The sequence below is a fragment of the Nerophis ophidion genome, linkage group LG04 (genome assembly GCF_033978795.1).
Source record: "Nerophis ophidion isolate RoL-2023_Sa linkage group LG04, RoL_Noph_v1.0, whole genome shotgun sequence".
NCBI classification, from domain to species: Eukaryota; Metazoa; Chordata; class Actinopteri; order Syngnathiformes; family Syngnathidae; genus Nerophis; species Nerophis ophidion.
In genome coordinates this window covers 85,648,648-85,720,736 of record NC_084614.1, presented here as the reverse complement: position 1 = coordinate 85,720,736, position 72,089 = coordinate 85,648,648, and the positions used below count along the sequence as shown (strand labels likewise).

The 72,089-nt window shown below is 40.2% G+C and overlaps 3 protein-coding genes and 1 pseudogene across 7 annotated transcripts in view; 2 read left to right on the top strand and 2 right to left on the bottom strand.

Annotated features, from left to right (window-relative positions):
• Positions 1 to 6,593, top strand: part of LOC133552108 (actin filament-associated protein 1-like 1) — a 56,595-nt pseudogene extending 50,002 nt beyond the window's left edge.
• A 5,146-nt stretch (positions 6,594 to 11,739) lies between these two features.
• LOC133552110 (fibroblast growth factor 13-like) lies at positions 11,740 to 27,907 on the bottom strand. 2 transcript variants are annotated; one of them, XM_061899451.1, is made up of 5 exons: positions 27,831 to 27,907; positions 23,163 to 23,273; positions 19,536 to 19,639; positions 19,092 to 19,290; positions 11,740 to 12,468 (listed from the first exon to the last, which is right to left on the bottom strand). In XM_061899451.1, the coding sequence occupies exons 1-5, from the start codon at positions 27,859 to 27,861 to the stop codon at positions 12,332 to 12,334; spliced, it is 582 nt and encodes a 193-aa protein (XP_061755435.1). In that variant the 5' UTR covers positions 27,862 to 27,907; the 3' UTR covers positions 11,740 to 12,331. The 2 variants fall into 2 exon arrangements, with proteins under 2 accessions (XP_061755435.1, XP_061755434.1); XM_061899450.1 differs by lacking the exon at positions 27,831 to 27,907 and adding an exon at positions 23,461 to 23,695.
• An 8,021-nt stretch (positions 27,908 to 35,928) lies between these two features.
• Positions 35,929 to 50,531, top strand: LOC133550489 (coagulation factor IX-like). Its single transcript, XM_061896469.1, has 8 exons — positions 35,929 to 36,008; positions 36,388 to 36,583; positions 40,509 to 40,533; positions 40,636 to 40,749; positions 44,969 to 45,100; positions 45,177 to 45,511; positions 45,590 to 45,734; positions 49,839 to 50,531. Exons 1-8 carry the CDS (start codon positions 35,929 to 35,931, stop codon positions 50,396 to 50,398), a joined length of 1,587 nt encoding a protein of 528 aa, XP_061752453.1. The 3' UTR covers positions 50,399 to 50,531.
• A 4,789-nt stretch (positions 50,532 to 55,320) lies between these two features.
• The window catches only part of LOC133552107 (proto-oncogene DBL-like), a 40,457-nt gene continuing 23,688 nt past the window's right edge, over positions 55,321 to 72,089 (bottom strand). The window contains exons 9-26 of one of the 4 annotated variants that reach the window (XM_061899447.1): positions 68,349 to 68,540; positions 68,089 to 68,269; positions 67,932 to 68,020; positions 67,761 to 67,861; positions 67,629 to 67,695; positions 61,181 to 61,296; positions 61,037 to 61,106; positions 60,811 to 60,903; positions 60,661 to 60,753; positions 60,469 to 60,594; positions 58,642 to 58,833; positions 58,457 to 58,549; positions 58,280 to 58,349; positions 56,421 to 56,460; positions 56,116 to 56,342; positions 55,954 to 56,057; positions 55,775 to 55,887; positions 55,321 to 55,671 (exon numbers count right to left, since the gene is read on the bottom strand). In XM_061899447.1, coding sequence (XP_061755431.1) covers positions 55,590 to 55,671; positions 55,775 to 55,887; positions 55,954 to 56,057; positions 56,116 to 56,342; positions 56,421 to 56,460; positions 58,280 to 58,349; positions 58,457 to 58,549; positions 58,642 to 58,833; positions 60,469 to 60,594; positions 60,661 to 60,753; positions 60,811 to 60,903; positions 61,037 to 61,106; positions 61,181 to 61,296; positions 67,629 to 67,695; positions 67,761 to 67,861; positions 67,932 to 68,020; positions 68,089 to 68,269; positions 68,349 to 68,540 — 2,049 coding nt within the window. In that variant the 3' untranslated portion in view covers positions 55,321 to 55,589. Of the gene's footprint in view, positions 55,672 to 55,774; positions 55,888 to 55,953; positions 56,058 to 56,115; positions 56,343 to 56,420; positions 56,461 to 58,279; positions 58,350 to 58,456; positions 58,550 to 58,641; positions 58,834 to 60,468; positions 60,595 to 60,660; positions 60,904 to 61,036; positions 61,107 to 61,180; positions 61,297 to 67,628; positions 67,696 to 67,760; positions 67,862 to 67,931; positions 68,021 to 68,088; positions 68,270 to 68,348; positions 68,541 to 72,089 lie in introns of all 4 variants that reach the window. The other 3 variants (XM_061899445.1, XM_061899448.1, XM_061899449.1) reach the window with 3 other exon arrangements.

Below are 72,089 nucleotides of genomic sequence, written 5' to 3'. Positions count from 1 at the left end.
ATGCAGGATTTGCTTTAACATGTAAGTGGTGCAACCTTTTATAAGAGGACAGCTGTAGTGCTGTATTCTGAGGATCATGTCATATTTAATTTGATTTGGGTTTTTTTAAATGGTCCTCAGCAGTCACGTACAAATTTGTGTGAATTATGCAAAATGATTTCGATTTGGTCCCCATGAGCCATATTAACTGTTTTTTTTTCCCCAGGGTCCCCAGTATGTATGAACAGTGTGTGTGCGTGTGTGTGTTTTGGCAGCGCTTACTTAATGGGGACATTGCTCTGTTTACACACCTTTAGGGGACCTCTGACGGTATGGGGACAAAAAACACAAGTCCCCTAAAGGGAAACCATTTCAAATAATAGTCAGATGCATTCTATATCCTTCTATATATGGTAGTTGGAGTCGCAGACAACTTCATTACTGCTAAATAGCAGTTTTTGGTAATGTCCCAGAAGATGCAGGATTTGCTTTAACATGTAAGTGGTGCAACTTCTTATAAGTGCTGTATTCTGAGGATCATGTCATATTTAATTTGATTTTGATTTTTTTTAATGGTCCTCAGCAGTCACGTACAAATTTGTTTGAATTATGCAAAATGATTTCAATTTGCTCCCCATGAACCATATTAACTGTTTTTTTACCCAGGGTCCCCAGTATGTATGAACAGTATGTGTGTGTGTGTGCGTGTGTGCGTGTGTGCGTGTGTGCGTGTGTGTGTGTGTGTGTGTGTGTGTGTGTGTGTGTGTGTGTGTGTGTGTGTTTTGGCAGCGCTTACTTAATGGGGACATTGCTCTGTTTACACACCTTTAGGGTACCTCTGACGGTATGGGGACAAAAAAACGAGTCCCCTAAAGGGAAACCTTTTTAAATAATAGTCAGATGCATTCTATATCCTTCTATATATGGTAGTTGGAGTCGCAGACAACTTCATTACTGCTAAATAGCAGTTTTTGGTAATGTCACAGAAGATGCAGGATTTGCTTTAACATGTAAGTGGTGCAACCTTTTATAAGAGGACAGCTTTAGTGCTGTATTCTGAGGATCATGTCATATTTAATTTGATTTTTTTTTTTTTTTAAATGGTCCTCAGCAGTCACGTACAAATTTGTGTGAATTATGCAAAATGATTTCAATTTGGTCCCCATGAGCCATATTAACTGTTTTTTTTTCCCCAGGGTCCCCAGTATGTATGAACCGTGTGTGTGTTCTGGCAATGCTTACTTAATGGGGACATCGCTCTGTTTACACACCTTTAGGGGACCTCTGACGGTATGGGGACAAAAAACACAGGTCCCCTAAAGGGAAACCGTTTCAAATAATAGTCAGATGCATTCTATATCCTTCTATATATGGTAGTTGGAGTCGCAGACAACTTCATTACTGCTAAATAGCAGTTTTTGGTAATGTCCCAGAAGATGCAGGATTTGCTTTAACATGTAAGTGGTGCAACCTCTTATAAGAGGACAGCTGTAGTGCTGTATTCTGAGGATCATGTCATATTTAATTTAATTTGATTTTTTTAAATGGTCCTCAGCAGTCACGTACAAATTTGTGTGAATTATGCAAAATTATTTCAATTTGGTCCCCATGAGCCATATTAACTGTTTTTTTTTACCCAGGGTCCCCAGTATGTATGAACAGTGTGTGTGCGTGTGTTCTGGCAATGCTTACTTAATGGGGACATCGCTCTGTTTACACACCTTTAGGGGACCTCTGACGGTATGGGGACAAAAAACACAAGTCCCCTAAAGGGAAATCGTTTCAAATAATAGTCAGATACATTCTATATCCTTCTATATATGGTAGTTGGAGTCGCAGACAACTTCATTACTGCTAAATAGCAGTTTTTGGTAATGTCACTGAAGATGCAGGATTTGCTTTAACATGTAAGTGGTGCAACCTTTTATAAGAGGACAGCTGTAGTGCTGTATTCTGAGGATCATGTCATATTTAATTTGATTTTTTTTTAAATGGTCCTCAGCAGTCACGTACAAATTTGTGTGAATTATGCAAAATGATTTCAATTTGCTCCCCATGAGCCATATTAACTGTTTTTTTCCTCAGGGTCCCCAGTATGTATGAACAGTGTGTGTGCGTGTGTGTGTTTTGGCAGCGCTTACTTAATGGGGACATTGCTCTGTTTACACACCTTTAGGGGACCTCTGACGGTATGGGGACAAAAAACACAAGTCCCCTAAAGGGAAACCATTTCAAATAATAGTCAGATGCATTCTATATCCTTCTATATATGGTAGTTGGAGTCGCAGACAACTTCATTACTGCTAAATAGCAGTTTTTGGTAATGTCCCAGACGATGCAGGATTTGCTTTAACATGTAAGTGGTGCAACTTCTTATAAGAGGACAGCTGTAGTGCTGTATTCTGAGGATCATGTCATATTTAATTTGATTTTAATTTTTTTTAATGGTCCTCAGCAGTCACGTACAAATTTGTTTGAATTATGCAAAATGATTTCAATTTGCTCCCCATGATCCATATTAACTGTTTTTTTACCCAGGGTCCCCAGTATGTATGAACAGTGTGTGTGCGTGTGTGTGTTTTGGCAGTGCTTACTTAATGGGGACATCGCTCTGTTTACACACCTTTAGGGTACTTCTGATGGTATGGGGACAAAAAACGAGTTCCCTAAAGGGAAAGCTTTTTACATAATAGTCAGATCCATTCTATTTCCTTCTAGCTATGGTAGTTGGAGTCGCAGACAACTTCATTACTGCTAAATAGCAGTTTTTGGTAATGTCCCAGAAGATGGAGGATTTGCTTTAACATGTAAGTGGTGCAACCTCTTATAAGAGGACAGCTGTAGTGCTGTATTCTGAGGATCATGTCATATTTAATTTGCATTTTTTTTTTTAAATGGTCCTCAGCAGTCACGTACAAATTTGTGAGAATTATGCAAAATGATTTCAATTTGGTCCCCATGAGCCATATTAAATGTTTTTTTCCTCAGGGTCCCCAGTATGTATGAACAGTGTGTGTGTGTGTTCTGGCAATGCTTACTTAATGGGGACATTGCTCTGTTTACACACCTTTAGGGTACTTCTGACGGTATGGGGACAAAAACTAGTCCCCTAAAGGGAAACCTTTTTAAATGATAGTCAGATCCATTCTATTTCCTTCTATCTATGGTAGTTGGAGTCGCAGACAACTTCATTACTGCTAAATAGCAGTTTTCGGTAATGTCACGGAAGATGCAGGATTTGCTTTAACATGTAAGTGGTGCAACCTCTTATAAGAGGACAGCTGTAGTGCTGTATTCTGAGGATCATGTCATGTTTAATTTGATTTTTTTTTTTAAATGGACCATAGTTGTCACGTACAAATGTGTGTGAATTATGCAAAATTATTTAAATTTGGTCCCCATTAACCATATTAACTGTTTTTTTTCCCCAGGGTCCCCAGTATGTATGAACAGTGTGTGCGTGTGTCTGTTCTGGCAGTGCTTGCTTAATGGGGACATCACTCTGTTTACACACCTTTAGGGTACCTCTGACGGTATGGGGACAAAAAAACGAGTCCCCTAAAGGGAAACCTTTTTAAATAATAGTCAGATCCATTCTATTTCCTTCTATATATGGTAGTTGGAGTCGCAGACAACTTCATTACTGCTAAATAGCAGTTTTTGGTAATGTCACAGAAGATGCAGGATTTGCTTTAACATGTAAGTGGTGCAACCTCTTATAAGAGGACAGCTTTAGTGCTGTATTCTGAGGATCATGTCATGTTTAATTTGATTTTTTTTTTTTAAATGGACCATAGTTGTCACGTACAAATTTGTGTGAATTATGCAAAATGATTTCAGTTTGGTCCCCATGAACCATATTAACTGTTTTTTTTTCCCCAGGGTCCCCAGTATGTATGAACAGTGTGTGTGTGTGTTTTGGCAGTGCTTACTTAATGGGGACATCACTCTGTTTACACACCTTTAGGGTACCTCTGACGGTATGGGGACAAAAAACACAAGTCCCCTAAAGGGAAATCATTTCAAATAATAGTCAGATGCATTCTATATCCTTCTATATATGGTAGTTGGAGTCGCAGACAACTTCATTACTGCTAAATAGCAGTTTTCGGTAATGTCACAGAAGATGCAGGATTTGCTTTAACATTTAATGGTGCAACTTCCTTTAAGACAAGGGTGTCAAACTCAAATACAGAGTGGGCCAAAATTTAAAATTTAACAAAGCCGCGGGCCGAAGTTGAACATATTAATCTTTTAATAGGGACCCCAAAAAGTTTTTCATTGAATATTGAACAAGCAAGGCTTATATAACTTTATAGTGACATGCAAAATTGAGTTTAAAATAACAATAATAATGATAATTAAAAAATATCAATGGCATATCAAATCAAATTTAAATAAAAATTGAATGCCTCTTTTGTATTTACAGCCTTTTGAGGTAAATTTTAACATTAACTTTTTCCAGAGGCTAATACATTTGAAAATAAAATAATGAATAAATCAACCATTCAGGCCTTTTTACTGCTCAGTTAATGTCGGGGCTCAGGTAGGTGGGGTTAGGGGGGCGGGGAGGGGGTGTATATTGTAGCGGTCCGGAAGAGTTAGTGCTGCAAGGGGTTCTGGGTATTTGTTCTGTTGTGTTTGTTGTGTTACGGTGCGGATGTTTTCCCGAAATGTGTTGGTCATTCTTGTTTGGTGTGGGTTCACAGTGTGGCGCATATTTGTAACAGTGTTAAAGTTGTTTATATGGCCACCCTCAGTGTGACCTGTATGCTGTTCATCAAGTATGCCTTGCATTTACTTACATGTGTGTAGAAGCCACATATATTACGTGACTGGGCCGGCACGCTGTTTGTGAGGAGGAAAAACAGACTTGAGGACAGGTTGTAGGGGTTGCTAAAGGCAGTGCCTTTAAGGCACACCCAAGTTTGTCACTTCAATCATTGATTTGTTGTTCAATATTCTTTTCACCGGATTGCGTTACCATCGCTTAATAAAGTGATTGAATGGGCTTCCATGGCCGTCATGTCTTTTTGTCAACAAACAGGGTATTGTTTGGATGGCAAGTTTGTCGTATCAATCATTGATTTGTTCTTCAATATTCTTTTCACCGGATTGTGTTACCTTTGCTTAATAAAGGGATTGAATGTTCTTACATGTGCTGTCATATCTTCTTGTCAACAAACGGGGTATTGTTTGGATGGCACGTTTGTCACTTCAATCATTGATTTGTTGTTCATTATACCGGATTGTGTTACTTTTGCTTAATGAAGAGATTGAACGTGCTTCCTTGGCTGTCATATCTTTTTGACAACAAACGTGGTATTGTTTGCATGGCAAGTTTGTCACTTCAATTATTGATTTGTTGTTCAGTATTCTTTTCACCGGATTGCGTTTTGTTGCTTAATAAAGAGATGGAATGTGCTTCCATGGCTGTCATATCTTCTTGTCAACAAACAGAGTATTGTTTGGATTGCAAGTTTGCCACTTCAACCGTTGATTTATTGTTTAGTATTCTTTTCACCGGATTGCGTTACCTTTGCTTAATAAAGAGATTGAACGTGCTTTCATAGCGGTCATATCTTCTTGTCAACAAACGGGGTATTGTTTGCATGGCAAGTTTGTCACTTCAATTATTGATTTGTTGTTCAGTATTCTTTTCACCGGATTGCGTTTCTTTGCTTAGTAAAGAGATGGAATTTGCTTCCATAGATGTCATATCTTCTTGTCAACCAAAGGGGTATTGTTTGGATGGCAAGTTTGTCACTTCAATCATTGATTTGTTGTTCAATATTCTTTTCACCGGATTGTGTTACCTCTGCTTAATAAAGAGATTGAATGTGCTTCTATGTGCTGTCATATCATCTTGTCAACAAACAGGGTATTGTTTGGATGGCAAGTTTGTCACATCAATCATTCATTTTTTGTTCAGTATTGTTTTCACCAGATTGCGTTACCGTTGCTTAATAAAGAGATTGAATGGGCTTCCATGGCTGTCATATCTTCTTGTCAACAAACAGGGTATTGTTTGGATGGTAAGTTTGTCGTATCGATCTTTGATTTGTTGTACAATATTATTTTCACCGGATTGCGTTACCGTTGCTTAATAAAGAGATTGAATGTGCTTCCATGGCTGTCATATCTTCTTGTCAACAAACGGGGTATTGTTTGGATGGCAAGTTTCTCACTTCAATCATTGATTTGTTGTTCAATATTCCCATTGTGTACGTATGTTGTTGTCTGCTGCGTAACAGTGTGATGGTGCCTCTTCCTGTTTGATATCAAGTTCATTTTAGTGCGATACTGCTTGTTTCTTTCACCAGTTTTCATCTGTGTCTAGATCAACAATGTGATGTGCCTAAAACCTTTTTTTTTTAAAATTGATTAAGGATCGTTACAAATAAGAATCGCTCGGGCATCGTGCTCACCTGCGTGTTGTTTTCCAGGAGTGGGAGTCCAAGACCAGCACGTAGACGCTGTGACGTTGGCGGGAGACAAAGAGGAAGAGGAGACACTTTGTGTGGTGGACCACGTGGGCGGAGTCACGCATAGAGGCCCCTCCCCCCTCAGCTCATCTACATATCGTAAGGAAGTCAAAGTGACTGGCACTGACTGACGAGGCGTTCACGTGAGCCGCACCGATTTGATTCGTTTCAATGAAAAAGCAAGAGTTGTAAGTTTGGGGATTTTTTGCGTGTGAATGCTGAGGAATATGTTATTTCTTGTATTTATTTATTTTTCTATTTACGTTTTTTTTTTTTTTTTTAACTCTTCCAAGCCATTACAGCATCACAATGCTCATTCAGGACACAAATGCTCACGTTCCATTTTTTTTTAAGATTATTGACCATTTTTTTCCAAAGTTCTGCATTTCTCAACTGTATCCAACGCGGAAAAAATGCACTCATTCAGTGCGATTTTCATCCTAAAAGTTATGGAGGTTCTTTTGTGTCTTTATTACGAAACCTTTTTTGGACACTGATTTTTATTGCATTAAATTATATCAACAATTTCATTGAATAAAAATTTGGGAGCAGAATTTGCGTGTTTAAAAATTCAGTGTAAAATTTAAAAAAAAAAGTGTGTAAAACAACAACAACAAAAAACATTTATCCATTTTTCTACCGCTTGGGGTTGTGAGTGGGCTGGAACCTATTATAGTGTAAAAAAAAAAATAGTCTGTTTTAAAAAATTCAGTGTAAAAAAATTGTGTGTAAACAAAACAAAAAAAATCTGTAAAAAATTTCAGTGTAAAAAAGGTTCTGTTTGTAAATTTTTGTGTAAAAAAAAAAATTCAGTGTAGAAAACCTACAAAAATCCTCCATCCATCCATTTTTTTTTTTACAGCTTGTCCGTTTTGCGGTTACAGGGGGCTGAAGCCTACCAGACTGTAAAAAAAAATATGTGAAAAACATGCAGTGTAAAATTTTTCAGTGTAAGAAAGGTTCGGTTGGTAGGATTTTTGTGTAAAACATTTTTTGAGCAAAAAAAACCAACTAATTCAGTGTATAGAAACCTTACAAAAATTATCCATCCATCCATTTTATACAGCTTGTCCCTCTATGGGTTTCAGGGCGCTGCAGCCTATCAGAGTGTAAAAAAAAAAGAAAAAAATCCTTAAAAAAAACACTGCAGTGTAAAAAAAGGTTCTGTTTGTAAAATTGTTGTGTAAAAAAACCTACAAAATTCAACCATCCATTTTTTTACAGCTTTTCCCTCTTGGGGTAACAGGGGGCTGCAGTCTATCAGAGTGTAAAAAAAATAGATGTGAAAAACATGCAGTGTAAAATTTTCCATGTAAAAAAGGTTCTGTTTGTTAATTTTTTGTGTAAAAAAAAATTAAAAATTCAGTGTAAAAACCTTACAAAAATTATCCTTCCATCCATTTTCTACAGCTTGTCCTTCTTGAGGTTTCAAGGGGCTGTAGCCTATCAGAGTTTTTTAAAAAATCCTTAAAAAAAATGCAGTGTAAAAACGTTTCAGTTTGTAAAATTTTTGTGTAAAAAAAATTGAGTAAGAAACAAATTCTGTGTAAAAGAACCTACAAAATTCATCTATCCATTACATTTTTTTACAGCTTGTCCCTCTTGGTGTAAAAATAAAATTCAGTGTAAAAAAAAAAAAAAATTGTGGAAAAAAAACAGTGTAAAAATTCATCCATCCATTCATTTTCTACCGCTTGTCCCTCTAGGGGTCACGGGTGGCTGCAGTCTATCCCAATGCAAAAACAATGTTTGTAAACATTCAGTGGAAAAAGAAAGTTTGTAAAGTTCAGTGGGAAAAAAACCTTCAAAAATAATCCATCCATCCATTTCCTACCGCTTGTCCCTCTCACAGGTCAAGGAGGCTGAAACCTATCCCGGTGTAAAAAATGTTTTTTTTTACAAAAACTCACTGTAAAAATTTGGTGTAAAAATAAAATTCTGTGTAAAAAAACAACTGAAAAAATGTAGTATAAGAAAATCAGTGTAAAAACTCATCCATCCATTAATTTCCTACCGCTTGTCCCTCTCTGGGTCACAGGTAGCTGCAGCCTATCCCAGTGTAAAAAAGTCAGTGTGTACACATTTCAGTGTCCAAAAATTAAGTTTGTAAAAACATACAGGGGGAACAATCAAAGCAAAATAAAAAATTAAAAAATGTTGTGTAAAAAATAATCCATCCATCCATTTTCTACTGCTTGTCCCACTCAGCGGTCATAGGGAACTGCAACCTATCCCAGTGTATTAAAAAATGTTTTTGCAAAAATTTGGTGTAAAAATACAATTCAGTGTAAAAAGAAAAACTGAAACATTTTTGTGTAAGAAAATCAGTGTAAAAAATTCATACATCCATTTATTTTCTACCGTTTGTCCCTCTTGGGGTCAGGGGCGATGCAACCTATCCCAATGCAAAAATAATTAGATTGTAAAAATTCAGTGAAAAAAAAGTTTGTAAAATTCAGTGTAAAAAAAATTAAGTGTATAAAAATGTAGTATGACAAAAATTCAGTGTAGAAAAAATATGTTTGTAAAAATTCAGTGTAAAAAAATCAGGGTATAAAAATTTACTATAAAAAAAAATCAGTCTAGAAAAAATACATTTAAAAAAATTTTTTTTTAGCGCAAGACAATCAGTGTAAAAAATTAATCCATCCATTCATTTTCTACCGTTTGTCCCTCTTGGGGTCAGGGGGGATGCAGCCTATCTCAGTGTAAAAATAATTATCTTGTAAAAATTCAGTGAAATTTTTTTGGGGGAAATTCAGTGTAAATAAATTAAGTGTATAAAAATGTAGTATGACAAAAATTCAGTGTAGAAAAAAATTAATTTGTAAAATTTAGTGTAAGAAAATCAGTGTAAAAAAAATCATCCATCCATTCATTTTCTACCTTTTGTCCCTCTTTGGATGCAGCATATCCCAGTGTATAAAGAAGTATCTTGTAAAAATTCAGTGGGGAAAAAAAAAAAGTTTGTAAAATTCAGTGGAAATAAATTAAGTGTATAAAAATTTAGTGTGACGAAAATTCAGTGTAGAAAAAAATAAATTTCTAAAATTTAGTGTAAGAAAGTCAGTGTAAAAAAATTCATCCATCCATTCATTTTCTACCTTTTGTCCCTCTTGGATGCAGCATATCCCAGTGTAAAAAGAAATACCTTGTAAAAATTCAGTGGGAAAGAAAAGTTTGTGAAATTCAGTGGAAAAAAATTAAGTGTAAAAAAAATGTAGTATGACAAAAATTCAGTGTAGAAAAATGTTTGTAAAAATTCAGTGTAGTAAAAATGTTTGTAAAAAATCAGTGCAAAATAAATCAGTGTATAAAAAATTTGTATAAAAATTTTTAGTACATTTGTAAAAAATCAGTGTAAAAAAACAAACTGTAAAAAAATAATTTAATTTGAGAAAATCGGTATAAAAAATTCATCCATCCATTCATTTTCTACTGTTTGTCCCTCTTGTGCTCAGGGTGATGCTGCCTATCCCATTTTAAAAAACTATCTTGTAAAAAATTCAGTGGAAAAAAAATCAGTGCATAAAAATGTAGTATGACAAAAATTCAGTGTAGAAAAATGATGTTTGTAAAAATTCAGTGTAGTAAAAATATGTTTGTAAAAACTCAGTGCAAAAAAATCAGTGTATAAAAAATTAGTATTAAAAAATTTAGTACATTTGTAAAAATTCAGTGTAAAAAAACAAACTGTAAAAAAATTATTTAATTTGAGAAAATCGGTATAAAAAATTAATCCATCCATTCATTTTCTACTGTTTGTCCCTCTTGTGCTCAGGGTGATGCAGCCTATCCCATTAAAAAAAAAAACTACTATCTTGTAAAAATTCAGTGGAAAAAAAAAAGTTTGTAAAATTCAGTAGAAAAAAATCAGTGTATAAAAATGTAGTATGACAAAAATTCAGTGTAAAAAAAAATTGTGTGTAAAAAAATCAGTGTATAAAAACTAAGTATAAAAAAAAAAAAACGTGTACTACAAATACATTTGTAAAAATTCAGTGTAAAAAAAAAAAACGTAAAAAAAAATTTAGTTTGAGAAAATCGGTATAAAAAATTCATCCATCCATTCATTTTCTACTGTTCGTCCCTCTTGTGCTCAGGGTGATGCAGCCTATCCCATTTAAAAAAAAAACTACTATCTTGTAAAAATTCAGTGGAAAAAAAAAGATTGTAAAATTCAGAAGAAAAAAAATCAGTGTATAAAAATGTAGTATGACAAAAATTCAGTGGAAAAAAAAATTATGTGTGTAAAAAAAATCAGTGTATAAAAACTAAGTATATAAAAAAAAATCTGTGTACAAAAAATACATTTGTAAAAATTCAGTGTAAAAAAACAAACTGTAAAAAAATAATTTAATTTGAGAAAATCTGTATAAAAAATTCATCCATCCATTCATTTTCTACTGTTTGTCCCTCTTGTGCTCAGGGTGATGCAGCCTATCCCATTTTAAAAAACGATCTTGTAAAAATTCAGTGAAAAAAAAAAAGTTTGTAAAATTCAGTAGAAAAAAAATCCGTGTATAAAAATGTAGTATGACAAAAATTCAGTGTAGAAAAATGATGTTTGTAAAAATTCAGTGTAGTAAAAATATGTTTGTAAACATTCAGTGCAAAAAAAATCAGTGTATAAAAAATTAGTATAAAATTTTTTAGTACATTTGTAAAAATTCAGTGTAAAAAAAAACTGTAAAAAAAAAATTTAGTTTGACAAAATCGGTATAAAAAATTCATCCATCCATTCATTTTCTACTGTTTGTCCCTCTTGTGCTCAGGGTGATGCAGCCTATCCCATTTAAAAAAAAACTACTATCTTGTAAAAATTCAGTGGAAAAAAAAAAAGTTTGTAAAATTCAGTAGAAAAAAAATCAGTGTATAAAAATGTAGTAAGACAAAAATTTCGTGGAGAAAAAAATTGTGTGTGTAAAAAAATCAGTGTATAAAAAAATACATTTGTAAAAATTCAGTGTAAAATAAATTCAGTGCAGAAAAATTAGTTTGCTCCAAAACCCAAATCCCACATACGGTCAAATAAACCTGAAGTACGTCCTTGGCTCATCCTGACTCAGGATCCGTTGCTTCAGTCCTCAGCAAAGGGACAAGCGGTAGAAAATGGATGGATGGATGGAGTCTCGGGTTTTGAAGCGACGCATATTTCCGCACTGATATATTTTCATACTGAATTTTAAAACACTGTACTTTAACACATTTTGCTCACATCTTCAATAAAAATGTGAGCGTACGATTTATATATTTATATATATTTTTTCCACAATCAGTGTCCATAAAAGTTTTTGTCATAAAGACAGAAATGAACCTCCATTGAAACATTCAGGCATCTTCAGCATTCACACAAATTATTAATAACGTTGTCTTCTTTACTGTTGCACTTTATATTGTCGTCACACATTTCTGAAACATAAATACTTTGCCGACAAAAGCTTGTGCGCAAAATTTATTCCGTCCGCAAAATGGGAGCGTGCTCCTATTGGTCCATTCGAGTCACCCGGCTGCCTCTCATTGGCCCGTTCACCAGCGCTGTGCTGTGTCTCACTGGCGCCCTCTGGCGGAGGAGCGTGTGCGAGCAGGAAGGCATGCTGCTACATAGCGGAGTCGGCAAGCGCTCATGCGACGGTCCAAAAAGTGCGAAAGTGGGCACAGACGGCGGACATGCGCGCGCACATGCATGCGGGGGAAGGGATTCGGGTGTAAACGTGGTTTCCAAGCAACGGATACTTTTTTTTTGGTTAACAGTCTGATTGTCTCTCCTCTATTTACATCACAGTGGCTCCTTCAAGCTCCTCCCACTTCCTCCTGACAGCTGGGCGTGGCCGCCTGAGATCCGTTCGGGGCAGGGGGGGGCGGGGCTAGGATAGGTCGTGGCTGCTGGGGGTCTTCCCGCCGTTAAGTAGAGCCGAGGCGCTGCGACTTTTTGTGGGCGTGGCGCTGCCTGAGCGGGACAGCTCCGTCAGGTCGTGGAGGGACGGCTCTCTGTACATGGCCACTGCACACACACACACACACACACACACACACACACACACACACACACACACACACATTGCATATTGTCATTGTGTAATATTTCAAAGTATAACTGTTGGGGTGGTATAGCTTGGTTGCAGGTTCGAATCCCGCTTCCGCTATCCTAGTCCACTGCCATTGTGTCCTTGGGCAAGACACTTTACCCACCTGCTCCCAGTGCCACCCACACTGGTTTAAATGTAAAAAAAAAATAATAACAATAAATTAAAGCTGCAAGCAGCGTTGGTCGGGTCCGCCTTTGGCTGCTGCCGCCGTGACCCAAGTCCCGATCTTAGTCAGACCTACATAGAAGTTTTTGTTTCATCACTCTACGGCATTCCTAACAGAATTTACAAGCAGTTTTGTCAGTTTTTTTTTTTCCTAGGGGGCGCTAGAGCACAATTTTCATTTTTGGGGTTTGTTTTTTTTATTGGATGGCAATTTTCACCAGTCCTGATGTGTGTGTAAAATTTGGTGAGTTTTGAAGCATGTTAAGGGGGTCAAATTACTGATTGGCGTTTCTGGATGTTGTTGATAAATGGCTTTCGCTTGGCATAGTATAGCTTTAACTTGCACTTAGAAGCAATTTAAAGGGGGTCAAATTATTGTATTTTATGTGAGACCATGTCTGTTGGCGTTTTGTGTTGGTTAGATATATATATATGAGTGTGAATGCTGTCTGTCTATCTGTGTTGGCCCTGCGATGAGGTGGCGACTTGTCCAGGGTGCACCCCGCCTTCCGCCCGATTGTAGCTGAGATAGGCGCCAGCGACCCCGAAAGGGAATAAGCGGTAGAAAATGGATGGATGGATGGATGGATATATATATATATATATATGAGTGTGAATGCTGTCTGTCTATCTGTGTTGGCCCTGTGATGAGGTGGCGACTTGTCCAGGGTGCACCCCGCCTTCCGCCCGATTGTAACTGAGCTAGGCGCCAGCGCCCCCCGCGACCCCGAAAGGGAATAAGCGGTAGAAAATGGATGGATGGATGGATATATATATATATATATATATATATATATATGAGTGTGAATGCTGTCTGTCTATCTGTGTTGGCCCTGTGATGAGGTGGCGACTTGTCCAGGGTGCACCCCGCCTTCCGCCCGATTGTAGCTGAGATAGGCACCAGCGCCCCCCGCGACCCTGAAAGGGAATAAGCGGTAGGAAATGGATGGATGGATGGATATATATATATATATATATATGAGTGTGAATGCTGTCTGTCTATCTGTGTTGGCCCTGCGATGAGGTGGCGACTTGTCCAGGGTGCACCCTGCCTTCCGCCCGATTGTAGCTGAGATAGGCGCCAGCGCCCCCCGCGACCCCGAAAGGGAATAAGCGGTAGAAAATGGATGGATGGATGGATATATATATATATATGAGTGTGAATGCTGTCTGTCTATCTCTGGTGGCCCTGCGATGAGGTAGCGACTTGTCCAGGGTGAACCCCGCCTTCCGCCCGATTGTAGCTGAGATAGGCGCCAGCGCCCCCCGCGACCCCGAAAGGGAATAAGCGGTAGAAAATGGATGGATGGATGGATATATATATATATATATATATATATATATATATATGAGTGTGAATGCTGTCTGCCTATCTGTGTTGGCCCTGCGATGAGGTGGCGACTTGTCCAGGGTGCACCCCGCCTTCCGCCCGATTGTAGCTGAGATAGGCGCCAGCGCCCCCCGCGACCCCGAAAGGGAATAAACGGTAGAAAATGGATGGATGGATGGATATATATATATATATATATATATATATATATATATATATATATATGAGTGTGAATGCTGTCTGTTTATGTGTGTTGGCCCTGTGATGAGGTGGCGACTTGTCCAGGGTGCACCCCGCCTTCCGCCCGATTGTAGCTGAGATAGGCGCCAGCGCCCCCCGCGACCCCGAAAGGGAATAAGCGGTAGAAAATGGATGGATGGATGGATATGTATATATATATATGAGTGTGAATGCTGTCTGTCTATCTGTGTTGGCCCTGCGATGAGGTGGCGACTTGTCCAGGGTGTACCCCGCCTTCCGCCCGATTGTAGCTGAGATAGGCGCCAGCGCCCCCCACGACCCCAAAAGGGAATAAGCGGTAGAAAATGGATGGATGGATGGATATATATATATATATATATATATATGAGTGTGAATGCTGTCTGTCTATCTGTGTTGGCCCTGCGATGAGGTGGCGACTTGTCCAGGGTGCACCCCGCCTTCCGCCCGATTGTAGCTGAGATAGGCGCCAGCGATCTCAAAAGGGAATAAGCGGTAGAAAATGGATGGATGGAAATTACAGCTCAAAGTAGCAAAAATGACATTTTTTAGGAGACTTTGCACAGGGGTTCTTTGAAGGCGCGTAACATCGAAACCGTAGCACTTATCAAAACTCTGTGAATAACTTTTAATCAGAAGGGTTCAATCTCTCTCCTGTGCGAGTTTGAAGCCGAAACGACAAAGGGACTCAGAGGAGATTTTAGGAATGTCGTAGAGACATGATACAAAAACCTCTATGTAGGTCTGACTTAGACCAGGTCTTGGCAGCGGCCAAAGGCGGACCCGACCAACGCTGCTTTGCCATGGGCAGGGCGGACCCTAAAAATTAGATATTGGGTTTCACTATGTAAAGCGCTTTGAGTCACTAGAGAAAAAGCGCTATATAAATATAATTCACAATTCACAAGTAATCACAGCTTTAAAGGCCTACTGATAGTTTATATATCAATGATGAAATATTAACATTGCAACACATGCCAATACGGCCGCTTTAGTTTACTAAATTACAATTTTAAATTTCCCCGCGAAGTATCCTGTTGAAAACGTCGCGGTATGATGACTCGTGCGCGTGACGTCACCGGTTGTAGCGGACATGTTCTTCATCGCATAATTACACAGTATTCTGGAAATCCGTGTTGCTGAATCTGTTGCAATTTGTTCAATTAATAATGGAGACGTCAAAGAAGAAAGATGTAGGTGGGAAGCGGTGTATTGCAGCTGCCTTTAGCAACACAAACACAGCCGGCGTTTCCTTGTTTACATTCCCGAAGGTGAAGCTTTACTATGGAACAGAGCGGTCAAGCGAACATGGTTCCCGACCACGTGTCAACCGGCGAGAAAATTGTGCTAATAAGTCGGCTCTTACCGTAGACATGAGCGGAGCTTGCGTCCTCCTGCAGCCGCGGACTATCTTACCTCCTCCCACCGGAGACACTGGCGGTCACCACAACCGTGGCCGACTTTCAGGTACCATATAATCTCACTAAAACACTAGTAACACAATAAGCAGATAAGGGATTTTCCAGAATTATCCTAGTAAATGTGTCTAAAAACATCTGAATCGCTCCCACTGCCCTCGCCTTTTTTTTTCTACTATCAATCAATCAATCAATGTTTATTTATATAGCCCCAAATCACAAATGTCTCAAAGGACTGCACAAATCATTACGACTACAACATCCTCGGAAGAACCCACAAAAGGGCAAGGAAAACTCACACCCAGTGGGCAGGGAGAATTCACATCCAGTGGGACGCCAGTGACAATGCTGACTATGAGAAACCTTGGAGAGGACCTCAGATGTGGGCAACCCCCCCCTCCCTCCCTAGGGGACCGAAAGCAATGGATGTCGAGCGGGTCTAACATGATACTGTGAAAGTTCAATCCACTAGTCCTTCACTCTCACTTTCCTCATCCACAAATCTTTCATCCTCGCTCAAATTAATGGGGAAATCATCGCTTTTTCGGTCCGAATCGCTCTGGCCGCTGGTGGCCATGATTGTAAACAATTTTCAGATGTGAGGAGCTCCACAACCCGTGACGTCACGCGCACATAGTCTGCTACTTCCGGTAAAGGCAAGGCTTTTTTATTAGCGACCAAAAGTTGCAAACTTTATCGTGGATGTTCTCTACTAAATCCTTTCAGCAAAAATATGGCAATATGGCAAAATGATGAAGTATGACACATAGAATGGAGCTGCTATCCCCGTTTAAATAATACAATCTCATTTCAGTAGGCCTTTAAATAGGTCAATAATTCATAACAACATTCATTCATTATTTTTTTTGGAGCAATGACAGTTTAACCCCGGCCGAGTCACACCAAAGACGATTAAAAATGGGACTCATTACCTCCCTGCTTGGTACTCAGCATCAAGTCTTGGAATTGGGGGGTTAAATCACCCAAAAAATTATTCCTGGGCGCGGCCACCGCTGCTGCTCACTGCTCCCCTCCCCAACCCTTTTTAAAAAAGTAAAAAAATATGCAACATACACCCCCCAAAAAAGTTCTAAGTGTAATATTTGATGTGAAGAATTGGGGGTTAAATCACCGAAAAATGATTCCTGGGTGCGGCCACCTCTGCTGCTCACTGCTCCCCTCACCTCCCAGGGGGTGATCAAGGGTGATGGGTCGAATGCAGAGAATAATTCCGCCAAACCTGGATGTGTGTGTGTGTGTGTGCGTGTATGTGTGTGTATGTGTGTGTGTGCGTGTGTGTGTGTGTGTGTGTGTGTGTGTGTGTGTGCGCGTGTGTGTGTGCGTGTGTGTGTGTGCGTGTGTGCGTGTGTGTGTGTGTTCGTGTGTGTGTGTGAAAATCATTGCCACTTTAACCTTAACTTTTAAGTGTTAATATAAGCCATGTGTGTGTGTGTGTGTGTGTGTGCGTGTGTGTGTGTGTGTGTGTGTGTGTGTGAGAGACAATCATTGGCACTTTTTGCTTAACTTTTAAGTGTTTAAATAATATTTTATTTTAATGTCTAGATTAACTTAATTTCCGTCTATAAGTTTTTTTTAATGTTTTTTGTTTTTGTTTTGTATGTTTGATGCCCCCCTTTTTTTCCAAATAAAAAAACTAAACAAAATATGCAACATGCACCCCGCCCACCCCCCTTCCCCCAAAAAAACAGTTCTACGTGGAATATTTGATGTGAAGAATTGCACCCCCCAAAATAAAAAACAAACAAACAAAAAAATGGTTTCTAAGTGAAATCAACAAAAAATGATTCCCGGGCGCGGCCACCGCTGCTGCTCACTGCTCCCCTCACATCCCAGGGGGTGGTCAAGGGTGATGGGTCAAATGCAGAAAATAATTCCGCTAAACCTGGTTTTGTGTGTGTGTGTGTGCGTGTATGGTGTGTGTGTGTGTGTGTGTGTGTGTGTGTGTGTGTGTGTGTGTGTGTGTGTGTGTGTGTGTGTGTGTGTGTGAGACAATCATTGGCACTTTAACCTTAACTTTTAAGTGTTAAAATAAGCCATTATTTTTTTTATTGTATTTTATTTTAATGTCTAGATTAACTTAATTTCGGTCAATAAGTTTTTGTTTTTTATGTTTTTTGTTTTTGTTTTGTATGTTTGATGCCCCCATTTTTTTTCAAATAAAAAACTAAACAAAATATGCAACACCCCCCCTCAAGAAAAAACAACAAAAACAAACAAACAGTTCTAAGTTAAATATTTGAAGTGAATAAGGAGTAGGTCCTTATTCACTTCAAATCATTCATGACAACACTGATTTTTATTATTATTTTTTGAGCAATGACAGTTAAAAAAAAATATATATTTTTTTTTTTATTGGGGATCCAAAAGGGCCCCACACAAAAAAGTGTAAAAATAATTCATACACATATTTAATTTTCTTAAATGTCTAGATCAACTTCATATCCGTCAATTATGAGTTTTTATATGTACATATAAAACGTAAAGCATAATACTACCACCACCATGCTTGACGGTAGGTATGGTGTTCCTGGGATTAAAGACCTCATCTTTTCTCCTCCAAATATATTGCTTGGGTATTGTGGCCAAACAGCTACATTTTTGTTTCACCTGACATCACATGGACAAAGATAAGACCTTTCTGGAGGTCGGTTGGTAGAGCGGCCGTGCCAGCAACTTGAGGGTCGCAGGTTCGATTCCCGCTTCCGCCATCCTAGTCACTGCCGTTGTGTCCTTGGGCAAGACACTTTACCCACCTGCTCCCAGTGCCACCCACACTGGTTTAAATGTAACTTAGATATTGGGTTTCACAGATTGGCGTTTCTGGATGTTGTTGATAAATGGCTTTCGCTTGGCTTTGAGTCACTAGAGAAAAGCGCTATATAAATATAATTCACACAATTCACATGTTCGGTGGTCGGATAAAATAAAAATTGAACTGTTTGGCCGCAATACCCAGAAATATGTTTTGGAGGAGAAAATGTGGGGCGTGTAATCACAGGAACACCAAACCTACCGTCAAGCATGGTGGTGGTGGTATTATGCTGTGGGCCTATTTTGCTGCCAATGGAACTGGTGCTTTACAGAGACTAAATGGGATTACCTCCAAATTCTTCTGGACAACCCAAAATCTTCAGCCCGGAGTTTGGGTCTTGTGCCCAGTTGGGTGTTCCAACAGGACAACGACCCCAAACACACGTCAAAAGTGGTAAAGGAATGGCTAAATCCGGCTAGAATGAAGGGCCTTCCCAAAGTCCTGACTTAAACGTGTGGACAATGCTGAAGAAACAAGTCCATGTCAGAAAACCAACACATTTAGCTGAGCTGCACCCATTTTGTCGAGAGGTAGTGGTCTAAAAGCTGGTGGTCCCTAATGCTGTGGCCTTACCTTTGAGGGGTTTGGGCAGGAAGTGTGCGGCCGCCTTGTTCTTCTTCACGTGGTTTCCCTTCATGATGGCGCCCTCCTTGTTGAGGCCCAGGTACCAGGCCCGGCCCGACGCCTGCTGGCGGTACAGCATGGAGGAGTACGTCACGTAGTAGTTCTCAAACACAGACTCCTTGAACTTGCACTCGGGGGTGAAGTGTTCCTGTGGACGCAAACATCGAGTCATGTGACCCATAGACTGCAGCGCCGTTAGCCTGCGTCTCCGTGGCAACCGGCTCCTCCCTACAATGCTGAGGATGCTGGCTGGGTTGCCCCGGGAAACCACTTCTTATTTTAACCTCATCACCTTCTGAGTGTGTGTGTGTGTGTGTGTGTGTGTGTGTGTGTGTGTGTGTGTGTGTGTGTGTGTGTGTGTGTGTGTGTGTGTGTGTGTGTGTGTGTACATACAGAAGTGTAGAGGAAGCCCTCGCTGTTCATGGCCAGGTACAATTTGCTTTGGACCCCCTGGATGGCCACCACACGGAGACCCACAGGGATCAGGTTGAACACAGCTGTGAACACACACACACACTTTTGATGATCTGAGGGTCCACACACACACACACACTTTTGATGATCTGGGAGTCCACACACACACACACACACGTTTGATGATCTGGGGGTCCACACACACACACACATTTGATAATCTGGGGGTTCACACACACACACATTTGATGATCTGGGGGTCCACACACACACACACATTTGATGATCTGGGGGTCCACACACACACACACATTTGAGGATCTGGGGGTCCACACACTCACATTTGATGATCTGAGGGTACACACACACACATTTGATGATCTGTTGCTCCACACACACACACTTGATGATCTGGGGGTCCACACACACACTTGATGATCTGGAAGTACACACACATTTGATGATCTGTTGCTCCACACACACACACTTGATGATCTGGGGGTCCACACACACACTTGATGATCTGGGGGTACACACACACATTTGAAGATCTGGGGGTCCACACACACACACACACACACACACACATTTGATGATCTGGGGGTCCACACACACATTTGATGATCTGGGGGTCCACACACACACATACAAACACACACATTTTTTTGAGGATCTGATGGTCCACACACACATTTTTAATGATCTGGGGGTCCACACACACACATTTCTAATGATCTGGGGTCCACACACACACACACATTTGATGATCTGGGGGTCCACACACACATATTTAATGATCTGGGGGTCCACACACACACACGTTTGATGATTTGAGGGTCCACACACACACACACACACACACACACACACACACTTTTGATGATCTGGGGGACCACACATACACACACTTGATGATCTGGGGGTCCACACACACACACACACACACATTTGATGATCTGGGGGTCCACACACACACACGTTTGATGATTTGAGGGTCCACACACACACACACACACACTTTTGATGATCTGGGGGACCACACATACACACATTTGATGATCTGGGGGTCTACACACACTTGATGATCTGGGGGTCCACACACACACACACACACATTTGATGATCTGGGGGTCCACACACACATTTAATGATCTGGGGGTCCACACACACACACATTTGATGATCTGAGGGTCCACACACACACACACACACACTTTTGATGATCTGGGGGTCCACACACACACACACACACACACATTTGATGATCTGAGGGTCCACACACACACACACACTTTTGATGATCTGGGAGTCCACACACACACACACACACGTTTGATGATCTGGGGGTCCACACACACACACATTTGATGATCTGAGGGTCCACACACACACACACACACACACACACACACACTTTTGATGATCTGGGGGTCCACACACACACACATTTGATGATCTGAGGGTCCACACACACACACACACTTTTGATGATCTGGGAGTCCACACACACACACACACACACACACGTTTGATGATCTGGGGGTCCACACACACACCCACACACACACACACACACACTTGATGATCTGGGGGTCCACACACACACACACACATTTAATGATTTGGGGGTCCACACACACACACATTTGATGATTTGGGGGTCCACACACACTTGATGATCTGGGGGTCCACACCATACCTTCCAACCCTCACGGATTTTCCGGCAGACTCCCGAAATTCATCGCCTCTCCCGAAAATCTCCCAAAATTCAGACGGAGCTGGAGGCCACGCCCACTCCAGCTCCACGAGAACCTGACTCAATGTTGTGACCCTCTTAAACAGGACAATACTGCCATCTACTGTACATAGAATAGAATGTAAACATATTCTACATTTAAGTGCAGTCAAGGAACATGGATTAGGGAGTCTGCTGTTCCGAAGCCCACAGTAAAGAGACGTAACTTCATCACGTCGCCTGCTTATTGACTCCAACCCGATATATTACACCGTAGATGAGCAAAATTAAGAAATACGCTTGCAAGTTCCAGAACGGTTGGAAACAATAATTTCAGTTTATCCAGAAGAGTTCAAAGGGGAAGGGGAATGTTGCCTGTACATTTTGTAGAACAGACACGGTTAACGGATATTCAGCCAAGAACGGTCAGCGAAGCACAACTCATTGTTCACAACCCACGTTGCAAAATGGATACCCGTTGGTGTATCTCATGCTGAGACAAAGATGGCTATGCTGATAGCTGGAAGCAACATCCCGTTCTCGTTTGCGGACGTCTACAACAAATCCGTGGAGGATGTTTCTGAATTCGGAGATCGCTTGCCAATACGCAAATGGCAGAACAAAGGCTACTCAAATACTGAAAGGTAAGTGGTGTTTTTTTTTTTTTAGTAACCAGCAAGCATGTGCTTGCTGGTTACTAAAAAAAAACAGCTAGTAGTAACAGTAGAACAACTGTGTTTTTATTACTGTGTATTTGATGCTGTCTGAAATTCAACTATTTATTTTATATATATATATATATATTTATATATATATATATATATATATATATATACTAACATAAATATATATTGTTAGAATTCACTTAAAGTCAAGTATTTCATACATATATATATTTATATATATGAAATACTTGAGTCGGTGAATTATACGCCACCCCTCTTAACCACGCCCCCTGCCCCCTGAAATTGGAGGTCTAAAGGTTGGCAAGTATGGTCCACACATACACACACACTTGATGATCTGGGGGTCCACACACACACACACACACAGACACACACACACACACACACACAGACACACACACACTGACAGACAGACAGACAGAGACACAAACACGCGGAAACACACACACACATTGACATACAGACACACACACACTCTGACGCGCACACACATATACACACACACACACAATTCACACACACACACACACTGACAGACAGACAGAGACGCAAACACACACACAGACACACACACATTGACAGACGGACACACAAACACACTCTGACGCACGTACACAGACTCACACACACACACACACACACACAGACACACACACACTGACAGACAGACAGAGACACAAACACACGGAAACACACACACACACACACACACACACATTGACATACAGACACACACACACTCTGACGTGCACACACACACAAACACACACACACAATTCACACACACACACACTGACAGACAGACAGAGACGCAAACACACACACAAACACACACACATTGACAGACGGACACACAAACACACTCTGACGCACGTAGACAGACTCACACACACACACACACATGCACACAGAATCACATACACAAACGCACATGCACACAAACACACGCACATGCACACGCACGCACACACACACACACACACACGCACACAGACTCACGTACACACACACAAACGCACACGCACATGCACACAAACACACGCACATCCACACATACACACACACTTGATGATCTGGGGGTCACACACACACACACACACACACACACACACACACACACACACACACACACACACACACACACACACACACACACACACACACACACAGACTTGGATGACTTACCGTAGGCGCTGTCTTCTTCTTTGGTGCCGTGGACGCTGCCATCAGGGTCCATCAGCAGCTGGTAACCATGACGACTGCACAGCCGCGTGACGATGCCTTTGAGCTGGGGTTCTGTGGAAGGGGGCGGGGGTTTATCAACACGGACCCGTCACGTGACCACCGCACACGCCGCCCGACACGACAACACACGCCAAGCATGAGGATGCATGATGAAGCCCCCCCCGCCCCCCCCCCCCCCACACCCCCCAACCCCAAACATTCGCTCGGATGACGATGGGGGGGGGTGATGACGTCACACCTGGCGGTCGCCTCCTCTTCCGCTTCTTCCGGGAGCCAAACAACTTGACGCGCGAGAAGACGCTCAGCGTGCTCGTCTCGTGCTCGTTGGCGCCCTTGCTCGGGCTCCCGCGGCACGTGCTCCCCTTCTCGCGTTCGCGCGCCTGCCGCTTCTGGCGCATGAGCGAGCTGGCGATGGCGGCCGCGCGCGACATGACCCCCCCGGAGAGAGAGAGAGAGAGGGGGGGGAGGGTGGGTGCGGGAGAGAGGGGGAGTGGGGATGGGGGGGTGGGGGTGCGATCACGTCACGTCACGCGTCAGGTCCTCAAGTCTTCAAGTCGGCGGAAGTCATCAAGTGCGTCCGGTAAAACTGCCCCCCTTGCCCCGCCCACCCCCATCCCGCAACCCCCCCTCCCCTCCCACGCAGCCAAGGCCACGCCCCTCAGCCCGCAGGACGTCCTGATCCACTTCTGCTCCGAATGGCGACTCTACAGCCTCTGGACAGGTGTGTGTGTGTGTGTGTGTGCGCGTGTGTGTGCGTGGAGGGATTCTCACTGCAGCTGCACAAGCCCCGCCCCAAGTCTATGTTTGTCAATGAAACAAAGCACCTTTCATAAAAAACACCCCGCAGACGTCTTTACACGTGTGTGAGTGTGCGTGTGCGTGTGCGCGTGACAAGTAAAGCTGGAGGGGAGGGGGTCGGGGGGGGGGGGGGTTGTTTTGGTGCAGAGGTGCTGCAAGAAGCTCCCATGCACATGAATGCAGCATGACGGAGGGGGCGGGGCTTCAGGAGAAAGTGACGGAGGCGACCCGGTCAATGGTGTGCGCGCGCACACATCCCTCCATGCGTCCGTTCATTCATGAATCCATTAACCCGCCCACCTGTTCATCCATCCACCCATTGAACCATTCGTTTAGCCGTCATTCATCCGTTCATCAATTGAGCCATCCACGCAGTTATCCGTTCATCAATGTGTCATTCATGCGTCCATTTATAGATCCTGCAGCCGTCCGTCCGCCTAATAATCCATTCATCCATTTGTTCAGTAATCCATCCATCATTATTCATCCATCCGTTCATTGATTAATCCATCCATGCAGCTATGCAATCAATTCGGTATTCCATCCATTCATTTATTCATTCATTTATACATCCAATCCATCTAGTAGCTCATTAATCATAAATCCATTCATCCACTCATCCATCATACATCCACCCCTTAATCTGGTATTGATGCATCTATTCATCCGTCCATCTACCCATCTATTCATACATACACCCATTAAAGCATTAACTCATCCATCTGTTATTTCACTCATCCATCCATCCATCGTTAATCAATCCCTTCTTCCATTCATGAATTAATCAATTTCATTCATACACCCATTTATAGATAAAGCCACCCATCCACCTAATAATCCGTTCATTTATCCAGCTGTTCACTAATCCGCCCATCATTATTCATCCATCCATGCAGCTATTAACCCATTAACCATGCATCTATCTATCTATCCATCTATAATTCATCCATTGTTAATCCCTTCATCCATTCATGAATTAATCCATTTCATTCATTCAGACAGACATCCATTTATAGATCAATCCACCCATCCACCTAATAATCCGTTCATTCATCCATCTGTTCACTAATTCGCCCATCATTATTCATCCATCCATGCAGCTATCATTCATCAATTCGTCATTCCATTCATTCATGAATACATACATACATTCATCAATTCATACATCCATCCATGAATCCATCTATTAACCCATTAACCATGCATCTATCTATCTAGCTATCTTTCATTCATTCATTCATGCATCCATTGTTAACCCCTTCATCCATTCATGAATTAATCCATTTCATTCATTCATTCATACATCCATTTATAGATCAATCCACCCATCCACCTATTAATCCGTTCATTCATCCATCTGTTCACTAATCCGCCCATCATTATTCATTCATCCATCCATTCATTAATTAATCTATCCATGCAGCTATCATTCATCAATTCGTCATTCCATTCATTCATAAATACATACATAAATTCATCCTTTTATACATCAATCCATAAATCCATCTATTAACCCATTAACCATGCATCTATCTATCTATCTATCCGTCTATCTATCATTTATTCATCCATCCATTGTTAATCCATTCAGCCATTCATAAATTAATCCATCATTTATAGATCAATCCACCCATCCACCTAATAATCTGTTCATTCATCCATCTGTTCACTAATCCGCCCATCATTATTCATCCACCCATTCATCAATTAATCCATCCATGCAGCCATCATTCATCAATTCGTCATTCCATTCATTCAAAAATACATGCATACATCCATCCACGAATCCATCTATTGACCCATTAACCATGCAGCTATCTATCTATCTATCTATCTATCTATCTATCATGTACCATTTATTCATCCATCCATCGTTAATCCCTTCATCCATTCATAAATTAATCCATTTCATTCATTCATACATCCATCATTTATAGATCAATCCACCCATCCACCTATTAATCTGTTCATTCATCTATCTGTTCACGAATCCGGCCATCATTATTCATCCATCCATTCATTCATTAATCATCTATCCATGCAGCTATCATTCATCATTTCGTCATTCCATTCATTCATAAATACATACATACATTCATCCTTTTATACATCCATCCATGAATCCATCTATTAACCCATTAACCATGCATCTATCTATCTATCTATATATCTATCTATCTATCTATCATTTATTCATCCATCCATCGTTAAGCCCTTCATCCATTCATAAATTAATCCATTTCATTCATTCATACATCCATCATTTATAGATCAATCCACCCATCCACCTAATAATCTGTTCATTCATCCATCTGTTCACTAATCCGCCCATCATTATTCATCCACCCATTCATCAATTAATCCATCCATGCAGCTATCATTCATCAATTCGTCATTCCATTCATTCAAAAATACATGCATACATTCATCCATTTATACATACATCCATGAATCCATCTATTAACCCATTAACCATGCATCTGTCGATCGATGGATGGATGGATCGATCTATCATCCATTCATCATTTATCATCCAATCATCCCTCCATCTAGTCATCCATCTAGACCTGGGTGATATATATGTTATCGATATGTTCGAGTATTTTGTTGTGTACAATTTATTAAAAAAAAATAATAATAAATTAAAAAAGGATGTTTCTTCACGGTGGAAGAGGGGTTAGTGTGTCTGCCTCACAATACAAAGGTCCTGCAGTCCTGGGTTCAAATCCAGGCTCGGGATATTTCTGTGTGGAGTTTGCATGTTCTCCCCGTGAATGCGTGGGTTCCCTCCAGGTACTCTGGCTTCCTCCCACTTCCAAAGACATGCACCTGGGGATAGGCCCCTCCCACTTCCAAAGACATGCACCTGGGGATAGGCCCCTCCCACTTCCAAAGACATGCACCTGGGGATAGGTTGATTGGCAACACTAAATGGTCCCTAGTGTGTGAATGTGAGTGTGAATGTTGTCTGTCTATCTGTTGGCCCTGCGATGAGGTGGCGACTTGTCCAGGGTGTACCCCGCCTTCCGCCCGATTCTAGCTGAGATAGGCTCCAGCGCCCCCCACGACCCCAAAAGGGAATAAGCGGTACAAAATGGATGGATGGATGTAAGTTTCTTCTCCTGCTGTGCTCCGCAATACTTTTTTCCGTAGTGTTGCCCCAACCCCTTACTTCCTTAGCGCACACCTAGCATCACACGGCTAATGCTAATGCTAACGAGAGCAAGACGTTTGTTCCAAAGAAGAGAAAATGTTGTTTGGTGGGAAGAAATGACTTCATCAGCGCAGCAAATACAAGAGTTTGACAGTCGATACAAGACAGCAACAACCTCAACTATCACTCAGCTCAATAGGATCATCTACACCAGGTGTGGAGGATGATTCATTCATTCATCGATTCACTAATCCACCGTTCATCCATCCATCCTTTATTCATTCATCCATTTACTAATCTTCCGTTCATCCATCCAGCCATTCAATTAAACAGTCATCTATTCGTCCATCCATCCACTAATCCCTCCGTTCATCCATCCATCCATCATCCATATATCCATCCCTCCATCTATTCATCCATCGGTTCATCCATCCAACCATCCAGACTTCCATGCCGGTCAGCTGACAAGGTGGTCCTCCATGGGTGGGCAGCAGGAGGTCCTCAGCCAAGACGACATACAGGCTGGAAGGAAAGAGGACATGTTGCCTGTCCTCTCTCCCCCTCCCCACACCTCCACGGGCCCCAGGTCACACGTCGGACGAAGCTTCTAGACCAAGGTCTACAATCCCGCCTCACGCTCCCTACAAGCGACCTACCTGAGGTGGATCTGCGTAGCGGGAAAGTCATGCTGTGCCCATGGAGCTCTGGAGCGTTTGGCACTTCCTGTTTGCTGCGCCCCCCGCCGAAGAAACAGGAAGGACGGACTCTGAGAGTCTCCACGGCTTTGGATCCATTAGACAACATTAGCGGCCATTAAAGTTTCATCAATGTTTCAGCAGCAGCACACGCTCCCAAATCACAGCACCTGCCCCCCCCTCACCATGATGCTTGTCAATCACACCCCCCCCCCTCCCCCCCACCCACACACACACACACATTGACCTTCCAGGAAGTAGACTCAGCCCGGAATGTGTGCAAAAATATCACAGGCGTCCATCCCATAATGATCGCTTATTACATACATACACTCAGAGGAGAGCACCATCCGTCCATTAAACACACACACACACACACACACACACACACACACACACACACACATACACACTTGCAGAGTAAAACTGTGTGTGTAAAACTGCTGAGCACACGGATAAGTTGCATAGTCAGCAAACTAGAAAGTTAATCGTGGAAAAGAACCGCACGATAAATCTCCCTATCTGTTTGCTCTTTAGGTCAAACTACTTTTGTTTTTGCGCCCATTTTTAACTACTTTTGTTTTTGCGTCCATTTTTAACTACTTTTGTTTTTGCACCCATTTGTAACTACTTTTGTTTTCGCGCCCATTTTTAACCAGTTCAACTCAAAGACGCCTAACTTTTACCATATGCTATTGCTGACAAATCTGTGTTAGTGATCATTTCTTCTTTGCCAAGATAAACCATATCCGGTGGCCATGTACTGCTCGCCTGTGTATCGGCTGGGGACATCTCTGCGCTGCTGATCCGCCTGCGCTTGGGATGGTTTCCTGCTGGCTCCGCTGTGAACGGGACTCTCGCTGCTGTGTTGGATCCACTTTGGACTGGATTTACTACAATAATATTTTAACCAAGTAATATTTACTACAATAGTATTTTAACCAAGTAATATTTACTACAATAATATTGGAATCATGTAATATTTACTACAATAATATTTGAATCATGTAATATTTACTACAAGAGTAGTTTAACCAAGTAATATTTACTACAATATTATTGGAATCACATAATATTTACTACAATAATATTGGAATCATGTAATATTTACTACAATAATATTTTAACCATGTAATATTTACTACAGTATTATTTTAACCATGTAATATTTACTACAATGTTATTTGAATAATGTAATATTTACTACAAGAGTATTTGAATCATGTAATATTTACTACAATAATATTTGAATCATGTAATATTTACTACAATAATGTTGAAAACATGTAATATTTACTACAATAATATTTGAACCAAGTTATATTTACTACAATATTATTGGAATCATGTAATATTTACTACAATAATATTTGAATCATGTAATATTTACAACAATATTATTGGAATCATGTAATATTTACTATAATAATATTTTAACCAAGTAATATTTACTACAATAACATTGAAAACATGTGATATTTACTACAATATATTTTGAATCATGTAATATTTACAACAATATTATTGGAATCATGTAATATTTACTACAATAGTATTTTAACCAAGTAATATTTACTTCAATAATATTGGAATAATGTAATATTTACTACAATAATATTTGAAACATGTAATATTTACAACAATATTATTGGAGTCATGTAATATTTACTACAATAATATTTGAACCAAGTAATATTTACTACAATATTATTGGAATCATGTAATATTTACTACAATAATATTGGAATCATGTAATATTTACTACAATATTATTTGAATAATGTAATATTTACTACAATAATATTGGAATAATGTAATATTTACAACAATATTATTTGAATCATGTAATATTTACTACAATAATATTTGAATCACATAATATTTACTACAATATTATTTGAATAATTTAATATTTACTACAATTGTACTTAAAACATGTGATATTTACTACAATAATATTTGAATCATGTAATATTTACAACAATATTATTGGAGTCATGTAATATTTACTACAATATTATTGGAGTCATGTAATATTTACTACAATATTATTTGAATAATGTAATATTTACTACAATAGTATTTTAACCAAGTAATATTTACTACAATAATATTTGAATCATGTAATATTTACTACAATATTTGAATCATGTAATATTTACTACAATATTATTTGAATCATGTAATATTTACTACAATATTATTGAAAACATGTAATATTTACTACAATAGTATTGAAAACATGTAATATTTACTACAATATTATTTGAATAATGTAATATTTACTACAATAATATTTAAACATCGTAATATTTACTACAAGAATATTTGAGTCATGTAATATTTACAACAATATTATTGGAATAATGTAATATTTACTACAATTGTATTTAAATTATGCAATATTTACTACAATAATTTTGAATCATGTAATATTTACTACAATAATATTGAAAACATGTAATATTTACTACAATATTATTGGAATAATGTAATATTTACTAGAATATTATTTGAACAGCGTAATATTACTACAAGAGTACTCTAATAATGTAATATTGACTAAACTGGCATCCAACGTGCACGTGCGTGAGCGTGCACGTGAGGATATTAAAATTAAAGCGAAACCAAAAGTGTCCTGCTGCCATGTTGTCAAGTAAGAAGAACACTGACCTTTGACCCCGTCCTCCTTGTCCTCTCGCCTGGTTTTCCCGCTCATGTAGACCACCGACACGTGCACGCCGCGGGCCTCACGTCCGCCCGTTCGACTTACACACACACACAGACCTCCATTTGGTAACCACGGCAACACGCTTGTTTATTTTGACTTCCTGTCATGGCGAGAGGCCTGCGATTGGTCCAGAAGGACAAGGGGGAGGAGTTATGTCCAGGACGGAGGTGACGTCTCTGCTTGCATCCAATTCGGACACCTGCTGACTCAGCACACACACACACACACACACACACACACTGAATTATGAGGCTTTATAAACGTCAGTGCACAATAAATATAAAAAAAATATTACTCAAATCAATAAGCTTTCAACAATAATGAACATTATTTAACAAATATTAGAGAATATTAAGATATCAATAAACATTCAACAATAATGAACATTACTAAACATTTATGAACATAAACAAAAACATTTGAACATTAATAAACAATAATTAACATGACTATATTAAATATAAACAATAAAACAATAATGAACATTAATAAGCAATAAATAGATAGCAATAAACAATAATATTTATAAATATTAATGAACATTATTGAACACAAATGAGTATGAAAAACGAATGAAAATTACTAAACACAAATTAATATTAATAAACACAAATGAACATGAATAAACATGATTTAACATGAATGAATATTTATAGATATTAATGAACACAAATTAATATTAATAAACATTAACAAACATTGATGATCACAAATTAATATTAATTAAAATTAATGAAAATTATTTAACACAAATTAATATTAGTAAACATTAATGAAGATTTTTACACATGATGAACACGAATGAATATTTATAAACATTATTGAACACACATTAATATTAATAAACCTTAATGAACATTATTGAAAACAAATGAATATGAATAAACATTAATGAAAATTATTGAACACACATTAATATGAATAAACAATAATGAAAATTATTGAACATGAATTAAAATTAATGAACATGAATAAACATGATTTAACACTAATTAATATTTATAGACATTAATGAACACAAACAAATAATAGTAAACATTAATGAACACAAATAAATATTCAACATTAACGAACATTGTTGATCACAAATTAATATTAATAACGATTAATGAACATTATTGAACACGAATTAATATTAATGAACATGAGTGGATATTATTGAACACAAATTAATAGTAAAAAACTTTAATGAACAAACTGAATAATAATAAACAATAACGAACATTATCGAACACAAACTAATAATAAACAATAATGAACACTATTTAGCACAAATTAGTATCAATAAACATTAATGAAAATTATTGAACACACATGAATATCAATAAACATGATTTAACATGAATGAATATTTATAGACATTAATGAACACAAATGATTATTAATAATTATTAACAAACATTGTTGATCACTATTTAATATTAATAACCATTAATGAAAATAATTTAACTCGACTTAATATTAGTAAACATTAATGAACATTTATACACATGATTGAACACAAATTAATATGAATAAACATTAATAAACACGATTGAACATGAATGTATATTTATAGTCATTAATAAACATTAATAATAAACATTAATGAACATGAATGAATATTTATTAAGCAATAATGAACAAACTGAATAATAATAATACATATTTAATGAACATTATTGAAGAGAAATTAATATTAATAAACATGAATAAACACAATTGAACATGAATTTATATTTATAGTCATTAATGAACATTAATAATAAACATTAATGAACATTATTGAACACACGTTTATATAAATAAACATTAATGAACATGAATGAATATTTATTAAGCAATAATGAACAAACTGAATAATAATAATGAACATTTAATGAACATTATTGGAGACAAATGAATATTAATAAACACGATTGAACATTTATTTATTTTTGTAGTCATTGATGAACATTAATAATAAACATTAATGAACATTATTGAACTCAAGTTTATATCAATAAACATTAATGAACATGAACGAATATTTATTATGCAATAATGAACAAACTGAATAATAATAATAAACATTTAATGAACATTATTGAAGACAAATGAATATTAATAAACACGATTGAACATTTATTTATTTTTATAGTCATTAATGAACATTGATAATAAACATTAATGAACATTATTGAACACAAGTTTATATAAATAAACATTAATGAACATGAATGAATATTTATTAAGCAATAATGAACAAACTGAATAATAATAAACAATTTATGAAAATTATTGAAGACAAATGAATATTAATTAACATGAATAAACACGATTGAACATGAATTTATACTTATAGTCATTAATGAACATTAATAATAAACATTAATGAACATTATTGAACACAAGTTTATATAAATAAACATTAATGAACATGAATGAATATTTATTAAGCAATAATGAACAAACTGAATAATAATAATAAACAATTAATGAACATTATTGAAGACAAATGAATATTAATAAACACGATTGAACATTCATTTATATTTATAGTCACTAATGAACATTAATAATAAACATTAATGAACATTATTGAACACAAGGTTATATAAATAAACATTAATGATCATGAACGAATATTTATTACGCAATAATGAAGAAACTGAATAATAATAATAAACATTTAATGAACATTATTGAAGACAAATGAATATTAATAAACACGATTGAACATTTATTTATTTTTGTAGTCATTGATTAACATTAATAATAAACATTAATGAACATCATTGAACTCAAGTTTATATAAATAAACATTAATGAACATGAACGAATATTTATTAAGCAATAATGAACAAACTGAATAATAATAATAAACATTTAATGAACATTATTGAAGACGAATGAATATTAATAAACATGAATAAACACGATTGAACATGAATTTATATTTATAGTCATTAATGAACATTAATAATAAACATTAATGAACATTATTGAACACAAGTTTATATAAGTAAACATTAATGAACATGAACGAATATTTATTAAGCAATAATGAAGAAACTGAATAATAATAATAAACAATGAACATTATTGAAGACAAATGAATATTAACAAACACGATTGAACATTTATTTATTTTTGTAGTCATTGATGAACATTAATAATAAACATTAATGAACATTATTGAACACAAGTTTATATAAATAAACATTAATGAACATGAATGAATATTTATTAAGCAATAATGAACAAACGGAATAATAATAAACAATTAATGAACATTATTGAAGACAAATGAATATTAATAAACACGATTGAACATTTATTTATTTTTGTAGTCATTGATGAACATTAATAATAAACATTAATGAACATTATTGAACACAAGTTTATATAAATAAACATTAATGAACATGAATGAATATTTATTAAGCAATAATGAACAAACTGAATAATAATAAACAATTAATGAACATTTTTGAAGACAAATGAATATTAATAAACACGATTGAACATTTATTTATTTTTATAGTCATCAATGAACATTGATAATAAACATTAATGAACATTATTGAACACAAGTTTATATAAATAAACATTAATGAACATGAATGAATATTTATTAAGCAATAATGAACAAACTGAATAATAATAATAAACATTTAATGAACATTATTGAAGACGAATGAATATTAATAAACATGAATAAACACGATTGAAAATGAATTTATTTTTATAGTCATTAATGAACATTAATAATAAACATTAATGAAGATTATTGAACACAAGTTTATAGAAATAAACATTAATGAACATGAATGAATATTTATTAAGCAATAATGAAGAAACTGAATAATAATAATAAACATTTAATGAACATTATTGAAGACAAATGAATATTAATAAACACGATTGATCATTTATTTATATTTATAGTCACTAATGAACATTAATAATAAACATTAATGAACATTACTGAACACAAGCTTATATAAATAAACATTAATGAACATGAATGAATATTTATTAAGCAATAATGACAAACTGAATAATAATATTAAACATTTAATGAACATTATTGAAGACGAATGAATATTAATAAACATGAATAAACACGATTGAACATGAATTTATATTTATAGTCATTAATGAACATTAATAATAAACATTAATGAACATTATTGAACACAAGTTTATATAAGTAAACATTAATGAACATGAATGAATATTTATTAAGCAATAATGAAGAAACTGAATAATAATAATAAAACAATGAACATTATTGAAGACAATGAATATTAACAAACACGATTGAACAATTTATTTATTTTTGTAGTCATTGATGAACATTAATAATAAACATTAATGAACATTATTGAACACAAGTTTATATCAATAAACATTAATGAACATGAATGAATATTTATTACGCAATAATGAACAAATTGAATAATAATAAACAATTAATGAAAATTATGAAGACAAATGAATATTAATAAACACGATTGAACATTTATTTATATTTATAGTCATTAATGAACATTAATAATAAACATTAATGAACATTATTGAACACAAGTTTATATAAATAAACATTAATGAACATGAATGAATATTTATTAAGCAATAATGAACAAACTGAATAATAATAATAAATATTTAATGAACATTATTGTAGACAAATGAATATTAATAAACACGATTGAACATTTATTTATATTTATAGTCACTAATGAACATTAATAATAAACATTAATGAACATTATTGAACTCAAGTTTATATAAATAAACATTAATGAACATGAACGAATATTTATTAAGCAATAATGAACAAACTGAATAATAATAATAACATTTAATGAACATTATTGAAGACAAATGAATATTAATAAACACGATTGAACATTTATTTATTTTTATAGTCATTGATGAACATTAATAATAAACATTAATGAACATTATTGAATATTTATTAAGCAATAATGAACAAACTGAATAATAATAATAAACATTTAATGAACATTATTGAAGACAAATGAATATTAATAAACATTATTGAACATGAATGAATAATAATAAACAAAAAATAATCATTACTGAACACATATTGAATTAAAAATGTATAAATATTAATGAACGTGCTTGAATATTAATAAACATTATTGAACATAAACAAAAATGAATGATATCAACATTTACTGCATAGTCCTTCTCATCCATTAATAGCATCGTTTCAAGCACGTAACAAACGCACACAACAAACACACACACACACGCAGGGTAAACAGTGTAATTGTACTTTGGAGTCGTGTGTGTGTGTGTGTGTGTGTGTGTGTGTGTGTGTTGAAATTTAAGATGGCGGTGGTGTATTTGGCGGCTGCCTTTCCTCTTCCAAACTGCGGGATTGTACGGCGGCGCCACGGCGACAAACACGGGTAAGCGAGGCCTGCTGGTGGGTGGCTTGTGATGTCGTTGTGTTGAAAACAAAACATGTGTGTGTGTGTGGGGGGAGTAGGGAGGTCATAGGTCACGCAGAAAGGGGACGTTGTCCGAATAAGGGCGTTCAAAATAAAACCGGGAGAGAGTGGCTGAGCGGTTCCTGGTTCGATCCCCACCTTCTTCCAACCTGGTCAAGGCTGAAGGTGTCTTGCTCCTGATGGCTGGTGGTTAGTTAGGGGGCCTCGCACGTGCCTCGCACGTGCGTGAATGGGTGAATGTGTGTGAACGGGTGAATGTGGAAATAGTGTCAAAGCGCTTCGAGTACCTCGAGGGTAGAAAAAGCGCAGTACGAGTATAACCCGTTTAGGACTCAAGAAAGGTTCCGCGGGTGTCGCCCACAGGCGGCGTCTTCGTGACGCAGCAAGCGGCACACGGCGTGCTGCAGCGCCTGCGCAGGTACAACAGCGGCCTTTTTGAGGAAGTCAAGGTGGGCAACCTGGAGCGCGAGTGCAAGGAGGAGACCTGCACCCTGGAGGAGGCCCGGGAGGTGTTTGAGGACGAGGAGAAAACTGTGCGTACACACACACACACACACACACACACACACACACGCACACACACACACACTCTTGTATTTGTTACCTTCTTGAGACCTCCCCCCCCAAAAAAGGCCTACTTCTTTAGGACCACCCTTTTCTAGATATATAAAGAAGTGTATTTACAACATTAATAATATATACATACTATGCAAATGTAAAAAAACCTTGTTGTGAAAAAGGAGTTGGAATTCCACAAGAAAAAGGTCCCAGTTTCACAAGAAAAACCTAGAATTTTGGCGGTATTATGAAAAATGTCGTCACTCAATGCAGCAGCTGTCCGGGTGGCTGTTTACCCAACGCAAGTCAAAATTTTGCAAGGAAAATGTAGCATTTGTGCAATGTTGTGATAAAAGTTTGAATTTTACTCAATCACAGTTGAAATTTTACAAGAAAATATATATATATATGGAAACGGGGTTTGTATGTATATATATATATATATATATATATATATATATATATATATATATATATATATATATATATATATATATATACATATATATATATATATAGGTGCCAGCGCCCCCCGCGACCCCAAAAGGGAATAAGCGGTAGAAAAAGGATGGATATATATATATATATATATATATGTAGGTGTGGGAAAAATCAAGACATATATATATATATATATATATATATATATATATACATCCTTTTTCTACCGCTTATTCCCTTTTGGGGTCGCGGGGGGCGCTGGCGCCTATATATATATATATATATATATATATATATCTATATATATATATATATATAGATATATATATATGTATATATGTATATATATATATATATATATATATATATGTATATATATATATATATGTATATATATATATATATATGTATATATTTATATATATATATATGTATATATATATATATGTATATATGTATATATATATATATATATATATGTATATATATATATATATGTATATATATATATATATATATATATATATGTATATATATATGTATATATATATATATATATATATATATATATATATATATATATATATATATATATATATATATATATATATATATATATATATATATATATATATATATATATATATATATATATATACATACAAACCCCGTTTCCATACGAGTTGGGAAATTGTGTTAGATGTAAATATAAACAGAATACAATGATTTGCAAATCCTTTTCAAGCCATATTCAGTTGAATATGCTACAAAGACAACATATTTGATGTTCAAACTCATAAACTTTTTTTTGTTGTGGCAAATAATCATTAATTTTAGAATTTGATGCCAGCAACACGTGACAAAGAAGTTGGGAAAGGTGGCAATAAATATTGATAACGTTGAGGAACGCTCATCAAACACTTATATGGAACGTCCCACAGGTGTGCAGGCTAATTGGGAACAGGTGGGTGCCATGATTGGGTATAAAAGCAGCTTCCATGAAATGCTAAGTAATTCACAAACAAGGATGGGGTGAGGGTCACCACTTTGTAAGCAAATTGTCGAACAGTTTTAGAACAACATTTCTCAACGAGCTATTGCAAGGAATTTTGGGATTTTACCATCTATGGTCCGTAAAATCATCAAAAGGTTCAGAGAATGTGGAGAAATCACTGTACGTTAGCGATGATATTACCGACTTTTGATCCCTCAAGCGGTACCGCATCAAAAACCGACATCAGTGTGTAAAGGATATCACCATAAGGGCTCAGGAAGACTTCGTAAAACCACTGTCAGTAACTACAATTGGTCGCTACATCTGTAAGTGCAAGTTAAAACTCTACTATGCAGAGCCAAACCCACAGAGGACGTGGTGTCCTCCAGAACAAAGAGGAAAATAACCATTCGGATTGTTATAGGCACAAAGTTGAAAATCCAGCATGTGTGATGGTATGGGGGTGCATTAGAGCCCAAGGCATGGGTAACTTACACATCTGTGAAGGCACCATTAATGCTGAAAGGTACATACAGGTTTTGGAGCAACATATGTTGTCATCCAAGCAACAATATCATGGACGCCCCTGCTTATTTCAGCAAGACAAGTGTTACAACAGCGTGGCTTCGTAGTAAAAGAGTGCGAGTACTTTCCTGGCCCGCCTGCAGTCCCATCGAAAACATGTGGCGCATTATGAAGCGTAAAATAGGACAGCGGAGACCCCGGACTGTTGAAGGACTGAAGCTCTACATAAAACAAGAATGGGAAAGAATTCCACTTTCAAAGCTTCAACAATTAGTTTCCTCAGTTCCCAAACGTTTATTGAGTGTTGTTAAAAGAAAAGGTGATGTAACACCGTGGTGAACATGCCCTTTCCCAACTACTTTGGCACGTGTTGCAGCCATGAAATTCTAAAGTTAATGATTAATTGCAGAGAAAATAAAAAATGTGTGAGTTTGAACATCAAATATGTTGTTTTTGTAGCATATTTAACTGAATATGGCTTGAAAAGGATTTGCAAATCATTGTATTCTGTTTATATTTACATCTAACACCATTTCCCAACTCATATGGAAACGGGGTTTGTATATATAAAGAACATTATCAAACAAAAATATCCATTAAAAAAAAATTAATAAACATAGGACATTTATGAACATCAATAAACTATAATAAACCTGGTCAAACAATAATGTCCATTAGAGAACATTCGTGCGATGTTGTGATAAAAGTCGCAATTTTACAAGAAAAGCTTAAATATGATATATGTATTCTAGTTCTTGCCACTAGGCTGTTTTAGTTTTTATTTAATTTATTTTTCATTATTATTATTATTATTTTTTTTTTTTTAAATATACTCTAGCACTTTGAGGTTGTTCGTTCAATGTAAAGTGCTTTTTACAAATAAAATCCATTAAAATGTTGGCAATTTTATGAAAACAGCGGCAATTTTACCCGACAAAAGTCCCGATTTTAATAGAAAACGGAAAAAAAAACGCCGGCAATATTATACTATTAATACGATTTTTTACTTGGCAAAATTGTGACAAAGGTCATCATTTTATTCAAAACAAGAACAACAACAAAAAATAGTAATAGTCAGAATTCTATATGACCTGCGATGAGGTGGCGACTTGTCCAGGGTGTACCCCGCCTTCCGCCCGATTGTAGCTGAGATAGGCGCCAGCGCCCCCCGCGACCCCAAAAGGGAATAAGCGGTAGAAAATGGATGGATGGATGGAGAATTCTATATGACAAATGTCACCATTTTGCATGAATAACTAAGAATTTTAATTTCACGAGAAAATATTGCAATACTACAGAAACCGATAAGAATATGAGGAATTGTTCTCGATTTTATAAGAAAAGTCGACACATTGTGAGAAAAAAAGCTACTTAATTTACTTTTATTTGTTATTTTTACATCTTCATTATTTACTTGAAGTTATTACAGTATGTCTCTATATACATATTTATTTATTTGTATTAATTTTGGCCAAAAGGGTCGCATATCAATTTCTTACCCACACTTGTTATTTCATATGTTGTTGGATATATTGTTTTTGTCTTTGTATATATTGTTTTTCAAATCACCTGTGTATATGTACATAATTTATCTTTTTTTTAATGTATTTACTTTATATACATGGTACGGGTTAAATATATTTTTTAATTGAATGTATCAAATGTGATACATATTTAATGGACCACAATGGAAACAAGCCTTTTGGCTTTTTGTGCCATCCTATTGCCTTTTTAAAGCATTACATGGATTCAATTCTTTAAGATATCATTAAACTTCTCAATCAATCAATCAATCAATTGCTCACACCTCCTCATATGGCAGCTACTTTTCCTTGTTGGTGTCTCAAGAAGGCTAGAAAGACAAGAACACACACGCACACACACACACACACACAACGATGATGTCATCAAAGCTTCCTTGACCGTCTCCTTGTTTCTAGATGGAATTCTGGGCCGGGTACATTGGTGAGTTCTGCACGTCGGCCATCACTGTGGACTCTCGGCGTGTTCATGCCTGCGTGTGTGTGTGTGTGTGTGTGTGCGTGTGTGTGTTCTACACGTGCACAGATGGCGACCAGTGCAAGCCCCCCCCTTGCCAGAATGATGGCGTGTGCCAAGACGGCGTCAATTCTTACGTTTGCTGGTGTGGCGAAAACTTTAGCGGCAAAAACTGTGAGATCGGTAAGTGTGGTGAGCACACGCTTATGAGGGGCTGCAAGGGACTTTATTTAAAATTAGCGCTTACACACACGACTGAAATGCTCTCACACACACAACTGAAAAAATATTCTCTCATACACATGGATAAAACGCGCTGAGTTTACGTAGTGTGTATGAGAGGATTTCACGAGTGTTTCAGCAGTGTGTAAGTTTTTTTACTTGTGTGTATGAGAAACGCTGTCATACACTGTATGAGAGTGTTTTAGTAGTGTGTATGAGAGGGTTTCAGTCGTGTGCATGAGAGAAAACATTTACAGTAGTGTGCACGAGAAAATTTCACTATTGTGTATGAGAGTGTTTCAGTAGTGTGTATGAAAGGGTTTCAGTCGTATGTGTGAGAGAAAAAAATATTCAGTTGTTTGTATAAGAGCGTTTCAGTCGTGTGTATGAAAGTCTTTCAGTAGTGTTAATAGGCGTTTCACTTACGTGTATGAGTGTTTCAGTAGTGTGTATAAAAGGGTTTCAGTTGTATGTGTGAGAGAAAAAAATAATCAGTTGTTTGTATAAGAGTGTTTCAGTAGTTTGTATGAGAGCTTTTCAGTAGTGTGAATGAGAGTGTTTCAGTAGTGTTTATGAAAGTGTTTCAGTAGTATCTGTAAGAGACAAAAATATTCAGTTGTTTGAATAAGACCGTTTCAGTAATTTGTATGAAAGCGTTTCAGTAGTGTGTATGAGAGTGTTTCAGTAGTCTGTATGAAAGGGTTTCAGTCGTATGTGTGAGAGAAAAAATAATCAGTTGTTTGAATAAGAGCCTTTCAGTAGTTTGATTGAGAGCGTTTCAGTAGTGTGTATGAAAGTGTTTCAGTAGTGTGTATAGGCGTTTCACTTGTGTGTATGAGAGTGTTTCAGTAGTGTGTATGGAAGGGTTTCAGTCGAATGTGTGAGAGAAAAAAATATTCAGTTGTTTGTATAAGAGCGTTTCAGTAGTGTGTATGTGAGTGTTTAAATAGTGTTTATGAAAGTGTTTCAGTAGTATGTGAAAGAGAAAAAATATTCAGTTGTTTGAATAGGAGCGTTTCAGTAGTGTGCATGAAAGTGTTTCAGTAGTGTGTATAGGTGTTTCACTATCGTGTATGAGAGTGTTTCAGTCGTGTGTATGGACGTTTCACTTGTGTGTATGAGAGAGGTGTTTCAGTAGTGTGTATGGAAGGACTTCAGTAGTATGTGTGAGAGAAAAAAATATTCAGTTGTTTGTATAAGAGCGTTTCAGTAGTTTGCATGAGAGTGTTTCAGTAGTGTTTATGAAAATGTTTCAGTAGTATGTGTGAGAGAAAAAAAATATTCAATTGTTTGAATAAGAGCATTTCAGTAGTTTGTATGAGAGTGTTTCAGTTGTGTGTATGGAAAGACTTCAGGTATGTGAGAGAAAAAAAATGCAATTGTTTTTTTTTATGAGAGTGGTTTATAACTGTGTATACTGTTTCAGTAGTGTGTGAGAGTTGTTCAGTAGTGTGTATGAGTGTTTCAGTAGTGTGTATGAGAGTGTTCCAGTAGTGTGTGAGAGTTGTTTAATAGTGTGCACGAGAGTGTTTCAGTCGTGTTTATGAGAGGGTTCCAGTAGTGTGAGAATTGTTCAGTAGTGTGTATGAGAGTATTTCAGTCGTGTTTATGAAAGGGTTCCAGTAGTGTGTGTGAGTTGTTCAGTAGTGTGTATGAGTGTTTCAGTAGTGTGTATGAAAGTGTTTCAGTAGTGTGTATGAAAGTGTTTCAGTCGTGTTTATCAGAGGGTTTCAGTAGTGTGTGAGAGTTGTTCAGTAGTGTGTATGAGTGTTTCAGTCGTGTGTATGAGAGTGTTCCAGTAGTGTGTGAGAGTTGTTTAATAGTGTGTATGAGTGTTTCAGTAGTGTGTATGAGAGTGTTCCAGTAGTGTGTGAGAGTTGTTTAATAGTGTGCACGAGAGTATTTCAGTCGTGTTTATGAAAGGGTTCCAGTAGTGTGTGTGAGTTGTTCAGTAGTGTGTATGAGTGTTTCAGTAGTGTGTATGAAAGTGTTTCAGTAGTGTGTATGAAAGTGTTTCAGTCGTGTTTATCAGAGGGTTTCAGTAGTGTGTGAGAGTTGTTCAGTAGTGTGTATGAGTGTTTCAGTAGTGTGTATGAGAGTGTTCCAGTAGTGTGTGAGAGTTGTTTAATAGTGTGTATGAGTGTTTCAGTAGTGTGTATGAGAGTGTTTCAGTCGTGTTTATCAGAGTGTTTCAGTAGTGTGTGAGAATTGTTCAGTAGTGTATGAGCGTTTCAGTAGTGTGTATCAGAGTGTTCCAGTAGTGTGTGAGAGTTGTTTAGTGGTGTGTATGAGAGTGTTTCAGCAGTGTATGAGAGGGTTCCAGTATTGTGCGAGAGTTGGTTAGTAGTGTGTATGAGTGTTTCAGTAGCGTGTATGAGAGGGTTTCAGTCGGGTTTATCAGAGGGTTTCAGTAGTGTGTGAGAGTTGTTCAGTAGTGTGCATGAGCGTTTCAGTAGTGTGTATCAGTGTTCCAGTAGTGTGTGAGAGTTGTTTAGTGGTGTGTATGAGTGTTCCAGTAGTGTGTATGAGAGTGTTTCAGCAGTGTGTATGAGAGGGTTCCAGTATTGTGCGAGAGTTGGTTAGTAGTGTGTATGAGTGTTTCAGTAGTGTGTATGAGTGTTTCAGTCATGTTTATCAGAGGGTTTCAGTAGTGTGTGAGAGTTGTTCAGTAGTGTGTATGAGTGTTTCAGTAGTGTGTATGAGAGTGTTCCAGTAGTGTGTGAGAGTTGTTTAGTAGTGTGTAAGAGTGTTCCAGTAGTGTGTATGAGAGTGTTTAAGCAGTGTGTATGAGAGGGTTCCAGTAGTGTGTGGGAGTTGGTTAGTAGTGTGTATGAGTGTTTCAGTAGTGTGTATCAGAGGGTTCCAGTAGTGTGTGAGAGTTGGTTAGTAGTGTGTATGAGTGTTTCAGTAGTGTGTATGAGTGTTTCAGTAGTGTGTATGAGTGTTTCAGTAGTGTGTGGGAGAGGGTTCCAGTAGTGTGTGAGAGTTTAGGACTGTCTATGAGTGTTTCACTAGTGGGAATGAGAGTGTTTCAGTAATGTGTATGAGAGTGTTTCAGTAGTGTGTATGAGAGTTGTTTAGTAGTGTGTATGAGAGTATTTCAGTAGTGTGTATGAGAGGGTTCCAGTAGTGTGTGAGAGTTAGGTGGTAGTGTGTATGAGTGTTTAGGAGTGTATGAGAGTGTTTCAGTAATGTGTATGAGAGTGTTCCAGTAGTGGGAAAGAGAGTGTTTCAGTAGTGTGTGTGAGAGTATTTCAGTAGTGTGTATGAGAGGGTTCCAGTAGTGTGTGAGAGTTATTTAGTAGCGTGTATGTGTGTTTCAGTAGTGTGTATGAGAGTGTTTCAGTCATGTTTATCAGAGGGTTTCAGTAGTGTTGTTAGAGTTGTTCAGTAGTGTGTATGAGTGTTTCAGTAGTGTGTATGAGAGTGTTCCAGTAGTGTGTGAGAGTTGTTTAGTAGTGTGTAAGAGTGTTCCAGTAGTGTGTATGAGAGTGTTTAAGCAGTGTGTATGAGAGGGTTCCAGTAGTGTGTGGGAGTTGGTTAGTAGTGTGTATGAGTGTTTCAGTAGTGTGTATCAGAGGGTTCCAGTAGTGTGTGAGAGTTGGTTAGTAGTGTGTATGAGTGTTTCAGTAGTGTGTATGAGTGTTTCAGTAGTGTGTGGGAGAGGGTTCCAGTAGTGTGTGAGAGTTTAGGACTGTCTATGAGTGTTTCAGTAGTGGGAATGAGAGTGTTTCAGTAATGTGTATGAGAGTGTTTCAGTAGTGTGTATGAGAGTTGTTTAGTAGTGTGTATGAGAGTATTTCAGTAGTGTGTATGAGAGGGTTCCAGTAGTGTGTGAGAGTTATGTGGTAGTGTGTATGAGTGTTTAGGAGTGTATGAGAGTGTTTCAGTAATGTGTATGAGAGTGTTCCAGTAGTGGGAAAGAGAGTGTTTCAGTAGTGTGTGTGAGAGTATTTCAGTAGTGTGTATGAGAGGGTTCCAGTAGTGTGTGAGAGTTATTTAGTAGCGTGTATGTGTGTTTCAGTAGTGTGTATGAGAGCGTTTCAGTAGCGTGTATATAAGAGGTAATTCTGAATAATGTCTCAAACGGCCCCTCATAAAACACACACGTACACACACACACACACACACACACACACACACACACACACACACACACACGAGTGTGTTTGCCCAGCAGAGATCAGCAAGCAGTGCTCGGTCAACAACGGAGGGTGCGCACACTTCTGCACGATGGAGGCGGAGCTTGCAAAGTGCCGCTGTGCACATGGATACAGACTCGCAGCTGACCTGAGGACCTGCGAGCCAACAGGTGACAACACCTACACACACACACATGCGCACAAAATAAGGCGGTCCTTGTGAGGAGGAGGCGTGTCATCGGACAGGACAGTTCAGTTGCGGTCGACTCGGAGGCTCCGCCCACACGCCGCGCTCGTCCAACAGGACGCACTTCGGCAACTCCAGCGTGGAGGAGGAGGATGACGTCATACCGGAAGAGTGGCTGGACTACGACTACAGCCTGACCGCCAACCTTTCACTGGAGGTCAACGCATCGCTGGGGTCGGAGGTCAAGAGCCGCCCCGCGAGGTCGGCGTCCAACGACAGCGCGCTGCCTCTGGCGTCCTTCTTCCCCACCCTGACCTCCGTCACGGCGCAGGCCAACAGCGACCAGAGGATTGTCGGGGGAGACACGGCCCTGCCTGGAGAGGTCCCCTGGCAGGTATGATATCACCCACTCCCTGACTCCGCCCCCCGGAGCGCTCGCTCACGTCTTGTGTGTGCGCGTGTGGACACGCAGGTGGCGCTCATGTCCCGCTCGGCCTCGCTCCAGGTGGCGGAAGTCTTCTGCGGCGGTTCCCTGCTCAGCGATGTGTGGGTCATCACGGCGGCCCACTGCCTGGTCCAGGCCAAAAAGGCCGGGTTGCCCTTCTTTGTCAGAGCAGGTGAGCCGACGCCATCAACGCCGGGGCTCTCAAAAACAGCAATCGTGCGCGCTTTTATTTTGTAGTAGTAGTGCGGAACGTTAGAAAAAGGTTGGATCACGTGAAAATGAGTCAAACGGACAACGAAGGGAGCTGTGAAAGACACGAAGCTACTCTCCGTACGGCTAAGTCGCAGACGTTAAACTCAAAGCCCGTTACGTCATTTAAAGTGGCCCGCCACATCATTTTAGGTGGCATTCGGCATCAAGGGTTGGAATCGGGGGGTTAAAGCATCAAAAGGATTCCCGGGCGCAGCCACCGCCGCTGCTCACTGCTCCCCTCGCCTCCCAGGGGGTGATCAAGGGTGATGGGTCAAATGCACAGAATAATCTTGCCCATACTTGCCAACCTTGACACCTCCGATTTCGGGAGGTGGGGGGCTCGGTTGGGGTTGGGGGGTGAGGCAGGGGCGTGGTTAAGAGTCAAGTATTTCATACATATATATAAATATAAAAGAAATACTTGACTTTCAGTAAATTCTAACTATATATATATAATTACTTCATCTCTACAGAACTGTTTCATGAGGGGTTCCCTCAAACATCAGGAGATTTTAATGGAAGCATTCACATACAATGGTTTATATAGAGCACAGAGTGGGTGGGTACAGGCAGGTGTAGGGCGTGGTGATTGGCTCATGTGTTACCTAGGAGGTGTTTCCGTCTGTGGCGGCATTTTGAAATGATTTCACTGCGCCTGTTGAGGGATGACAGGTCTGGATGATACATAATAAACAGGTTGCATCTTTTATTACCACTGTTGTAAGGTGTGCTGGAGGCAAGAATTTGCCATGTTATTGAATATTCAACATTATTGTCTTTGAGGTTCCAAATGTGCTTGCTGAGTTCTGTAGAATTCCGCAAAGTCTGGTTTCTAAAGGAGGCCTTGTGATTATTCCATCTGGTTTTAAGCGCTCCTTCGGTTAATCCTACGTACGTGTCGGATGTGTTAATGTCCTTGCGTGTTACCTTTGCTTGGTAAACGACTGTTTGTAAGCACCCCCCGTTGAGAGGGAGATTTTAATGGAAGCATTCACATACAATGGTTTGTATAGGGCACAGAGTGGGTGGGTACAGGCAGGTGTAGGGGCGTGGTGATTGGCCCATGTGTTACCTAGGAGGTGTTTCCATCTGTGGCGGCATGTTGAAATGATTTCACTGCGCTTGTTGAGGGATGACAGGTCTGGATGATATATAATAAACAGTTTCTCTTTCAAGCACAGGTTGCATCTTTTATTACCACTGTTGTAAGGTGTGCTGGAGGCAAGAATTTGCCATGTTATTGAATATTCAACATTATTGTCTTTGAGGTTCCAAATGTGCTTGCTGAGTTCTGTAGAATTCCGCAAAGTCTGGTTTCTAAAGGAGGCCTTGTGATTATTCCATCTGGTTTTAAGCGCTCCTTCGGTTAATCCTACGTACGTGTCGGATGCGTTAATGTCCTTGCGTGTTGCCTTTGCTTGGTAAACGACTGATGTCTGTAAGCACCCCCCGTTGAGAGGGCAATCAGGTTTCTTGCGACAGTTACATTCATTATTGGTTTCAGAGTCGTTTAGTCTGGGGGTGGGCAGTCCTTTTGCAATTGCTTTGTTGTGGTTTGAAATGATTTGTTGTATGTCATTCATACAGCTGTAGCTCAATTTAATGTAGTTCTTGTTGAATATTTTTCTTAGGGTGTTGCCTTTGGGGAAGTGTTTGTCGATCAGAGTGAGGAACTTGTGGCCGATATTGGTTGTATCGTCCACAAGTTCCTCACTCTGATCGACGAACACTTCCCCAAAGGCAACACCCTAAGAAAAATCTAATGTATGTATATATATATATAGATATATAAATGAAATACTTGAATTTCAGTGTTCATTTATTTACACATGTACACACACATAACACTCATCTACTCATTGTCGAGTTAAGGGTTGAATTGTCCATCCTTGTTCTATTCTCTGTCACTATTTTTCTAACCATATGCATGTACAGTAGATGGCAGTAATGTTCTGTTTAAGAGTGTCACAACATTGCTGTTTACGGCAGACGAACTGCTTTACGGTAGACGAAAACGTGACTGCTGTTGTTGTGTGTTGTTATCACGTTAATGAAACTGCCTAAGAATAAACCCACATAAGAAACCAAGAACTGGCCCTCGATCACTTCTGACAGTTATAACGTCATTGGGCAGACACGCTGTTTATATTGTGGGAAAGCGGACGTGAAAACAGGCTGTCCTAACTCAGGTCCGCATGGAGCTGGAGGGGGCGTGGCCTCCAGCTCCGCTTTAATTTCGGGAGAGGCGCTGAATTTCAGGAGTCTCCCGGAAAATCCGGAAGGGTAGCCAAGTATGATCTCGCCACACCTAGTGTGTGCGTGACCATCATGGGTACTTTAAATTGAATACAAATACTTGCTATTGTGACACCCAGTGGATGCATTTAGAACTGCAGTTTTTTGTTTTTTTTTCGTCATTCCAAAATTTCGGCTCATTTTTACACTTGGACCTGTGACACCCGTGCTCTAAGCCCGTATTAGAAAATATCTGGAAACAAGCGGGTCCGCGTCACTTGTTATCGCGTCACAGCGCGATAACAACACACAACAACAGCAGTCACTGCGTCGTAAACTTGACTTGATGAATTCTTGTGACCGCTTGGCACCACTCCACTTCAACTTAAAGACAGCATGAGTCCTTTCCAGACTGTTAAGTGTTTTTCACGCCCACCTTTCTTGTGACTGACTCATTTCTCTTCAGAAAATTCCACGCTGATATCAGATTAGCATCCGTATCGGCCATACTCCAGACTCGTGTTAGATGTAAATTTAAACAGAATACAATGATTTGCAAATCCTTTTCAACCCATATTCAGTTGAATATGCTACAAAGACAACATATTTGATGTTCAAACTGATAAACATTTTTTTGTGTGCAAATAATCATTAACTTTAGAATTTGATGCCAGCAACACGTGACAAAGAAGTTGGGAAAGGTGGCAATAAATACTGATAAAGTTGAGGAATGCTCATCAAACACTTATTTTGATGCAACTCAGTATTCTTCTTCCTCCAAACACCACCAGTTGAGTTTATACCAAAATGGATACATGGATGATACAGCAGAGGATTGGGAGAATATCATGTGGTCAGATGAAACCAAAATAGAACTTTTTGGTATAAACTCAACTGGTCGTGTTTGGAGGAAGAAGAATACTGAGTTGCATCCCAAGAACACCATGCCTACTGCGAAGCATGGGGGTGGAAACATCATGCTTTGGGGCTGTTTTTCTGCTACGATTGATCCATGTTAAGGCAAGAAGGAATGGGGCCATGTATCGTGAGATTTTGAGCCAAAACCTCCTTCCATTTATGTTGGAAAATAAGTATTTGGTCAACCATTCAAAACTCTCACTGATGGAAGGAGGTTTTGGCTCCAAATCTCACGATACATGGCCCCATTCATTCTTTCCTTAACACGGATCAATCGTCCTGTCCCCTTAGCAGAAAAACAGCCCCAAAGCATGATGTTTCCACCCCCATGCTTCGCAGTAGGTATGGTGTTCTTGGGATGCAACTCAGTATTCTTCTTCCTCCAAACACGAGGAGTTGAGTTTATACCAAAATGGATACTTGGATGATACAGCAGAGGATTGGGAGAATGTCATGTGGTCAGATGAAAGCAAAATAGAACTTGGTCGTGTTTGGAGGAAGAAGAATACTAAGTTGCTTCCCAAGAACACCATACCTACTGCGAAGCATGGGGGTGGAAACATCATGCTTTGGGGCTGTTTTTCTGCTATGATTGATCCGTGTTAAGGAAAGAATGAATGGTGGCCATGTATCGTGAGATTTTGAGCCAAATACTTATTTTCCACCATAATTTACAAATAAATTCTTTAATGTGAATTCCTGGATTTTTTTTTTTCCACATTCTGTCTCTCACAGTTGAAGTGTACCTATGATGGAAATTACAGACCTCTGTCCTCATTTTAAGCGGGAGAACTTGCACAATCGCCGGCTGACTAAATACTCAATGGAAATAGTTGGGACACCTCACGTCGTCCGCTCTCTCCCGTCTCAGGCGAGCACGACGTCTTCGTGTCCGAGGGTCCGGAGCGAGACCACGCGGTGGCCGAGGAGCACGTGCACCCTTCCTACGACTACCAGGAGTCGCCGTACAACCACGACGTGGCGCTGCTCAAGCTGGCCGCCCCGGTGGAGCTGTCCCCGCACCGCCTGCCCATCTGCTTCGGACCCAAGGACTTCACCAAGAACCTCCTGCAGGACTCCGCCGGCTCTCTGGTGAGCGGCTGGGGGCTCATCAACTCCGGGGGGCCGCAGGCCTCCAAGCTGCAGAAGGTGGAGCTCCCCTTCGTTTCCCGCAGCAAGTGCATGGAGAGCAGCCGCCTGAAAGTCACGCGCTTCATGTTCTGCGCCGGCTTCCAGAGCCAGCGCAGGGACTCGTGCCAGGGGGACAGCGGGGGGCCGCATGCCACCAAGTTCCGGGACACCTGGTTCCTGACCGGCATCGTCAGCTGGGGCGAGGGCTGCGCCAAAGACGGAAAGTACGGCATCTACACGCGTCTCTCTCGCTACTACCAATGGATCAGCAGCACCACCGCCATCAGAGCGCACGGCTGACGACCACTTCCTGTCCGGGCGTGAAGGCAACGGTCAGCATGTCTCTGCACACTTTAAAACCAGTGATTCTCAAACTGCGGCACTTAATTGAATACTCACAGTGTTACTGTTCAAACTGTGTGGAAAAAAACATCAAATATACTCGTTACGTAAACCCTCTGCTTCGTTTTTGACGATTACTTAGGTCTTCCTGTTGAAAACGTCGCGGTATGACGAGGCGTGCGCGTGACGTCGCGGATTGTAGCGGACGTTTTTGTTCCAGCCCAATCCCAGCTATAAGTCGTCTGCTTTAATCGCATGAATCTTTTTCAATTTGTTCGATTAATAATGGAGACGTCAAAGAAGAAAGATGTAGGTGGGAAGCCACACAAACACAGCCGGCGTTTCATTGTTTACATTGAAGCTTTACTATGGAACAGAGCGGTCAAGCGAACATGGTTCCCTACCACGTGTCAACCGGCAAGTTTCGGTGACAAAATGTTGGTATTAAGTCCGCTCTTACCGTAGTTATGAGCGGAGAGCTTGCGTCGTGCCTCGCCTCCTGCGCTACTGCATTGGTCACTACTTCGAAGAAAAAAGTTTGAGAACCGCTGCTTTTTTCAAAGTCCTACTAAAACCCACAACTACCGACCACGCAGTCTGATAGTTTATATATCAATGATACTTTGCGCGTGACGTCACAGATTGTAGCGGACATTTTTTTTCCCAGCCCAATCCCAGCTATAACTAGTCTGCTTTCATCGCATAATTCCACAGTATTCTGGACATCTGTGTTGCTGAACCTTTTGCAATTTGTTCAATTAATAATGGAGACATCAAAGAAGAAAGATGTAGGTGGGAAGCCACACAAACACTTGTTTACATTCCCGACAGCTGATGGTGAAGCTTTACTATGGAACAGAGCGGTCAAGCGAACATGGTTCCCTACCACATGTCAATCGGCAGGTTTCGGTGAGAAAATGTTGGTATTAAGTCGGCTCTTACCGTAGTTATGAGCGGAGAGCTTGCGTTGTGCCTCGTTTCCTGCAGCTGCGGACTCTTTTGCCTTCTCCCAAAGGCCGCCCCCGACTGTCGGATGCTTACACCGTGGAGGACGGGGAAAAGAAAAAAATCTTGCCTCGTTGAGAAACGTGGCTTCCATTAAAGACACTGGCGGTCACCACACCCCTGGCCACACCCTTCCGACTTTCAGGTACGACCATATAATCTCACTAAAACACTAGTAACACAATAAGCAGTGTTACTGTTAAAACTGTGTAGAAAAAACATCAAATATACTCGTTACGTAAACCCTCTGCTTCGTTTTTGACGATTACTTAGGCCTACTGCGCTATTGCGTTGGTCACTACTTTGAAGAAAAAGTTTGAGAACCGCTGCTTTAAAAGCCTACTAAAACCCACAAAAACCGATCACGCAGTCTGATAGTTTATATATCAATGATGAAATATTAACATTGCAACACATGCCAATACGGCCGCTTTAGTTTAATAAATTGCAATTTTAAATTTTGCGCCAAGTATCCTGTTGAAAACGTCGCGGTAGGACAACGCGTGCGGGTGACGTCACGGATTGTAGCGGACATTTTTTTCCCAGCCCAATCCCAGCTATAAGTCGTCTGCTTTAATCGCATGAATCTTTTGCAATTTGTTCGATTAATAATGGAGACGTCAAAGAAGAAAGATGTAGGTGGGAAGCCACACAAACACTTGTTTACATTCCCCACAGCTGATGGTGAAGCTTTACTATGGAACAGAGCGGTCAAGCGAACATGGTTCCCTACCACATGTCAACCGGCAAGTTTCGGTGAGAAAATGTTGGTATTAAGTCCGCTCTTACCGTAGTTATGAGCGGAGAGCTTGTGTCGTGCCTCGCCTCCTGCGCTACTGCGTTGGTCACTACTTTGAAGAAAAAGTTTGAGAACCGCTGCTTTAAAAGCCTACTAAAACCCACAAAAACCGACCACGCAGTCTGATAGTTTATATATCAATGATGAAATATTAACATTGCAACACATGCCAATACGGCCTTTTTAGTTTAATAAATTGCAATTTTAAATTTTGCGCCAAGTATCCTGTTGAAAACGTCGCGGTATGACGACGCGTGCGCGTGACGTCACGGATTGTAGCGGACGTTTTTTTCCCAGCCCAATCCCAGCTATAAGTCGTCTGCTTTAATCGCATGAATCTTTTGCAATTTGTTCGATTAATAATGGAGACGTCAAAGAAGAAAGATGTAGGTGGGAAGCCAGACAAACACTTGTTTACATTCCCGACAGCTGATGTTGAAGCTTTACTATGTAACAGAGCGGTCAAGCGAACATGGTTCCCTACCACATGTCAACCGGCAAGTTTCGGTGAGAAAATGTTGGTATTAAGTCGGCTCTTACAGTAGTTATGAGCGGAGAGCTTGCGTCGTGCCTCGCTTCCTGCAGCTGCGGACTCGTTTGCCTTCTCCCAAAGGCCGCCCCCAACTGTCGGATGCTTACACCGTGGAGGAGGGGGAAAGAAAAAAAATCTTGCCTCGTTGAGAAACGTGGCTTCCATTGAAGACACTGGCGGTCACCACACCCGTGGCCACACCCCTCCGACCTTCAGGTACGACTATATAATCTCACTAAAACACTAGTAACACAATAAGCAGATAAGAGATTTTGCGGAATTATCCTAGTAAATGTGTCTAATAACATCTGAATCGCTCCCACTGCCCTCGTCTTTTTTTTTTTTCTAGTCCTTCACTCTCACTTTCCTCATCCACGAATCTTTCATCCTCGCTCAAAAAAAATCTTGCCTCGTTGAGAAACGTGGCTTTCCTCAGAGATACTGGCGGTCACCACACCCCTCCGACTTTCAGGTACGACCATATAATCTCACTAAAACACTAGTAACACAACAAGCAGATAAGGGATTTTCCAGAATTATCCTAGTAAATGTGTCTAATAACATCTGAGTCGCTCCCACTGCCCTCGTCTTTTTTTTCTCTTCTAGTCCTTCACTCTCACTTTCCTCATCCACGAATCTTTCAACCTCGCTCAAAAAAAATCTTGCCTCGTTGAGAAACGTGGCTTTCCTCAGAGACACTGGCGGTCACCACACCCCTCCGACTTTCAGGTACGACTATATAATCTCACTAAAACACTAGTAACACAATAAACAGATAAGGGATTTTGCGGAATTATCCTAGTAAATGTGTCTAATAACATCTGAATTTTTTCCGAGTCCTTCACTCTCACTTTCCTCATCCATGAATCTTTCATCCTCGCTCACAAAAAAATCTTGCCTCGTTGAGAAACGTGGCTTTCCTCAGAGACACTGGCGGTCACCACACCCCTCCGACTTTCAGGTACGACCATATAATCTCACTAAAACACTAGTAACACAATAAGCAGATAAGAGATTTTGCGGAATTATCCTAGTAAATGTGTCTAATAACATCTGAATCGCTCCCACTGCCCTCGTCTTTTTTTTTTTCTAGTCCTTCACTCTCACTTTCCTCATCCACGAATCTTTCATCCTCGCTCACAAAAAATCTTGCCTCGTTGAGAAACGTGGCTTTCCTCAGAGACACTGGCGGTCACCACACCCCTCCGGCTTTCAGGTACGACCATATAATCTCACTAAAACACTAGTAACACAATAAGCAGATAAGGGATTTAGCAGAATTATCCTAGTAAATGTGTCTAATAACATCTGAATTTTTTCCGAGTCCTTCACTCTCACTTTCCTCATCCACGAATCTTTCATCCTCGCTCCAAAAAAATCTTGCCTAGTTGAGAAACGTGGCTTTTCTCAGAGACACTGGCGGTTACCACACCCCTCCGACTTTCAGGTACGACCATATAATCTCACTAAAACACTAGTAACACAATAAGCAGATAAGGGATTTTGCGGAATTATCCTAGTAAATGTGTCCAATAACATCTGAGTCGCTCCCACTGACCTTGTCTTTTTTTTTTTTCTAGTCCTTCGCTCTCACTTTCCTCATCCACGAATCTTTCATCCTCACTCCAAAAAAATCTTGCCTCGTTGAGAAACGTGGCTTTCCTCAGAGACACTGGCGGTCGCCACACCCCTCCGACTTTCAGGTACGACTATATAATCTCACTAAAACACTAGTAACACAATAAGCAGATAAGGGATTTAGCAGAATTATCCTAGTAAATGTGTCTGATAACATCTGAGTCGCTCCCACTGCCCTCGTCTTTTCTTTTTTTTTTCTAGTCCTTCACTCTCACTTTCCTCATCCACGAATCTTTCATCCTCGCTCAAAAAAAAATCTTGCCTCGTTGAGAAACGTGGCTTTCCTCAGAGATACTGGCGGTCACCACACCCGTGGCTACACCCTTCCGACTTTCACGTACGACTATATAATCTCACTAAAACACCCTTAACTTAATCTTTCATCCTCGCTCAAAAAAAATCTTGCCTCGTTGAGGAACGTGGCTTTCCTCAGAGACACTGGCGGTCACCACACCCCTCCGACTTTCAGGTACGACTATATAATCTCACTAAAACACTAGTAACACAATAAGCAAATAAGGGATTTTGCAGAATTATCCTAGCAAATGTGTCTAATAACATCTGAATTTTTTTCTAGTCCTTCACTCTCACTTTCCTCATCCACGAATCTTTCATTCTCGCTCAAATTAACGGGGAAATTGTCGCTTTCTCGGTCCGAATCGCTCTGGCTGCAGGTGGCCATGATTGTAAACAACGTTCAGATGTGAGGAGCTCCACAACCCGTGACGTCACGCGCACATCGTCTCTTACTTCCGGTACAGGCAAGGCTTTTTTTATTAGCGACCAAAAGTTGCGAACTTTATCATCGATGTTCTCTACTAAATCCTTTCAGCAAAAATATGGCGAAATGATGAAGTATGACACACAGAATGGACCTGCTATCCCCGTTTGAATAAGAACATCTCATTTCAGTAGGCCTTTAAACAATGGTGTGCTTTTATTGTGAAAATCCTATAGCGAGCATGGGAAAAGAACAAAGTGCGAGGCAGGCTGGGGGAGGAGTCTAAATCCTAGGTCGGGAGAGGGCACAACGCCTCTCCTATAAGGCACTTGTGAAGCCCCGCCCCCTTTTTTTTTTTTTTTTCTAGCTAGCAAACACAAGCGGAAAGAGTTTGGCACGACTTCCTGTTGGGGGTGACGTCAACAGTTGTGCTCGCAGTGAGGAAGATTGTCTCTCAGCACGTCTCTCCCAGAATCCTGTGCAGGTCCTCGGGCAGAACCCGGCCTTCTTCGCCCCGGCTCAGGTTCCTCACCAGCCTGCGGGCGCCCCCCCGCAAGCAGGACAGAGTTGAAGTCCGCGTGACGGGGGCGGGGGGGGGGGGGGGGGGGGTAAAAAAACGAAAAAAAAAAGACTTTTTACCACATTCCCGACATGTCCTGGTGCATCAGCTGGATGACGTCGCCGCAGTTGAAGATGATGTCATCGCTGCTGGCCATGCTGCTCGCCACCAGCACCCGGTAACTGCCCGACACCTGCGGCGACAAAGGTGAGGTCACGTGACGCGCTCGCCCCGGCATGTCAGGACAAGGAATCCGAACCAGAGGGACGGGGAGGTCGTCCTCGTCCTCGTCCTCGTCCTCGGAGTCCGACAGGTCGGTGGCGCCCCAGTCCTCCAGGCCGTCGCAGGCGGCGACGGGCCAACCTGCAAAGGGGAAGTTAGCGTCGCCTTCTGGTGTTCGGACGGCGTGTGGCGGGCTCACCGCGGCGAGGCGAGTGGACCACGGGGTCGGAGTGGGCGGGGCTGGTGTGCGCAAACTCCTCCCATCGGTGGGCGTGGCTTGTGGCCGACGAGCTGTGAGTAACAGGAAGACACGCTGAGCAGCCTCCCGACGATGCTCCGCCCCACGAGACACACACCTCGGACGCACTGACACACACACACACACACACACACACACACACGACAACCGACGCGTCACATTCGCCGCTAGGAACAGGTGTCAGTCAGGTGGGAGGAGTCTAAAGAGGAAGTAACAGGACGCAAACACGTGCACAGGAGGGTCACCTGTCGGAGAAGAGGGGCTCCGACACGCCGGCGACTTGTCCTGGAAACAACACATCAATAATGACAAACGTTTTTTTGGGAATGGTTCAAGAAAAATATAATAAAATATGATAGAACGTAACGTATTGCAGTGCAATGTCATATAAATAATATAATATTATGCAATGTAATATAATGTCATGTAAAATAATTAATACAATGCAAGGCAATGCAATCAAAATGATGTAATAGAATATAATGTAAAATAATGTAGTTTTATTAATATAAAGCAATGCAATGCAATGTAATCGAAATAATATAATACAGTGTAATATAAAGTAATATAATGTAATTGAACTAAAACAATGCAATGCAATCTAAACAATATAATGCAATTTAATCTAAATAATGTAACATAATAAACTAATAATAAAAAAGAAAAAGTGATACATTATATGAAATAAAATAATATATACAAATAAAATGAAATTAAATATAAATACATATGAAATATTGTAAGATAATGTAATAATAAACAATGTAATTTAAAATGATGTAATATTACATAAACAACGTAATTTAAAATGATATATGATGTATTATAATATGATGGACAAGCGGGAGAAAAATAGATGGATGGATAATATAAACTAATATGAATAAAAAGTGATAAATTATATAAAATTATATAATATATAAAATAAAATGAAATAAAATGTATGGATGAAAAAATAGAAGATAATGTAATGATAAACAAACAATGTAATTTAATATGATGTATTATGATATGATGGACAAGCGGTAGAAAATAGATGGATGGATGGATGGATGGATAATATAAACTAAATACAAAGTGATCAATTATATAAAATTATATAAAATACAAAAATAAAATGAAATAAAATGTATAGATGAAAAAATATAAGATAATGTAATAATAAATAAACAATGTAAGTTAAAAGTATATATGATGTATTATGATATGATGGACAAGCGGTAGAAAATAGATGGATAGATGGATGGATAATACAAAACTAATATAAATAAAAAGTGATAAATTATATAAAATTATATAATATATAAAAATAAAATGACATAAAATATATAGATGAAAACATACAAGATAATGTAATAATAAATAAAAAAATCATTTAAAATGATCTAATATTAAATAAACAATGTAATTTAAAATGATACAAGATGTATTATGATATGATGGAAAAGTGGTAGAAAATGGATGGATGGATAATATAAATAAAAAGTGATCAATTATATAAAATTAAATATTATATAAAAATAAAATGAAATAAAATATAAATATATATAAAATACTATAAGATAATGTAATAATAAACAAACAATGTCATTTAAAATGATCTAATATTACATAAACAATGCAATTTAAAATGATACAAGATGTATTATGATATGATGGACAAGCGGTAGGAAATGGATGGATGGATGGATAATATAAATAAAAAGTGATAAATTATATAAAATTAAATAATATATACAAATCAAATGAAATAAAATATAAATATATATGAAATAATATAAAATAATGTAATTATAAACAAACAATGTCATTTAAAATGATACAAGATGTATTATGATATGATGGACAAGCGGTAGAAAATGGATGGATGGATAATATAAACTAATAATATAAATAAAAAGTGATAAATTATATAAAATTAAATAACATATAAAAAATAAAATATAAGTGTATATGAAAAAATATAAGATAATGTAATAATAAATAAACAATGTAATTTAAGATGATTTAAAAATATAATAATGTAAAATAATATAATACATTACTGTATACAAATTTAAGTATTATAATATGATATAATCATACAATATAAGATCATATAAACCTTTTTGTTGCTGACTAATGATTTTATGAAGTTCTGTCAGCCAGGTGTCCTTCACCTCCACACTCGGGGCCTACACACACACACACACACACACACACACACACACACACACACACACACACTAATAAATAAGAAGACTACTACTATAATATTTCTGTGAGCAAATAAAAGTCGAACCTGCAGGACGTAGACTTGGTGTCCCGCAGTGTCGCACATTTCAAACTTCTTGCCGTCTCCTTTCACGTTTTCCGTCACTCTCACGGAGTTCATCTGCGTGACGACGACACTTTATTCCATAATTCCTTTTTTTTTTTTTTTTTTTCTTCCACCGAACGAACCAAATGGGGCGTCCGTCAACTCACCCTGAGGCAGGACTTGAAGCTGTAGACGGGCGTGCGCTCGTCCCGCCGCTTGCAGAAGAGCAGGGCGCGCTCGTGGAGGAAGACGTGTCTCTGCATGGGCTTAAAGCGGCCCAGCACCGCCGCCCTCTTGTGGCTCACCCACACACTGAAGCCGCCCTGCAGCAGCACCCGACCCAGACCGCCCAGGTCGCCCTGAAACAGTCAACATCGCTCTCAAAACGGCGTAAAGTGCGGAAATGAATGGAATAATAAATAGGAAGTACAAACCCCGTTTCCATATGAGTTGGGAAATTGTGTTAGATGTAAATATAAACAGAATACAATGATTTGCAAATCATTTTCAACCCATATTCAGTTGAATATGCTACAAAGACAACATAGACTCCCTTTTTAGACCAGTTGATCTGCCGTTTCTTTTCTTTTTCTCCTATGTCCCACTCTCCCTTGTGGAGGGGGTCCGGTCCGATCCGGTGGCCATGTACTGCTCGCCTGTGTATCGGCTGGGGACATCTCTGCGCTGCTGATCCGCCTCCGCTTGGGATGGTTTCCTGCTGGCTCCGCTGTGAACGGGACTCTCGCTGCTGTGTACGATCCGCTTTGGACTGGACTCTCGCGACTGTGTTGGATCCATTGTGGATTGAACTTTCACAGTATCATGTTAGACCCGCTCGACATCCATTGCTTTCCTCCTCTCCAAGGTTCTCATAGTCATCATTGTCACCGACGTCCCACTGGGTGTGAGTTTTCCTTGCCCTTATGTGGGCCTACCGAGGATGTCGTAGTGGTTTGTGCAGCCCTTTGAGACACTAGTGATTTAGGGCTATATAAGTAAACATTGATTGATTGATTGATATTTCATGTTCAAACTCATTAACTTTGTTTTTTTTTGTTACAAATAATAATTAACTTAGAATTTTATGGCTGCAACACGTGCCAAAGTAGTTGGGAAAGGGCATGTTCACCACTGTGTTACATCACCTTTTCTTTTAACAACACTCAATAAACGTTTGGGAACTGAGGAAACTAATTGTTGAAGCTTTGAAAGTGGAATTCTTTCCCATTCTTCAATCAATCAATCAATCAATCAATGTTTACTTATATAGCCCTAAATCACTAGTGTCTCAAAGGGCTGCACAAACCACTACCACATCCTCGGTAGGCCCACATAAGGGCAAGGAAAAACTCACACCCAGTGGGACGTCGGTGACAATGATGACTATGAGAACCTTGGAGAGGAGGAAAGCAATGGATGTCGAGCGGGTCTAACATGATACTGGGAAAGTTCAATCCATAATGGATCCAACACAGTCGCGAGAGTCCGGTCCAAAGCGGATCCGACACAGCAGCGAGAGTCCCGTCCACAGGAAACCATCCCAACCGGAGGCGGATCAGCAGCGCAGATACACAGGCAAGCAGTACATGGCCACCGGATCGGACCGGACCGGACCCCCTCCACAAGAGGGGGGACATAGGAGGAAAAAGAAAAGAAACGGCAGATCAACTGGTCTAAAAAGGGAGTCTATTTAAAAACTAGAGTATACAAATGAGTTTTAAGGTGAGACTTAAATGCCACCTATTATTGCCACCTTTCCCAACTTCTTTGTCAGGTGTTGCTGGCATCAAATTCTAAAGTTAATGATTTTTTATCAGTTTGAACATCAAATATGTTGTCTTTGTCGCATATTCAACTGAAAAGGATTTGCTAATATTTTGTTTATATTTACATCTAACACAATTTCCCAAATAATGTATTATTATGAGATGATAAATGTCTCCCCCTTGTGGATTAATGGAGAACTACAACACTTCTGCCTGGGGTTGGTGGACCTGGTATCCGGTGATGGCGGTCTGGTGCATGGAGTCGTTGAGGGACTTGAGCAGGTCCAGCATGCAGTCCAGCGCCTCCTGGAGTTGCGTGCGGTACTCCAGCTGCATGCAGTGCTTGAGGAGCTCCTGCGGGACGGAGGACGGGCGCCGGTCAGCTGACAGGAAGTGACGCGCCCGCCGAGCAGGACCGACCTTGAGGAGGAGCTGGTACTTGGCGAGGCGCTGGACCGGTTTCAGGAGGTACGAGTCCAAGGCCAGCTTGTGATCCAGTTTTTTCTGGCACTCCTGCGGGACGGACACTTGGTGAGACGCGCGCACACACACGCACACACACACACACACCTGGAAGAAGGCGGAGTCAGAACACTGTCGCCATAGCGACTCGGAGCGAGGCTTGTTCTGGCAATAGCGCTCGTACACCTGGAACTTGTCTTTCTACACACACACACACACACACACACACACACACACACACACACACACACACACACACACACACACACACACACACACACACATCATCGGCGTCGAGCCCCCGCCGAGACAAAAGTGTCCCCCCCTTCCTCACCCGCAGCAGGAAGCACCCCCCCACCCTCTCAGGTGTGTCCAGACAACGCTGGAGGTCCTGCAGGAAGATTCTGGAGGCGGGAGAAAGGTTGAAAGGGGGCGGAGCCTGGACGGCCTCTGTCAGGTGAGGAGGAAGTGAGGTCACCTGCTGTGAAACTGGTAGATCTCGGGCATGTTGCCGAACAGGATGTCCTTCTGACTGAGGAGGAGGGACGGAAGTAGGTACGCCATGGACGGGTCCTCCATCTCTGCTCGGTAACCCTTGACGACGAGGGGACAAGGAGGCAGGAGACAAGGACGTGAGGTAGGGGACAAGGAGGCAGGAGACAAGGACGTGAGGTAGGAGACAAGATGGGAGACAGGGACGTAAGATAGGGGACAAGGAGGCAGGAGACAAGGACGTGAGGGAGGAGACAAGATGGGAGACAGGGACGTAAGATAGGGGACAAGGAGGCAGGAGACAAGGATGTGAGGGAGGAGACAAGATGGGAGACAGGGACGTAAGATAGGGGACAAGGAGGCAGGATGGGAGACAGAGATGTAAGATAGGGGACAAGGGGGCAGGATGGGAGACAGAGATGTAAGATAGGGGACAAGGGGGCAGGATGGGAGACAGAGATGTAAGATAGGGGACAAGGAGGCAGGAGACAAGGACGTGAGGTAGGAGACAAGATGGGAGACAGGGATGTAAGATAGGGGACAAGGAGGCAGGATGGGAGACAGAGATGTAAGATAGGGGACAAGGAGGCAGGAGACAAGGACGTGAGGTAGGAGACAAGATGGGAGACAGGGATGTAAGATAGGGGACAAGGAGGCAGGATGGGAGACAGAGATGTAAGATAGGGGACAAGGGGGCAGGATTGGAGACAGAGATGTAAGATAGGGGACAAGGGGGCAGGAGACAAGGACGTGAGGTAGGAGACAAGATGGGAGACAGGGACGTAAGATAGGGGACAAGGAGGCAGGAGACAAGGACATAAGGTAGGAGACAAGATGGGAGACAGGGATGTAAGATAAGGGACAAGGAGGCAGGAGACAAGGACATAAGGTAGGAGACAAGATGGGAGACAGAGACGTAAGATAGGGGACAAGGAGGCAGGAGACAAGGACGTGAGGGAGGAGACAAGATGGGAGACAGAGACGTAAGATAAGGGACAAAGAGGCAGGAGACAAGGACATAAGGTAGGAGACAAGATGGGAGACAAGGATGTAAGATAGGGGACAAGGAGGCAGGAGACAGGGACGTGAGGTAGGAGACAAGATGGGAGACAAGGATGTAAGATAAGGGGCAAGGAGGTAGGAAAGAAGAAAAGGACATAAGACAGGGGAACAGGAGACAGGAAAGGAGAAAAAGATGTAAGATAGGGGACAAGGAGGTAGGAAAGGAGAGACGGATGTAAGATAGGGGACAAGGAGGGAGGAAAGGAAAGAAGGATGTAAGATAGGGGACAAGGAGGCAGAAAAGGGAATAAGGAGGTGAGAGAGGGGACAAGGAGGCAGGAAAGGGAATAAGGATGTAAGATAGGGAACAAGGAGGCAGGAAAGAGGATAAGGATGTAAGATAGGGGACAAGGAGGCAGGAATAGAGATGAGGCCGTAAGATTTGGGATAAGGAGGCAGCATATAAGATAAGGATATAAGAGAGGGGACAAGGAGGCAGGAAAGGGAATAAGGAGGTAACACAGCGGACAAGGAAGCAGGGAAGGGAATAAGGAGGTAAGATAGGGAACAAGGAGGCAGGAAAGGAGAAAAAGACGTAATATAGGGGACAAGGAGGCAGGAATGAGAATAAGGAGGTGAGACAGGGGACAAGGAGGCAGGAAAGGGAATAAGGAGGTAAGATAGGGAACAAGGAGGTAGGAAAGGAGAAAAAGATGTAAGAGGGGACAAGGAGGCAGGGAAGGGAATAAAGACACAAGATAGGGAATAAGGAGTCAGGAAAGGGAATAAGGACATAAGATAGGGAACAAGGAGGCAGGAAAGGAGACAAACATGTAAGATAGGGGACAAGGAGGCAGGAAAGGGAATAAGGAGGTAAGATAGGGGACAAGGGGGCAGGAAAGGGAATAAGGAGGTAAGATAGGGAACAAGGAGGCAGGAAAGGAGACTAACATGTAAGATAGGGGACAAGGAGGCAGGAAAGGGAATAAGGAGGTAAGATAGGGGACAAGGAGGCAGGAAAGGGAATAAGGAGGTGAGATAGGGGACAAGGAGGCAGGGAAGGGAATAAGGAGGTAAGATAGGGAACAAGGAGCCAGGAAAGTAGAAAAAGATGTAAGATAGGGGACAAGGAGGCAGGAAAGGAGACAAGGATGCAGGATTGGGGACAAGGATGCAAGATGGGAGACAAGGACGCTGGATGGGAGACGAGGACGCAAGATAGGAGACAAGGATGCAGGGTGGGAGATAAGGATGCAGAATGGGAGACAAGGATGCAAGATGGGAGACAAGGACGCTGGATGGGAGACGAGGACGCAAGATAGGAGACAAGGATGCAGGGTGGGAGATAAGGACGCAGAATGGGAGACAGGGACGTAAGATAGGAGACAAGGATACAAGATAGGAGACAAGAATGTGGGATAGGAGATTAGGGCGCAAGATGGGAGACAAGGATACAAGATAGGAGACAAGGATGTGGGATAGGAGACAAGGGTGCAAGATGGGAGACAAGGGAATAAGGAGGTAAGATAGGGGACAATGAGGCAGGGAAGGGAATAAGGAGTTAAGATAGGGAACAAGGAGCCAGGAAATTAGAAAAAGATGTAAGATAGGGGACAAGGAGGCAGGAAAGGAGAAAAAGATGTATGATAGGGGGCAAGGAGGTAGGATTGGGGACAAGGATGCAGGATAGGAGACAATGATGCAGGGTGGGAGACAAGGATACAAGATAGGAGACAGGGATGTAAGATAGGAGACAAGGGCGCAAGATGGGAGAAAAGGATACAAGATAGGAGACAAGGATGTGGGATTGGAGACAAGTATGCAGGATAGGAGACAAGGGCGCAAGATGGGAGAAAAGGATACAAGATAGGAGACAAGAATGTGGGATAGGATACAAGGATGCCGGATTGGGGACAAGGATGCAGGATAGGAGACAAGGATGCAGGTTGGGAGATAAGGATGCAGGATAGGAGACAAGGATGCAGGTTGGGAGATAAGGATGCAGGATAGGAGACAAGGATGCAGGGTGGGAGATAAGGACGCAGCATGGGAGACAAGGATGTAAGATAGGAGAGAAGGATGTAAGATAGGAGAGAAGGATGCAGGATAGGAGACAAGGATGCAGGTTGGGAGATAAGGATGCAGGATAGGAGACAAGGATGCAGGATAGGAGACAAGGACGCAAGTGAGGAGACAAGGATGCAGGTTGGGAGATAAGGACGCAGCATGGGAGACAAGGATGTGAGATAGGAGAGAAGGATGTAAGATAGGAGAGAAGGATGTAAGATAGGAGAGAAGGATGCAGGATAGGAGACAAGGATGCAGGTTGGGACATAAGGATGCAGGATAGGAGACAAGGATGCAGGGTGGGAGATAAGGACGCAAAATGGGAGACAGGGATGTAAGATAGGAGAGAAGGGCGCAAGATGGGAGAAAAGGATACAAGATAGGAGACAAGAATGTGGGATAGGAGACAAGGATGCCGGATTGGGGACAAGGATGCAGGATAGGAGACAAGGATGGAGGTTGGGAGATAAGGATGCAGGATAGGAGACAAGGATGCAGGATAGGAGACAAGGATGCCGGTTGGGAGATAAGGATGCAGGATAGGAGACAAGGATGCAGGGTGGGAGATAAGGATGCAGGATAGGAGACAAGGATGCAGGTTGGGAGATAAGGATGCAGGATAGGAGACAAGGATGCAGGGTGGGAGATAAGGATGCAGGATAGGAGACAAGGATGCAGGTTGGGAGATAAGGATGCAGGATAGGAGACAAGGATGCAGGATAGGAGACAAGGACGCAAGTGAGGAGACAAGGATGCAGGGTGGGAGATAAGGACGCAGCATGGGAGACAAGGATGTAAGATAGGAGAGAAGGATGCAGGATAGGAGACAAGGATGCAGGTTGGGGGATAAGGATGCAGGATAGGAGACAAGGATGCAGGGTGGGAGATAAGGACGCAGAATGGGAGACAAGGATGTAAGATAGGAGAGAAGGATGCAGGTTGGGAGATAAGGATGCAGGATAGGAGACAAGGATGCAGGGTGGGAGATAAGGATGCAGGATAGGAGACAAGGATGCAGGGTGGGAGATAAGGATGCAGGATAGGAGACAAGGATGCAGGGTGGGAGTTTAGGATGCAGGATAGGAGACAAGGATGCAGGGTGGGGGATAAGGATGCAGGTTGGGAGATAAGGATGCAGGGTAGGAGACAAGGATGCAGGTTGGGAGATAAGGATGCAGGATAGGAGACAAGGATGCAGGATAGGAGACAAGGACGCAAGTGAGGAGACAAGGATGCAGGGTGGGAGATAAGGACGCAGCATGGGAGAGAAGGATGTAAGATAGGAGAGAAGGATGCAGGATAGGAGACAAGGATGCAGGTTGGGGGATAAGGATGCAGGATAGGAGACAAGGATGCAGGGTGGGAGATAAGGACGCAGAATGGGAGACAAGGATGTAAGATAGGAGAGAAGGATGCAGGATAGGAGACAAGGATGCAGGATAGGAGACAAGGATGCAGGTTGGGAGATACGGATGCAGGATAGGAGACAAGGATGCAGGGTGGGAGATAAGGATGCAGGATAGGAGACAAGGATGCAGGGTGGGAGATAAGGATGCAGGATAGGAGACAAGGATGCAGGTTGGGAGATAAGGATGCAGGATAGGAGACAAGGATGCAGGGTGGGAGATAAGGATGCAGGATAGGAGACAAGGATGCAGGTTGGGAGATAAGGATGCAGGATAGGAGACAAGGATGCAGGATAGGAGACAAGGACGCAAGTGAGGAGACAAGGATGCAGGGTGGGAGATAAGGACGCAGCATGGGAGACAAGGATGTAAGATAGGAGAGAAGGATGCAGGATAGGAGACAAGGATGCAGGTTGGGGGATAAGGATGCAGGATAGGAGACAAGGATGCAGGGTGGGAGATAAGGACGCAGAATGGGAGACAAGGATGTAAGATAGGAGAGAAGGATGCAGGTTGGGAGATAAGGATGCAGGATAGGAGACAAGGATGCAGGGTGGGAGATAAGGATGCAGGATAGGAGACAAGGATGCAGGGTGGGAGATAAGGATGCAGGATAGGAGACAAGGATGCAGGGTGGGAGTTTAGGATGCAGGATAGGAGACAAGGATGCAGGGTGGGGGATAAGGATGCAGGTTGGGAGATAAGGATGCAGGGTAGGAGACAAGGATGCAGGTTGGGAGATAAGGATGCAGGATAGGAGACAAGGATGCAGGATAGGAGACAAGGACGCAAGTGAGGAGACAAGGATGCAGGGTGGGAGATAAGGACGCAGCATGGGAGAGAAGGATGTAAGATAGGAGAGAAGGATGCAGGATAGGAGACAAGGATGCAGGTTGGGGGATAAGGATGCAGGATAGGAGACAAGGATGCAGGGTGGGAGATAAGGACGCAGAATGGGAGACAAGGATGTAAGATAGGAGAGAAGGATGCAGGATAGGAGACAAGGATGCAGGATAGGAGACAAGGATGCAGGTTGGGAGATACGGATGCAGGATAGGAGACAAGGATGCAGGGTGGGAGATAAGGATGCAGGATAGGAGACAAGGATGCAGGATTGGGGACAAGGACACAAGCGAGGAGACAAGGATGCAGGATAGGAGACAAGGATGCAGGTTGGGAGATAAGGATGCAGGATAGGAGACAAGGATGCAGGGTGGGGGATAAGGATGCAGGTTGGGAGATAAGGACGCAGAATGGGAGACAAGGATGTAAGATAGGAGAGAAGGATGCAGGATAGGAGACAAGGATGCAGGTTGGGAGATAAGGATGCAGGATAGGAGACAAGGACGCAAGTGAGGAGACAAGGATGCAGGACAGGAGAGAAGGATGCAGGATAGGAGACAAGGACGCAACTGAGGAGACAAGGATGCAGGATAGGAGACAAGGATGCAGGTTGGGAGATAAGGATGCAGGATAGGAGACAAGGATGCAGGGTGGGAGACAAGGATGCAGGGTGGGAGATAAGGATGTAGGATAGGAGACAAGGATGCAGGGTGGGAGATAAGGATGCAGGACAGGAGAGAAGGATGCAGGATTGGAGACAAGGATGCAGGCTGGGAGATAAGGATGCAGGATAGGAGACAAGGATGCAGGGTGGGAGATAAGGATGTAGGATAGGAGACAAGGATGCAGGGTGGGAAATAAGGATGCAGGACAGGAGAGAAGGATGCAGGATTGGAGACAAGGATGCAGGCTGGGAGACAAGGATGCAGGATAGGAGACAAGGATGGAGGTTGGGAGATAAGGATGCAGGACAGGAGAGAAGGATGCAGGATAGGAGACAAGGACGCAAGTGAGGAGAGAAGGATGCAGGATTGGGGACAAGGACACAAGCGAGGAGACAAGGATGCAGGACAGGAAAGGGAGAGTGTGTGCGTGTGCGTACGTGAAGACGCTCACCAGCAGCACGGTGAGCAGCTCGTCCACGTAGATCTTCTCCGTGTAGATCAGCTCCTTCATGACGTGACTGCGGAGTCCAAGGCGACACCCTGAGTGACCTTTGACCTCAGCCAGGAGGACATTTACACGTACCGTGCGATTTGCTCAGGATTGTCCTCCGCCTCCGAGTCGGTGTCGGGGGCGGAGCCATACAGAGTACTGCGGTGGCCATGGTAGTCGTGCATCACCTCAATCTGACGCAACAAGACGTCCGTTACACACACACACACACACACACACACACACACACACATATGCGCTCACCTTACGCTGGCCGCCGCTCCTCCTCGACGTTCTCTTGCCAGGAAGAAGGTCGAAGGAGAACTTGGAGTTGAGGAGGTTGAAGTCCACGCCTGCAGACACAAGCAGAATGAGGAGCGGTCGTCCATCTTGGATGGGGGTGTAGAGGGGGGGGGGCTACCATGCTTGGGGGAGAAGAGGGGCGACTTGCAGCGCTGAAGAGTCTGCTCGGCCTCGGGCCGCGGCGCCACCAGCTGGATGGGTCTGACCCGCACGTCGGCCATCTTCCTGAGACACTGCTCCCTGTTTCGCATCATGGCCTGCACGGACGTCAGCTTGTCCGTCACCATGGAGATCTGGTCCTGACAGGCACCGGCGTGTCATCATCAGACAGGAAGTGTGTGTGTGTGTGTGTGTGTGTGTGTGTGTGTGTGTCGCTACCTGCAGCTGCGGGGTGAGGATAGCCTCAAACTCCAGACTGGGGAAGTCTTGCTTGTTCTTAATGACAGGTGGCGCCCTCTCCTGGTGGCAGCTCAGGTAGTGCAAGGCCTCCTGGGCTCCTTCCCTGGTCTGGAACTTGTCCACCATCTGACTGGCCAGCAGGTAGGCGCCCTCGTCACACCAGCGCAGCGCCTACACACACACACACACACACACACGCACACATTCTTGTATTTGTGACCTTCTTGAGACCTCTGAAAAATGCCTCCCTCATTAAGACCACCCTTTTCTAGATATATAAAGATTTGTATTTACAACATTAATAATATATACATACTATGCAAATACAAAAAAAAGCTTCCGTTGGGATGGAATTGCACAACAAAAATGAGAATTTCGATAAAAGTCGTCATTTTACTCAGCGTAAGGTCAAAATTTTACAAGGAAAAAGTGAACATTTATGCCATATTTTCATAAAAGGCCCTGTAAGGAGGTGGCGACTTGTCCAGGATGTACACCGCCTTTCGCCAGATTGCAGCTGACATAGGCTCAAGCGACCCCCCCCGCGACCCCAAAAGGGACAAGCAGGAGAAAATGGAGGGATGGATTTTCATAAAAGTTGGAATTTTACTCAACAAGAGTCGCAATTTTACAAGAAAATATTAAAATGTTGGCAATTTTACGAAAAGAATCGCGATTTTATTCGAAAAAAAAGACACAATATCATTAGAAACCTTTAAAATTTGGGCAATACTATAATAATAATGGGAATTTTACTTGGCAAAGTGATGACAAATGTCACTATTTTACAATAACAACAAAAAAATTGGGCAATATTGTGAAAAAAGTCTGAATTTCATATGACAAATGTCACCATTTTGCACAAAAAATGTTAATAATTTGACATAAAAAAGTAATAATTTTGACACAATACATAAACAAAAAGAATATGAAAAATTGTTTCCAATTTTATAAGAAAAAAGTCGACACGTTGTGAGTAAAAGACTACTTCTGGATTTATTTATTTTTTAATTTTTTTGTTTGTAATTGGCTTTTAATATCCATTATTTACTTCAATTTATTACAATATGTCTCTATATACATATTTTTAATATAATTTAAAAAAAAAAAGTTGGCCAAAAAGGGGTCGCATTTCCATTTCTCCCACACACTTGTTATTTCATATGTTGGCTCGAGTGGGAGCACTTTTAAAACCGATTTGAAAAATCCCTCCTTTTTGGGACCACCCTCGTTTTGACAGATTTCACCACCGGGGGGTGCAAATGAGACATTCTCTATTAGATGCAATGGTTTTCCATGATTTATGTCCTCACTTGTTCACACCTCCTCATATGGAAGCTACTTTTCCTTGTTGATGTCTCAAGAAGGGTCGAAACACAACAACACACACACACACACACATTGTTGTATTTGTGACCTTCTTGAGACCTCTGAAAAATGTCTACGTCTTTAGGACCACCCTTTTCTAGATATATAAAGAAGTGTATTTACAACATTAATAATATATACATACTATGCAAATACAAAAAAAAGCTTCCGTTGAGATGGAATTGCACAACAAAAATGAGAATTTCGATAAAAGTCGTCATTTTACTCAGCGGTAAGGTCAAAATTTTACAAGAAAAACTGAACATTTATGCCATATTTTCATAAAAGGCCCGGTAAGGAGGTGGCGACTTGTCCAGGATGTACCCCGCCTTTCGCCAGATTGCAGCTGATATAGGCTCAAGCGACCCCCCCCCCCCCCCCCCCGCGACCCCAAAAGGGACAAGCAGGAGAAAATGGAGGGATGGATTTTCATAAAAGTTGGAATTTTACTCAACAAGAGTCGCAATTTTACAAGAAAATATTAAAATTTTGGCAATTTTACGAAAAGAATCGCAATTTTATTTAAAAAAAAAGACACAATATCATTAGAAACCTTTAAAATTTGGGCAATACTATGATAAAAATGTGAATTTTACTTGGCAAAGTGATGATAAAAGTCACAATTTTACTCCAAAAATGTCACTATTTTACAATAACAACAAAAAAATTGGCAATATTGTGAAAAAAGTCTGGATTTCATATGACAAATGTCGCCATTTTGCACTAAAAATGTATATAATATGACATAAAAAAGTAATAATTTTGCCACAATACATAAACAGAAAGAATATGAAAAATTATTTCCAATTTTATAAGAAAAAAGTCGACACATTGTGAGAAAAAGACTACTTCTAGATTTATTAATTTTTTTATTTTTTTGTTTGTAATTGGCTTTTAATATCCATTATTTACTTCAATTTATTACAATATGTCTCTATATACATATTTTTTGTAATTAAAAAAAAAATGTTGGCCAAAGGGCTCGTATTTCCATTTCTTCCAAACACTTGTTATTTCATATGTTGGCCCGAGTGGGAGCACTTTTAAAACCGATTTGAAAAATTGCCAATTTTACTCGGCAAAATGATGACAAAAGTCACAATTTTACTCCAAAAATGTCACTATTTTACAATAACAACAAAAAAATTGGGCAATATTGTGAAAAAAGTCTGAATTCCATATGACAAATGTCGCCATTTTGCATTAAAAATGTAAATATTTTGACATAAAAAAGTAAGTATTTTGCCACACTACATAAACAGAAAGAATATGAGAAATTGTTCCCAATTTTATAAGAAAAAAGTGGACACATTGTGAGGAAAATACTGCTTCCAGTTACTTAAAAAAAATAAAAATAAAATTGGTTTGTAATTGTTTTTTTAATTTTCATTATTTACTTCAAGTTATCACAATATGTCTCTATATACATATCTTTTGTAATTAAAAAAAAAATGTTGGCCAAAGGGGTCGCATTTCCATTTCTTACACACACTTGTTATTTCATATGTTGGCCCGAGTGGGAGCACTTTTAAAACCGATTTGAAAAATTGCCAATTTTACTCGGCAAAATGGTGACAAAAGTCACAATTTTACTCCAAAAATGTCACTATTTTACAATAACAACAAAAAAATTGGGCGATATTGTGAAAAAAGTCTGAATTTTATATGACAAATGTTGCCACTTTGCACTAAAAATGTAAATAATATGACATAAAAAAGTAATAATTTTGACACACTAAATAAACGGAAAGAATATGAAAAATTGTTTCCAATTTTATAAGAAAAAAGTCGACACATTGTGAGAAAAAGACTACTTCTAGATTTATTTATTTTTTAATTTTTTTGTTTGTAATTGGCTTTTAATATCCATTATTTACTTCAATTTATTACAATATATCTCTATATACATATTTTTTTTAATTAAAAAAAAAAATGTTGGCCAAAAAGGGGTCGCATTTCCATTTCTTCCACACACTTGTTATTTCATATGTTGGCCCGAGTGGGAGCACTTTTAAAACCGATTTGAAAAATCCCTCCTTTTTGGGACCACCCTCGTTTTGACAGATTTCACCACCAGGGGGTGCAAATGAGACATTCTCTATTAGATGCAATGGTTTTTCGTATTGGGACCATGATTTATGTCCTCACTTGTTCACACCTCCTCATATGGAAGCTACTTTTCCTTGTTGATGTCTCAAGAAGGGTCGAAACACAAGAACACACACACACATTTTTGTATTTGTTACCTTCTTGAGACCTCCAAAAAATGCCCACCTCTTTAGGACCAGCCTTTCTAGATATATAAAGAAGTGTATTTACAACATTAATAATATATAAATACTATGCAAATAT

Bases quoted from the DNA above. Each gene is read 5' to 3' on its own strand.
- LOC133552110 (XM_061899450.1), bottom strand. From the start codon at position 23,653: ATGTCGCGCGCGGCCGCCATCGCCAGCTCGCTCATGCGCCAGAAGCGG. The intron at 19,640-23,162 runs GTAAGTCATCCA...GTGTGTTCACAG, and splicing joins AGAAGAAGACAGCGCCTACG to CTGTGTTCAACCTGATCCCT. The intron at 19,291-19,535 runs GTATGTACACAC...TTGCGTCCACAG, and splicing joins AGGGCTTCCTCTACACTTCT to GAACACTTCACCCCCGAGTG.
- LOC133550489 (XM_061896469.1), top strand. From the start codon at position 35,929: ATGGCGGTGGTGTATTTGGCGGCTGCCTTTCCTCTTCCAAACTGCGGG. The intron at 40,534-40,635 runs GTGAGTTCTGCA...ACACGTGCACAG, and splicing joins ATTCTGGGCCGGGTACATTG to ATGGCGACCAGTGCAAGCCC. The intron at 45,735-49,838 runs GTGAGCCGACGC...CTCCCGTCTCAG, and splicing joins GCCCTTCTTTGTCAGAGCAG to GCGAGCACGACGTCTTCGTG.